We start from the raw sequence: 72,089 nt of genomic DNA on the forward strand, positions 1-72,089 counted from the left end.
GTCAGAAACTTGGACATAAAAAAAGGACAAGCATTAGAGAAGGAGTAAGTGAAGATAAAATATAATATTTTCTTTATTCTTAATTGATCTAATAGGCAACTGTTCAAAATAATAATAGCAACAATGTATTGATTGGCTCTGTCTTATAAATAAATAAAATGAATTATAGCAATGTTATAAGGGACAGATGGGAGGAATTGAGAATACTCAGTTATAAGGTACCTGAACTATCCATGAAGTGGTATAGTGTTATTTGAATCTAGACTTAGATTAGTTGTTAATGTTAACTGAAAAGTCTAGAGAAATCATAACAATTTTTAAAAAAGTATATTGATATGCTAATACCATGTATTTTATATACATACATATGTGTATATAAGTATTTTATATACATACATATGTGTATATAAGTATTTTATATACATACATATGTGTATATAAGTATTTTATATACATACATATGTGTATATATTTTATATACATACATATGTGTATATACGTATTTCATATACATACATATGTGTATGTAAGTATTTCATATACTAAGTATCTTAGTATTTTATACACACATACATATGTGTATAAAATACTTGTTCAGAGAGGTCAATCTACATCTTCATTGTGTCATAGCTGGTAGGTGGCTGGGTGTATTAGTCCATTCTCATGCTGCTAATAAAGACATACCCAAGACTGGGTAATTTATAAGGGAAAGAGGTTTTATTGATTCACAGCTCCGCATGGCTGGGTGGCCTCAGGAAACTTACCACCATGGGAGAAGGGGAAGCAAACACATCCTTCTTCACATAGCAGCAGGAAAGAGAAGTGCAGAGCAAAAGGGGAAAATTCCCTTATGAAACCAGCAGATCTCATGAGAACTCACTCCCTATCACAAGAACAGCAGTGTGTGGGGGTAACTGCCCCCATGATTCAATTACCTCCCACTGGGTCCCTCCCACGGTACGTGGGGATTATGAGAACTACAACTCAAGATGCAATTTGGGTGGGCACACAGCCAAACTGTATCATGGGGCCAGCACTCTGATCCAGGCCAATCTCAGTTGACCCCATAATCTTTCCTCCTCAGTAATAATTTTTAGTTTTTAGTTAGGTACAAAACAGCTTCGAATGCTGAAGATACGATCTAATTTAATATACATACATTTCAGATTGAGACGAACATATATTAAAAATGTGTAACAGTACAGGACAGTATATAAGGACAGATAGAGGAGAAGAATTCAGAGGAGGTAGACAATGCTGTGATTCAGGCAGCATTGATGTTTCTCATTCACGTAAGAGGCAAGGATGCCTATAAAGAGTGAGAATGTTGGGCCAGGAAGCGAGGGCTTAAATAAAGGGGCAAAGAGTTTGTCATTGCTAGACCAGGGACTCCACAAGTGGAGAAGAGGAAACTAGTAAAGAGGTATGCAGGTGGACAGTGATACCAAAACATGGGGCTGAGACCCAAGAAGGTGAAGTGCTGAGAGCTCATTGTGGCCAATAGGTTTGGATAACCATCAAGAAAGAAAGCAGAAGGTTGGAAAATGGAATGCAGGACCATGTTATGAGCACGAAATGGCAAATCAGGCAAAAGGAATTGGAGGAAATTGGAAAACTGACTGAACTCCACACAATTTCTGTTGGATATTGATATCGTATAGTCCCATCACATACTGGGTTCTATTAAGTGGCATTCTCTCCAGTGAATTTGTAGTGAAAGATGGCAAAACAAACACATACAAACACACTCCTTTTGAGAGGAGTAAGGACAGGGAATTTCTTTGTAATGACAACTGGTAGAAAATGTATCTGCTTATTATTTGATGATTTCATTGCTCAATACAAAACCTATTATTGAGTGAGACGTTACTACTGCATTCATGGATCCCTCAGCATTGATTTTCCACCAGTACCTGAAAACACTCCTTGAAACCAACAGATAGCAACAGGTGAAGAACAAAGTTTAGATTTTAATGGTTATTCAATATTATAGAGCTTGAAAAAGAATTCAGGAGTCCGGCCTTTTTATCTGAATATGTGAAGCTCAGCATTGAACTCAATGAAAAAGATCTTTAAGGAAAGTCTTTTTGGCTGTATTCACCCTGAGCGGTAAAGGCTTGCCTTTCAAGGACAGCTCGTGGTCATTCCTGGTTGTCAAAGCTACAGCTGTTGAATTGATATGATGGGCGATTTATAATAAGAAAAAAGTAACAGCCACAGTGTATTAGTCAGGATTCTCTAGAGGGACAGAGCTAATAGGATAGATGTGTACATAAAAGGGAGTTTATTAAGGAGTATTGACTCACACGATCACAAGGTGAAGTCCCACAATAGGCTGTCTGCAAGCTGAGGAGCAAAGAAGGCAGTATGAGTCCCGAAACTTCCAAAGTAGGGAAGCCAGCAGTGCAGCCTTCAATCTGTGGTCAAAGGTCAAGAGCCCAAAAGCTGAAGAACTTGGAGTCTGATGTTCAAGGGCAGGAAGCATCCAGTACCGGAGAAAGATGTAGGCCAGAAGGCTACACCAGTCTAATCTTTCCACGTTCCTTTGGCTGCTTTATCCTAGCCACACTGGCAGCTGATTAGATGGTGCCCACTCAGAGTTAGGGTAGGTCAGCGCCTCCCAGTTCACTGACTCAAATGTTAATCTCCTTTGGCAACACCCTCACAGACACACCCAGGAACAGTACTTTGCATCCTTCAATCCAATCAAGTTTACACTTAACATTAACCATCACACATAGAGTTAATAAAAATTTTGTACTACATACTTTGAAAAAATGCAACATTGTAGAAATAAACACAGTGAATACCGACATACTCTCTGTTGTAGTACTGTCTTTTAAAGTGGCATGCCAATACAAACACCATGTATACTGTATTTGACTATCATAATAAAATACCACAGATCGGTTGGCTTAAACAACACAAACTTATTTTTTCACAATTCTGGAGGCTAGAAGTCCAGGATGAAGGTATTGGCAGGGCTGGTTTCTTCTGAGACCTTTCTCCTTGGCCTGCAGATGACCCCCTCCCTGCGGCGTCCTCACATGGTCTTTCCTCTGAGTGTTCGTGCATCCCTGGTGTCTCTCTGTGTGTCCTTTTCTTTTCTTATAAGGACAACAGTCAGGTTGGATTAGGGCCCACTCATATGATCTTACTTAACCTTAATCACTTTTTTAAAAGACCTTATCTCTAAATATAGCTTCATTCTAAGGTAGTGAAAGACTTCAACATGAATTTTGGGGTGACACAATTAAGCCCATAACAAATAGATGATAATGATTTCTGTGGGGAGGTGGGGAAGGGAGGGTGCCCTTGTGTCCAGTATAGGGAAGTTTCAAAACTGTGTCGGAGGAAGGCATACTTTTTACTTCTCCAAATCTACATGAGTTTTCCCTTGAGTTGCTGGAGGAGATGTCTGAACTGGCTCCTGAAAGATGAGTAATAGTTCCTTCACTCCCTGTCAACAAACACTTAGTGAGCATTTACTGAATGTTAGGCACTATTCTAGGCTCTGGGGATGAAAAAGTAAACAAGACAGAGATGCTTTATTGTTGCTCTCTTATTCTAGCAGTGATGGTGCTCAATAGACAAATAAGCAAGTCATGTAAATTCACACAACAATAAATGCTTTGATGAAAATAACACACTTTAATGGGATAATGCCAGGCAGTGTGAAGTTTCTTTAGATTGACACCAAATTATGTCAAATCTAAAGAACAGACTGAGAGGGAAACTCTTAAAAAAATGACGTTTATTTGGAAATGGGCATTGCAATGGGAATACATGTGGGTGTGTAAAAGGAGGTACAGGAAGAGAAGGGGTTTTAAAGGGAAAATAAAGAGGGTTACATAAGTTGTTTTGAGACAATTAACCATTGGATATAAGGATCAGTAACAAGGCTGGACAGGAAGTTGCTGGGCAAATGTCCTCAAAGAAGTATTTTTCTGTGTAATGTGGTGGTGATCTTTGTGCAAGGTTATGGTTTTGGCAGAGACTTTTGTGATAGTTTCTTCATCAGGCATTTGTACGTGGCAACCCTCCCTTCATGACCTTCCCAGTCTTTACTTTTCAGGATTTAACACAAGTGACTCCATTTTGATTCTGACAACTTTCAAAAGATGAAGAGTTTCAGAAGGCGACATTTGAACTAACACCTGACTGAGGAGAAAGGAGCAGAGATCCCGTGATCTCAGAAAAGAGGTCTTGGTAAAGCACCAGCAGGCAGAGGGCTTGAGGCGAGGATGTGCATAGCATGTTCAAGGACTAATAAGAAGGCCAGCGTGGCCAGAGTAAAGAGCATTAGGGGCAGTTGTGGGATATTAGGGCAGAGAAATAAGCAGAGTTTTAGGTCATGAATGGTCTTGTAGGCCATGGTAACAACGTTTGATTTTATTCTGGGTAAAATGAAAACACAAGAAGGTGTATGAGCAGATAGTGTGACATGCTCTAAATCACTTCTCTCTAATAGGATTTTCTGCACTAATGGAAAAGTTCTATATCTATGCTGTCCAATATGGTAGCCACTAGCCATATGTGGCTATTGAGTGTACAAAATGTGGCTAGTGCGACTAAGAACCTGCTTTTCAATTTTAATTTAAACAGCCGTATGGGGCTAGTGGCAACTACACTGGACAACACAGCTCTACATGGGTCAGTCTGGCTGCTGCATGGGACTTAGGTTGTGGCGGGGAGCAGGGAAGCTCTGCATCTTCATGGAAGAGATATACTGGCTTGGATGAAAGCATCTGCAGTCCAGGGAGCTGAGAAATGGCTGGATGCAGGGTATATATTTTTTTTTTTTTTTTTTTTTTTTTGAGACGGAGTCTCGCTCTGTCGCCCAGGCTGGAGTGCAGTGGCGCAATCTCGGCTCACTGCAAGCTCCGCCTCCCGGGTTCACGCCATTCTCCTGCCTCAGCCTCTCCGAGTAGCTGGGACTACAGGCGCCCGCCACCACGCCCGGCTAATTTTTTGTATTTTTAGTAGAGACGGGGTTTCACCGTGGTCTCGATCTCCCGACCTCGGGATCCGCCCGCCTCGGCCTCCCAAAGTGCTGGGATTACAAGCGTGAGCCACCGCGCCCGGCCGATGCAGGGTATATTTTGTAGGTAGAATCCACAGGCTTGCTGTCAGATTCCAGGAGATTGAGGAAAAGAGAGGAGAAATGAGTTGTCAAGTGAAGACGAAGAGAAGGGTGTGCATTTCAGGCAGAGGGAGCAGAGTGGTGAGAATGCCAGGAGGGCGTGACAGCACACTTGTTTGGGAACTCAATCAGTTTCTTACCAGCTGCCTGTGAAAGGTTAGGTGGGGAATTTCAGGGAACAAGGCATAAGGGGTAGATTGGGCTAAAGGTATCAATGCTGAAAAACTTGTGGTTTTGTTCTTAGTACAACACATGTGGAGGTGCTAAAGGGTTTGTGTTAGAAAAATGATGTGGACATGTTTGTGTTTTAAATTAATTTCAATAGGTCCAGTGTGCAGAATGGGTCTAAGGAGAAAATGACAGGAAGAACGGAGGCTTTTGGGAGGCTACTCCTACCACCGAGACCCCTACAATAAACATCCTCATGCATACTCACTTGTGGATAGCTCTGTAAGCATTTCTATGGGATCCATATTTAGCAGTGAAACTGCTGGGTTATAGGGTGGTGTGATGATTTATTTTATGTGTCCACTTGGCTGGGCCATGGTGCCCAGATGCTTGGTCAAACATTATTCTGGATGTTTCTGTGAAGATGTTTTTGGATGAGAGGAACATTTAAATCTGTGGTCTTTGAGTAAAGCAGATTGCCATTCATCATGGGGTTGGGTCTCATCTAACCTATTCAAGGCCTTCACAGAATAAAGACTGACTTTCCCAGAGCAAGAAGGAGATTTTGCTATCAGATGGCCATTGGACCATTGGACTTGAACAGCAACTCTTTCCCTCTTTCCTGGGTCTCCAGCCTGCTGACCTCCCCAATCAGATTTTGGACTCCCAGCCTTCACATTTATTTAAGGCAATTCCTTAAAATAAATCTCTCTCTCTTTCTTTAAACACACACACACACACACACACACACACACACACACACACACACACAACACACACACACACACACACACACACACACACACACACACACACACACACACGGCCCTGTTGATTCTGATTCTCTGGAGCCATATACTTATTTCTGCTCTCCAGAATGGCTGTATTCACATGGCCCAGAGATCTGGCATCTACATTCCCCACCCACACTGGGCATTAGCTAGCTTTCTAAGTTTTGCCAGACTAATGAATGTAAAGAGTATCTCATACTCTTCCAACTTGCATTTATTTTGTAACTAATAGGACTGAATAACTTTTAAGTTTCCTTATCCATCATTTGCCTCTTCACACTTAGGCCTTTTTGCCCTCCAAATGGGGCTCCTGACGTTTTGTTATTAATTTGCTAGAACTCATCTTTCCATTAGTCCCTTGTTGATTTCAGGTATTACACATACATTCCAATGCCACTTCTCTTTGTTATCTTTGCTCAGGGTAACTTTCAGTTAATATAATTTCTTAATATTGGTGTGATGAATGACATTTTTAGCTAGTGAGTTGTGATTTTGTGACACAGGTAAAAAACATTCTACGTTTTCTTCTGTTGATTTTGTATTTTTTTTTGTTTAGATCTTTAATCTTTCTGGAATCTACATTTGTATGTTTTAGATAAATATTGCTTTGCTTTTTTTTAATGAGAGAAACAGTTTCTCCAAAACTATTTACTCTTTTTATTTCCCCCCATTGTTCAATGATATCATTTTCATCATCAGGTATGTTTTTGAGTCTTCTATTCTATTATTCTATTGTATATTTGTCTGTGTGTGTGCCAAAACTCAGTTTAAAAAAAGCACTACAGTTGTATAGTCTGTGTTTATGTATTCTAGAGGAAGTCCTACTTCTTTACAGTTTTTTCCCCATTTGACCTACGTTTTCATAGGCCTTCAATCTTCCATATTTAATGTGGAATAAATTTCTTGCATTAAAAAACATATCCTGCAACTGTGATTGAAATTTAACTGATTTTATGGGCTAATTTGGGAAGAAGTGGCTTTACAAAAAAAATCTTGTCTTATTGTAGAGCACAAAATATCTGTCCATTTACTCAGATCATTATTACTATGTGTTTAATGAATATTTATAAGTTTTTTCTATCAAAATCTTGAGTATTCTGTGGAACTAAACTTTTTGTTGCTCTTCTGATAGATATTTCAAAAGTAAGATTTAAGAAATTTCAGGAGAGAAAAGATAGTGACTTTTATAAGTCGATCTTTTATCTGTTAACCTATTATTGTCAAAGAGTGATAGTTTTATCTTTCATTCCAATGTTTAGATCTTTTCTTTCTTTCTTATTGTCATGACCAAAACCTCATATGGAATAGTGGTGGAGACATTGGGCATTTAAAAAATAATTCTGCTCTTAAAGGCATTGATGAAATCAAGTTTTCCCATTAAGAATAACTTTGTTCTAGGTGTTTTGAATACAACTTTTACCAAGTATGTTTATCAAGATAGGCTAGGCTATGCTGCAGTTAAAAAAACAAAACAAAACAAAACAAAAACGAAAACAATGCAATGCCCTAATAGCAGTGGCTTATCCCAGCAACATAGTCCTCTGTGGAACTGGGAAACCTTCAAGGGCACTTGTCCTCCACGTGCTGATGGCTTGAAAATTTGGGTCATGCTATCTCAATAGAGGACTCCTCCATGGAGAAGGAGGAATGAGAGACCAAAAAATTATGCATACTGTTTCACTGCTTCTGCACATATGTGACAAGTAATTGTCCCCTGGCAGTCCATTGGTCAGAACTGGTCATGTGATGCTACCCAGCTACATAGGGACTGAGATGTGCAGTTGGTTGTGTGTCCGTAAGAAAAACAAAGCCAGTTAGGGTTGAACACTAGCAATGTTACCACATCAAGTTAAGGAAACTTCCACCAGTTCCTCATTTTAAATTAGAAGTGTGTGCTGACATTCACCAAAATACTTTTCTGCATTGATAATATATTATGGTTTTCTGCTGTAATCTATTGAGGTGGTAATTACTTCATTAGATCTTCTGATGCTTAATGTTCCTGGGACAAAGCCCACCTCCTCATTTTGTGCTTTTATACACCATTGGATTTGCTAATATTACCTAATGCTTCAGTTGGGATTGTCTGCATACACGTTCACACTAAAAATAGATCCATGATTTTTTTCTTGTATTATCCTTATCTGACTTTAGACTCAAGATTATGCTCACTGTTACTTTTTTTCCATTTTCTTGAGCAATTTGCATAAAATAGAAATTAACTATTCCCTGAAAAATCCTGTAAAACCATTTGGGCAGGATTTTTTTTTTCTAGGAACTCACTCATTTCAACTAGATTTAAAAATTTATTTATGTGCAGTTTTTCATAATACTTGGAAATATTACTACATTTTTATTCTGTATTTTGTTTATTTTCATCTTCTCTTTCTCCTCCTTAAGGAGTTTGTCAGAGGTCTGTCTAGCTTATTAATCAGTTGAGAAACCAAGCTGTAGACATGCCTACCTTCAACTCTCCAACCCCTCAATTTACACACATTTGACACAGCCTTCAGTTTTCCCAAAAGTTCATGGAATCCATAACTTCCTCTCACTTCTCTGGTTTCATCAGTGTTGATTTTGGGGGAATGTCAGCAGTCGAAGCTTGTTTGCCATCTTTTAAGAAACTAGAGACCAAGACTTTTTTGTGTGCAGGAGGCTGCTTTTGTGAGTAAAAAAAGTAGATTTCTAATCTAGACACAGCTACACACTCACTTACAGTATAACGTTGGGAAAGACATTTCTTTGTGCCTCAATCTTCTCATCTGCAAAATGAGCAAATATAACTTCATTAGATGAGTGTCACAAACTCTCTAAGTTCTAAAGCTGTATTGAAGCTTCATGCATGTGATAGCTGGAGTTCAGCAAATATTCGCTGCCCTGCCCATCTCACTGTAGGAAGAGTACACTTCCTTGCTACTCTGATGTGGGACTTGGCTGTGTGGCCTGTGGCCAGTGGAATGTTAGCTGACATGACGCTTGCAAAGGCCTAAAATATTTGTGTGTTTGTGGCTTGGCTCTGGCAACCTAGTGATTTTCCATGAGGAGTACATGCCCAGGTACTTCTGCCCCTAACCCATGGGCTCCAGAATGAACACTTGTACAGCAGACTAGAACCTAAACTATAGCCTGAAGTAATCCTACTCATCATCAGCCTGAAGTAGAGCCATTCTGTTTGGCTCCATTGAACTGCGGTTGACCTCAGGCCTATGAATGTGAGGATAAATGCTCAGTTTAATATATCAACGAGTTGAGGGGTAATTTGTGACTCAGAATTACTATGGTTGTAACTGATTAATATAATTTAGTTGAATCAATGGTTTTCAAATGATGTTTGAATAGAATACTAATGCTTCCCAAACCGGGTTGAGGTTTTTGTTTCTAAAATCTTTTTTAGAAATTTCTCGCTAATTTTTAAAGAAATTTAGAAATGGATAGAATAGATTAAGCTTAACATTTTTACTCCTCTAAAAAAAGAGAATAAAATAGCTTTCATTTAATAACTTTTTTGTACACATGAACAAGGGTATTCATAATGGTCATTTTATTTTGCATATATGCAATGCAGTCATATTTTGTGCTAGCATAATTATTCATAGTTTGCATGCTAACAGTGAATCCATAAATATTTCAAGATATGAGTGGATACCTCCTTAGCTTCTATTTTCCCAATTTTCATTAGGAATACAGGGGTTTCTGGACAAGCCATCTCCATTCTCAATTCCAGGGAAGAAACATATAACCTGGACAAGGTCCATTGGTATATTTCATTCAGGAATTAGTTTGGAGTCAGGCATTAATCCGGAGCAATGCCAATAAGTATGAATTTGAGGACTTTTGCTAGAATTTCTAGGACATTCTTTCTTGCTCTGGAACTTTGAAAACAGTATGGATAGTGAAAAACTCATTTATAAAGGACAACATATTGTATGATTTTATTTACGTGAAATGTCCAGATAGGCAAACTGATGGATAAAGAAAGCAGGTTGGTGACTGGGGATGTGAAATGTGGGTAACTGCTAATGGGTATGGAGTTTCTTTTTGGGATGATAAACATGTTCCAAAATTAATTGCAGTAATGGTTGCACAACTCTGTGACTATACTAAAAACCATACTAACTGACTTTCACACTTTAAATGCGTCAATTGCATGGTATATTGCATCTCAATAAAAGTGTTACAAAATTATGGTAGGCACCAGGGTCTCCCAGAGTTGCATTTGCTGCATGACATATGGGTGTCGAGTGAGGTAGTTTCTTGAATGGTAAGAGTCACCTTAAGAACCCTGGAGAAGAATTGCCACGCCCATGCATGGCATGGGGATATCCCTGTTAACGTTGTTTAGGAGTGGCATATTCCAATTTTCCCCCGAGTTTTTATGTTTTGAGCACAATGAGTAGATGATGCTTGAAGAAAAGAACAACTCTCACATCTTCATTTTTGAATGATGCCTCCATACATAAGGGTTCTGCAAGTGGATTGCTGCTGTGGTTTGAATGTGTCCTCCAGTGTTCATTGTTGGAGACTTAATCCCTGATGCAACAGTGTTGAGAGGTGGGCATTTAAGAAGTGATTAGTTGATGAAGCCTCTGCCCTCACGAATGGATTAATGTTGTTATTATGGGAGTGGGTTTGTTATCTTGGGAGTGAGTTCCTGATGAAAGAATGAGTTCATTCCCCTTCTCTCCTCTTTCTCTTGTGCATGCTCTCTTGCTGTTTCACCTATTGCCATGGGATGATGCAGTACGAAAGCCCTCAACAGACATGGGCCTCTTGACCTTGGACTTCCTAGTTTCAGAACTGTAAGAAATAAATCTATTTTCTTTATAGATTATCCAGTCTCAGGTATTCTGTTGTAACACACAAACAAACTAAGACAGAAAATTGGTACGAGGAATGGAGTCATTGTTAAAAGAAATATCTGAAAATGTCCAAGTGGCTTTTGAACTGGGTAATGAATAAAGGCTGGAAGAATTTAGAAGGGCAGGCTAGAAAAAGCCTAGATTGCCATAAACAGAACATTAAGGGTGACTCTAGAGAGGGCTCAGAAGAAGAGGAGAGCTATAGGGAAAATCTGAAACTTCTGAACAATTACTTAACTGATTGTGATCAGAAAGTTGGTAGAAGTATAAATGGTAAAGACCATTTTGATGAGATTTCAGATGGAAAAGAGGAATATCTTATTAGAAACTGGATTAAAGGCCATCCTTGTTATGAGGTGGCAAAGAACTTGGCTGAATTGTGTCCATGCCCTGTGGCTTTATGGAAGGCAGAATTTAAGAGTGATGACCTGGGATATCTGGCAGAAGTAGTATCTAAGCAGAAAGGCATCCAAAGTGCTACGAGGCTTCTTTTGGTCACTTAAAGTAAAATAAGAGAAGAGAGAAATGATTTAAAGACATAATTTATGTAATTAAAAGGGAACCCGAACGGAAAGATTTGGAAAACTCAGCCTGGCCAGGTAAAGAATTTAAAAAAGCCTGTTTGGGAGAGAATATTAAGGGTGTGGCCAAGTGATTTTTTTTGCCAAAGAGATGAATATGGATAGAAGGAAGCCAAGTTCTATTCATCAAGACAATGGGAAATGACTCCAAAGGCATTTCAGAGATCTTCTAGGCAATCTAGGACTTTGAGGGCAAGGATTTTCAGAGAGGTACTCACAGGACCTCAGTGTTCACCGCCTAGGAGAGTCTTGGGACTCTGCTCTCCTCATGGTGGTGCAGTGCCGCTCAGCCATCTCAGGCATGCTCTGGTGGGCCCAGGTGCAGTTCATGCCACAGTTCCGCAGGGCGCAAGCAGTAAGCCTTGGAGGCATCCACGTGGTGCTGACTCTGTAGGCATGCAGAGTGCACAAGCTGTGTGGCCATGGTGGCTACCACCTAGATTTCAGAGGATGCCATGGACAGCCTGAATGCCTAGGTAGAGATTTATAGCAGGGGTGGAGCCACTACAGACAGCCCACACTAGGGAATTGCCCAGTGGACTGAAGAGGCAGAGCCACTGCAGAGAGTTTACACTAGGGCAATGGCTAGTGGAGCGGTGGGAATCAGGCTGCTATCAAGATCCCAGAAATGTAGAGCTACTACTTGCCATGGCAGCCTGGGAGAGCCGCAGGAATAAGACTCTAACACGTGAGAGCTGCTGGATAGACTAAGCCCAGCGAAGCTATAGGAGTGAGGCTTGCCTGAGGTCTTGGGGCCCCACTCCCTACTCCAGTGTGTCCAGGATGTGGAACATGAAGTCAAAGGAGAATATTCTCCAGCTTTAAGACTTCCTATTGTTTTCCATGTGGGGTTTTGAACTTACTTGGGACCAGTTATCCCTTTCTTCTTACCTGTTTCTCCCTTCTGGAGTGGCGATGTCTATCCTATTCATGGTCTATCATTGTACTTTTGGAAGCAGAAAACTTGTTTGATTTCACAGGCTCACAGCTAGAGGCAAATTTGCCTCAGGATAAATTTTGCCTTGAGTCTCACCTGTATCTGATTTGGTGAGACTCGACTTGGGATTTTTGAGTTGACGCTAGAACAAGTTAAGACTTTTGGGGTTATTGGGTGGAATGAATGTATTTTGCATGGGAGAAGAACACAAGCTTTTCAGGCCAGGGGTGGAATGCTATGGTATGAATGTGTCTGCCAAACTTCATGTGTTGGAAAACTAATCCCCAGTGCAACAGCGTTGAGAGGTCGGACCTTTAAGAGGTGATTAAGTCATAAAAATTTTCTGCCCTCATGAATGGATTAATACCATTATGAGGGAGTGGGTTAGTTATTGTAGAAGTGGGCTCCTCATACAAGGATGAATTTGGCTCCCTTCTCCTCTCTCTCTTGTGCACGTTCTCTTGCTCTTCTGCCTTCTATTATGGGATGATGCAGCAAAAAGATCCTCACCAGATAAAAGCCCCTTGACCTCAGACTTCCCAGCCTCTAGAACTCTAAGAAATAAGCTCTTTTCTTTATAAATTACCCAGTTTCAGATATTCTGTTATGGCAGCACAGAACAGACTAAGACTATGGCATTTCTTTTATTTTACCAATAACCTTATTTATTACATTCTCCAAGTCAATATTTGTTTTCTGTAAACGTCCTCTCACCCCTTCCTTGAAGAACTTATGTAGTGTATGCTTCCTATTAACTCCACAGTGACATTCTAAAATAGGACTTGGTCAATTTAACATTTTTTTTTTTTTTTTTTTTTGAGACGGAGTCTCGCTCTGTCGCCCAGGCTGGAGTGCAGTGGCGCGATCTCGGCTCACTGCAAGCTCCGCCTCCCGGGTTCACGCCATTCTCCTGCCTCAGCCTCTCCGAGTAGCTGGGATTACAGGCGCCTGCCACCACGCCCGGCTAATTTTTTGTATTTTTAGTAGAGACGGGGTTTCACCATGGTCTCGATCTCCTGACCTCGGGATCCGCCCGCCTCGGCCTCCCAAAGTGCTGGGATTACAAGCGTGAGCCACCGCGCCTCGCCTCAATTTAACATTCAAATAGCTATAGAGCAGAGACATAGCCTTGTGCCTGCATAAACACCATTTGGTGATGGTTTCATAAAAGTGCAACATTCTGTAATTACAATAATTATCTCCAAGGTATAGGCCGGGCGCGGTGGCTCATGCCTGTATTCCCAGCACTTTGGGAGGCTGAGGCAGGCGGATCACGAGGTCAGGACATTGAGACCATCCTGACTAACACAGTGAAACCCCGTCTCTACTAAAAATACAAAAAATTAGCCGGTGTGGTGGCACACGCCTGTAATCCCAGCCACTAGGGAGGCTGAGGCAGGAGAATCGCTTGAACCCGAGAGGCGGAGGTTGCAGTGAGCAGAGATCGCACCACTGCACTGTAGCCTGGGTGACAGAGCGAGACTCCATCTAAAAAAAAAAAAAAAAAGAACTATGTCCAAGGTATAGACACGAGTCTCTATTCTAGAAAGTCCAAGATGCCCTGAAATATGAAAAAATATACTTGATGCTCTGTTGACTGGATGATTAACTGAGAAATGGGAAGCAACAAATGAGAAACACTTGGGCAACAGTTTCCAGAGAGAAACTCAATAAGCTGATGTAAAACAAGAAAATTGCCCTTCTTTGTAAAAGAAAACCCTGTTTTTAAGATGCAGTGATGAAATGCTGAGAAGGACGCACAGAGGTGAAAGCTGATTTTCCCTGAAGTACGCATTATATATGCAACGCCAAAATTCTTTCAACAAGATTAATAAGTGCTATTTACGGTGTTCCCTGGGCAGATCAACAGAGTGAAGAGCACAGGAATAAGGCTACAAAATCCCCTGTTGTCTTCGGATGTGTTTGAGCTGCAGCCGAACATAGGAGGAACCCTGATCCTCTTTTGTGGGGAGGAAACCCACCGAGGAGAGTGGGTGAAGTTTTAAAACACAAATCATTTTTAGGCAGATCTGGTGGTTAATTAAATGGCTGACTTATAAGCTAAGGACATTTACTTGAGAATATAGGACTTTTCTAACTTTGAACTTGCAACTCAGGAAGGTAAAAAGTGACAGATCCTTTCTGAGGGACACAAACGTAGGATAAGTCAAGGTGGCCCTAGGTCATATGGGGAGATCAAATATATGAAATACAGGGAAATAACATGGCACTTTATGCTTCTTTTCTATTCTGATTAGTGATTAATGATTAAAATTTAATTCATAATTAGATTGAAATAAAAATTGGAATTAATTTCTAATTCTGGCAATAATACAGTTGAAAAATCAGGGCCCTGGGAGTCAGAAGACCTGGGTTTGGACCTGCCTGCTTTCAACTTTTAAGACTGTAGGCAGTTCTTTTCACTGCTCCAGGGCTCAGTTTTCTTATCCATATAAGGACAGGGATTAAAGATTCTATGATGCCTTCAACTTCATGATTTTATGATTTATGAATCTTGAGTTTCAGAGCTGGCTGACTCATTGAAGATTTATCCGAGAAAAATAATATTATTGACTCTCAAATGAGAGATTAATATTTCCTGTGGGTGAAAAATTAATTTTTAGCTATCACTAATGTCAAACCAAAGAAAATATCCTGACTCCAATAAGAAATTTAAAGAGTCTGCCTGAAGACAAATGGCTAAGAATTAGCAGTGTGTGAGTTCCCACAATTAACTAAAACTCTGCATAGGAATCCTCCTTAATTTATTAAAAAATTCTGTTTCCTTTCCTTTTCCAAACTAAATATTCTCAAATAAATGAAAATATGCTTAAGGAGCATACTTAGCTAGGAGCTACTACATTGTATTTTCCTACTAATACTAACTCTTTAAATGATGAAACTAATATTACAAAGTGAAAATAACATACTGCCACATGCTAATCCTCAATTTGTACTTTATAGTTAATCTACAAGAAGAAAGTGAACCACTGGACACTTGGAATGTATACCTTAAAACTTGGACAAATGAAATAGATGTTTACTGATTCCTTTCCATAACAAAAGTTACCACCCAGTCATGGTTATTTAGATCACAGAATAAACAAGCATGTAAAGTACAGCAGAGAACGTTTAGATGTTTAGGAATTTATCAGTGAGGATGCTTTGGGGATATAAATAACAACCACCACCACCATAACAAACTTGAACAAATTTAAATGAAGAAAGAAGTCCAGAAGGAGAGCAGCATTCAGGGCTGATGTAAGCTAGATCTCTAGCTTTACTTCGCCTTATTCATTCTTCCCTTCCATGTTTTGTCCCATACTCAGTTTGGTCCCTGGCTCCTAAGTCAAACCACTGTTGCAGGACTTTTCCTTAGTTCAGCTAAAGACAGGATGCTTGTCCCACGGCCATGAAAATTTAGGCTCACGGATGATTGAAGGATGAGAATTATGGGATTTATTGGGCAAAAGGGAAAGAAAACAGGGAACAGGGATGTTCCACAAGGCCAGAGTTTCTGCTGGTATGCTTCCTACCTCACAGCCTGAATCCCAGGTTCCACACATGAAGAGGAGGGTCCAGGCTCCTTCCGGGTGCAAATGGGGTGAAGTTCCCAAGGCTCCACCCCAGTGCCCAGGTTGGCTGGAGTTTTGCCAGGGAGCCCCTCCCACCTGTCTGTCTCACCACCACTCATTGTCTTCTGGCTCCATGTCTTCTTGACAGATTGCAGTGCCTGGAACACAGTGAACATACAATGAGTAATCACAATCGTGAGAAGTACCAGCATTTATCAAGCTCTCATTGCAAGTTCTAGGAGCTTTACATGTATTGATTTGTTGGCCCCACCATAATCCTGTGAGGCAGTGTGTTAATTTTGAAAATAAGTCCACAAATTCTTGAGATGCTTCCCTTCCAGAGGTGGGGTGTCATTCCCCTCATCTAGAATGTGAGCTGGACTTGACTTGTTTCTAGTGAGTAGAACAAAGCTAAAATGATGTGTGACTTTGGATCCTGGGTCATAAAAAGACTATGGCTTCCATCTTGATTGTTCATTCCCTCTCTCTCTCTCTGTCTCTCTCTCTGTCTCTCTCTCTCTCTCCCTCCCCGTCTCTCTCTCTCTCTCTCCCTCCCCACTCACTTGGGACAAGCTATCTGCCATGTCCTGGGGACACTCAGGCAGCAGTCCTGTGGAAAGGCCCACTTTGTGAAGAACTGAAATCTCCAGCCCATAGCCACGAAGTCTGCTAACAACTGCTGGAGCCATCTTGGAGGCTGATTCCCCAGCACCAGGAGAAACAGGGATGACAGCAGCCCCTGTTGGCAGAGCCACCCAGCTGAGCCACTTGGGGATTCCTGATCCTTAGGAACTATGTGAGATAATGAATATTTGTTTTCGTTAGCTGGGAAGTTTTGGGTAGCTTGTTACACAGCAATAGAGAATTAATACAGGCAAGTACTATTATTATCCTCATTACAGATGAGCAGATAAAGCAGAGGAAGGTAGAGTCACTTGTCCTGGACACGTGGCTGGGAAGTGGTGGAGGGCAGACCCACACTGTCTGACTTCTGAGCTCACATTCTGAACCCCAGTGGTTTATAAACATGATGTGATGGTCTTCTGTGTTTCTGCTTCATTTATTTGAAGTCCTCAAGTCTTATTTGAAGTCTCTAGCATATTTGTAGCCTTTCCTTTTAAATTGCCCCAATTTTCAAGATTGGTGGATAATTTCAGAGGGATTAAGATTAATAGGGAGTCTAAAATTCTCTTTTAAAATTATTTTATTTGCAGTTTAAAATAATGTTTATATGTAATCTGACATTGGTGTGTTTTGGAATCTTATGTCACAGAATAGAGATGTCAGAGGTGGGTCATAGTTTTAGGAAAGGAGTAAGGAAGTTACTGACCTTCAATTTACAGGGTGAGATTTGAATTGGACTTCTATGTGGATACGTGGTTTCCACTCATTGAAAGCATGCGGAGAAACAGAGTCACACATTAGCAGAATACAGCATTATCAATTCTAGTAAGCATAGCTCTAGCTAGGTCAAGGGTTGGGGGATTTCTTTAGATGTCAAGATCAGACTTGATTACACGACTTTTGCTCTTAATCCATGTGACCATTGATTTGAAAGTCAAGAAATCCCCAGGTTTTAATTCCTGTGTCATTGCAGAGGTTTCTTGGTGAAATTTCTGCATTACGTTTTTCCTTTCTCATTTGCAAACCTCTCAGTTTTCTACCTTGCAGTTGGAGAGAGAAAGAGGCTGTGTTGCTTCCTCCCAAGTCTCTCAGTTCTCCTTACTTTCTTGTTTCTGACTCCGTAGTTTGGTGAGAGGCACGTGGACTGGCTGTAAGGTCTTGGGCATCATGTGACCACTCTGGTTTTATGTGGAAAATTCCAAGCTACCTGCTTGAAGTCACTTGAAGAATGAATGATAAGGCCTCCCAGTCTGGTTAGCCTTCCACCTCTGCTGCTCAGTCTAGAGTTTGCTTCTAAGTCTTACTTGACGCAGGATAATTCTTTATTCAGCAATGGGAGGTGACCAATACAACGTCTATCTTATATTCCTTGTGCCACTGTTATTTGGGTCTTTCTTATCTCCCTAAAGGATTGGAAGCTCTTGGAGGTAAAAAAAATGGGAACAGAGCCTTGCCTAGAGCATAGCTCAATATATACCCAGGCTATTGATAAATAAGAGTAAAAGGACAGATGGAAGCAAGGGTAGATGATGGAACTATGAAGCATACTTAGTTTTCCTACTAATGTTGCCTTGCTAATGTGCGTTGAATAAGAAAATAAAACCTTATATGTATTTTGAATGTACGAAACAGGTCAGCTCAAAATAGGTATTTTACTTTAAATAAAAGTGGCCCTGGTGTGGTGGCTGACACGTGTGTAATATTAGCACTTTGGGAGGCGGTGGTGGGAGGATCCCTTGAGTCCAGGAGTTCAAAACCAGCCTGGGCAACATAGTGACACCCTGTAAAATTGAAAGATTAGCGAAGCATGGTGGTGTGCACCTGTAGTCTCAGCTACTTGGGGGGTTGAGGTGGAAGTATCTCTTGAGCCCAGGAGGTTGAGGTTGCAGTGAGCTGTGATTGTGCTGTTGTGCTACAGCCTGGATGACAGAGGGAGACCTGTCTTTAAAAAAAAAAAAAGTTGCCAACAGCATAAAGTTCAGTTTCAAAAATTCATTTTATAGCCGGCTTTTCAGTGACTGATCTATTGGTAAAGTTTTATCATAAATAATTTAAAGCAGAGACCATTGTCTGGCTTGGCAGAGGTTTTGTTTTAACAAATCTATTACATTTTAATTGTCTATTTCCACTTGTACCTTTTTTTTTTTTTCTTTGGCTGGGAAGGGAAAGTTCACTGATGCTTGATTCATGTTCTGCCTTTTCCCAAAGGATGAGGAGTTGTTTACTGCTAAATCATAATGCAAAATGTAACTTTCCATGGGTGGTAACCACGGGAAGCTTTTCTGGTGATAATAATGTTGTTCTGTAACACTGTTTACCACGTTATAATGCATCATATTAGAGATGCAAAAATGAATAAATTCAGAGGCAGAATAAGCAATAAGATTTTCTACAACCAAAATGAATAAATAAATAAGGTTGGGTAGAGAACATGGGTGTCCAGTGGTTGCATAGAGAATGAAGAGTTAAGACTTTGGATGGTTCTATCTATAAGGTGGACAGTGAACAGAGAATCATAACTATAAGACATATTCTGATAGTACATTTGTAAGTAATTTTACATCATGAAAGTGTTTTCTCATTGATATTTCACAACAAAACCCACCGCTTACTGAATGCCTACGATAGTGTGTGACATATATTAGGCACCTAATAAGTCAGCACAGGGCAGAGTTATTCTTCTAATCTCTCTGGCTTCCCCTTCTGCAGCATCTCTACTCTCTTTAGCCAGAGAAAGTTCTCTTCTTTTAAGGGACCTTATCTGATTAGAGAAAGCCTACCTAGATAACCTCTGCGTAACCTTAAGGTCAACTAGCTTGGGACTTTAATAACATCTTTAAAATTTTTTTTGCCACATGGCACAACATAAGTATGGGTATAACAATAGAGGCTGAAGTCATGTGGGCCAAAATTCTACCCACTACAACCATAAAGCTAGAAAGCAGCAGCTTCAAGAGCCTAATCAAGGTCTAACTAGCTTCCAAATCTGTATTAATTCATCACACCATGAATATTCATGGGTTAAAATAAGAATAACATTAGAAAATAGTTTAGGATCCCCAATAGAATATGAATAATTGCTCATGCTGTGAAACTACCCATGTTCCCTTCCTAAAATAAATGATTTGAGAATATAATCCAGAATAGACCGATCAAAATATTCAATTCAAAAGGGTAAATGCTTTATGATATTGGAAAAATTTCCAATACAAAAACCATCCATTATGTTCAGAATATTCATCTGAAAGATGGGAATGATAATAACAGTACTTACTTCTCTTGTCATCACAATGCAGTAAAGTACATAATACAATTTCTAGTGCATAGTAAATGGTCAGTATGTACCAGTTGTTATACACATACAATGGTGCCTTTATCATATTTACCATGCTTATCTAACTGCTTTTGTTTCACACTGTCTTCCCTTCTTGCGTATAAGTCTCGTAAGAGCAGGGATCACATGTCTCTTTCATGGTATTCTTTCTAGCATTTGGTACTGGGCTTGGCATGTGTGAATTGTCTCAGTACATATTTGCTGAATACATGAATGAATAATTTTGGAAGAAATCTCTCAATTATTTTTTAACATAGTGTGGGTCAAACAAAACACATCTGAGGGCTGGATTTAGCTTGTGGATATCTAATTTGTGATTTCTGCCAAAGAGTATGGCCATGACAATTTAGCATGGGAGCTTTTCAGACATGTGTTACCAGTCTTCTACAGAACACTAGAAGACTCAATAAACATCCATAGTATGTCTAATTTTGAGCAATACAGATGCTCACGAAACTTTGACATTTCCATAGTTCTGGTCATCTTAAAATCTTTTCTCTCCCGAACTGAAAGATTGTCAAAGTTGTTTGTCAAAGTTGTTTTATTGTTTCTCTTTGAATTAAAAAAATTTCTTTTTGTTTTAAAAAAATGGTGACATGCCTCGAAAGCTCCCTAGATGTGTCTTGTAGCATTCGGCTCTTTCTCAGGGTGTTTCATCTACTATTTGATCCTAACTCCAAGTTGCCACCCCTGGAGGAGAACCACAGAAGCTATCCAGAGGGAGTCACCTCAGATTGGTCCTCAGTGTCCATACTGTGTGTTCTCTCCTGGTCTCTGAAACACAATCTCTCCACCAATATTTAACTTCATTGCATTTCACACTTTGATACTATAGGAAAAGAAAAAAATGACTTAACTTCAGGCAATTTACCATTAAACAATTCCTTGGAATAAAACTCGGTGTAGAAATTGGTGTGACACATTTCCCAAGGCATTATTAGGACAAGGGCCAGAAGTTCACTATAAAAAATGTTAATTATAAAAAGTTTACATAATTAAATACTACAGTCTCAATAACCTTAACACGCTCCTGATGTAATTATGTGCACAACTATTTCAATCAAAATTCAGTGCTGTCCAGACAGACTCATAGGATATCTTGAGCTGGAATTTAATTAAAGATTTTTTAAAAACTTCCAAAAGGGCTAAAATACTGGATGGCTTTGGTTCTTGTTTGTGAAGATGTGGTTTGGAGAAGAACAAGCCTATGAAGAGAGAAAGAAAGAATGTCAGTTCCAGAAACCAGGTATTGGGTAAAAGAGAGGGATAAAGAATGTGGCTAGAGGCTGTTATATCTGTGAAACCACTTTTAGTGATTATTCTGTAATGCACACTGGGAACTGAGTCTGTGTTAGATTTCTGTTTGGTGGTAACATATATGTTTTGAAAAATGGCTTTTCCCTTTTTTATTCATTGACTCATGATTTCAGTGTTCCCTTTTCTGCAGCCCTTCCAAAAAGGAGGTCTCTGCAGTTATGTCCTTTCTTTTGGTTTTTAGTTTATTAAGATGTTTTCAAATATAATTTCATATTTTGGAATGTGGTTTAAATATAGATCCAGTAAGAAAACAATCCCAGCTTCAATCTAGAGTCTCAAAGATTTCAGACTGTTATGTGGTCTGCAGAGTGAAAAACTCAATCAAAGTGTAGAATTTTACCGTAGAGAAACTCAGATTTGCAAAGCAAATGTAGTGGAATAAGGCAAGGCCCTGCATGGTAACTCGTCCCTAACATGGTGCCATTAATTCCTTCTCTTCCTGCAGGGGCAGGTCATTCCTCCATTGAGAGGGGTAATCAAGCCTCCGGTCCCTTGAATCCTACATCTCAGTGACTGCTTTGACCAATTGAATGTGAAATCAAAGGAGGTTTATAGTAAAATCTAGCTTTAAAGAATATTTAAAGAATATTTTTAAGTTTAAAAATTTAAAATATTTAAAATATTTTAAAAATATTTAAAAAATATTTTGTCTTAATCAGCAAAATTCTTACTAATTAATTCAATCCTATTGGATCAGGGTAAATAGTGAGAGCTAACGCTGTGAGCTGTGGCAAGAGATGGTACAGATCCCTTTTCTGCTTTTGATGTATGTTTATTGTAGACACACTCCCAATCACTACCACCACATTATCCAGCCTGCCTCCATTTAGGAAAGTGAATTTGCACCATATGGTATACAGGATTGGACTGTACAAGATGGGAAATCGGAGGAATATGTGGAAGGAAAAGCTTGTCACTTCTGACACTAAGTTGTAAGAAACCTTGTAGTGTCTGCCTGAATCTTCTGTAGCCCATTATCTGGGGGAATCTAGCTACCAGGTAAGAAGGGTAACTACTCTGAGACCGCCATGCTGTGAGGCAACTCAAGCAGTCACATTCTGTCTCATTGTTGTGACACCTTCCGATATGTAAACATTGGCCAGGACCTTTCCCCCGAGCCTCAGAGACATAAACCTGCAAGTCTATCTCACGTCTCTACTTAAAAGTTCCACAGGCATCACATTCTTAATGTTTGAGACTTAACATTTGATTTTGAGTGCCCCTATTTTCCCATCTTGGGAAATGATTCTACCATCCACCCATTGCTTTAGCCCAAATCCAAGAGTCAGCCTTGATTTCTCCTTCCTGCAATCTCCACGAACTAATCTATCCACAATTACTATTGATTCTGCATCCACAATGTACTTTGATTCTCCTTAGTCTTCTCTATCTCTATTGTCTGTATCGCCACCTCTTTCAACGCCTTCTCCGCAGACTCCCTACCTTCTTTCCTGACACCCTATCTATTCTGCACTCATCAGCTGGAGTCATGTTTTAAACATGTAAGTTGTAGCTTTCCATGACCCTGCATAAATCCTCAAATGGCTCGCTATGGTGGTTAAGTACAATCCAAGTCACAGAATGTGACTTGCATGGCTCTGTGCGATCTACTCCAGCCTCGGCATCTTCCTTGCTCAGTACTTTTGGCACATAAGCCCTTTCTCTGCCTGCACCTCTCTCATCAGCTCTTCACATTCTCAGCTTACATTTCTGGGAGCCCCTCATGATCGCTATATATATATATATATACACACACACATATATATATATAGATAGATATAGATACAGATATAGATATCTGTATCTATATCTGTATCTATATCTATATCTATATAATAGATTTCCCCCACTATTTTCAATCCTGGCATCTTAGTGCCTTACCATAGTGTTTGTGACCATTGTAATAATTTTGTGTGGGTGTTTTACTTTGAATTTTCATTGTTTGGCTCTTCATAGCATTCTCTAAGCACCATGAAGGCATGGCTCATGTGTATTATATTCACCCTTATATCCTTGACACCCAGCATAGTGCCTGGCTCATAAGAAATGCATGATCAACTATTCTGTTGAATAAATGAATAAATATCAAAAGCTTAGAAAATCTCAATCCCTAGATTAATGTGTGGGAAGTAGAAATTTCATCAGAAACAAATGTGTTTTGTACACAGACTGTCCCTATTTGGTCTGTGTTGAGCGAAAAGAAAGAAGACTTCTATTGGGCTTAATTTAGGGGGCAAATTATCAGAAAAATAAGGGGGAATTTGTGAACCTATTCTCTTCCGCAGTGAGCCAGTGAGTGACAAACTAGAAACAGAGGACCTGGCTTAAAGGGTGTCCCCTCAGCCTGTCCTGCAGACACACGAGGTGCTCCTCATGCCACACCTTCTGGACTTGCTGCTCAGCCTGTCATCACTCTGAGTCCTCATCCTTCTTCCCATCCTGGAAATCCCATTCTCAAGTCTTACCCTTCAGCAGCCCTGCCCTGTCTTCGCTCACCTCTACCCGTGACCTCACCCTACTAAAGTTCCCGCCCCACACCTAGGATGCCGCTTAGCGGCAGCTCGAAATGGCAAGTTTCCACCTCTACCATGCAGCGAATGGGTAAGACCAGGATGAGGCAGGCAGGGGTTGTAACCCTCTCTCTGTTCCTGGGTCCTACAACCATGCTCCCAGCACCCAAGCAGATTGAGACAGAAATGCCTGTGGGACTTCTTTTTTTTTTTTTCTTCTTTTTGAGATGGAGTCTTGCTGTGTTGCCAGGCTGGAGTGCAATGGTGCCATCTCGGCTGACTGCAACCTCCACCTCTGGGGTTCAAGCGATTCTCCTGCCTCAGCCTCCTGAGTAGCTGGGACTACAGGCACGCACCACCATGCCCAGCTAATTTTTGTATTTTTAGTAGAGACGGGGTTTCACTATGTTGGCCAGGATGGTCTCGATCTCCTGACCTGGTGATCCACCCGCCTCGGCCTGAGAGTCTCTTGGGCAGTTTAAAAATGTCTACCTCATTTAAAAATGTCTCTCTCTTCCCTCTCTGAAATTCGTGAGTTTCAGATACAAGATCTCCAAAATACAAGTGTAAGCTGAATCATGGAAATACAGAATGGTTAGAAGCGAGGACTCAACAGGTTCATTTTAGACCATAAGCGAAGAGAAGATAAGGTTGCAAAAATAAAAATATCAAAAGTCTTTCATGCTATTTTCCTCATGGGTATGGACTATAATGGTTATAGGAAGGAATAGAATTAGAAACAATCTGGAGGAGAAAATATTGCATATTGGGCTGGGGTGAATTCTCTCTCTCTCTCTCCATATATATATATATTCAGAGAGAGATGAGGTCTCACTCTGTCACCCTGGCTGGAGTACAGTTGCATGATCACAGCTCACTGCAACCTCGACGTCCTGGGCTCAAGCAATCCTCCCACCCCAGCACCCTGAGTAGCTGAGACTACAAGCATGCCACCACATACAGCTAATTTTTGTATTTTTTGTAGAGATGGGGTTTTGCCATGTGGCCTGGGCTGGTCTCAAATTCTGACTCAAGCAATTCATCTGCCTCAGTTTCCCAAAGTGCTGGGGTTACAGGCGCGAACCACCATGCCTAGAAATAATCTTCTCTATATAATTGTTGTGACATTCTTTTTTCATTAATCCTGGCATAAGGTGAGCCCCAGTCTTTCCCCAAGGTGTTCCAGACACTGGGAGGGCAATAACATCTCCTGAGATTCTGTGAGCCTAGTGGATCCCTATTACTTTTATGTCAGATGTCCCCCCAAAGGACATGGCAACTACATGAAAGAAGTTTAATGATGTAATTTAACTTATATTTTATGTTTTAGACCCACTTGTAAGATATCTCCACTGCCAATACTGACCTAGACATTTACCAGCATCAGTCATGGGCTCTCAGGAAAATTATTTTTAAGCTATTGGGGGAAAACATGATATTTTAACTCTTCTTGGTGAGTTTTAGCATGCCAGTCATTAGCCTAGCTGGTGAGAAAGGGTAAGCTGCATGGACTCACCAAAACAATATGTTACAGTTCAAAAAAAAAAAAAAAAAAAAAAAGCGAAGGGGAGGAGACAAACAGTGTAAGTATGACATGGAACTTTTGAGTAGAACTATAAATCTAATTTATCCATAAAGACACAAGGATTGTCAGTAATGAAAAGGGCAATAAATTAGCCTAGCTGCTCAAAAATGAGGCTAGAAAACAAAGGAGCTGGGGCCAATGAACAGCTTACATTGCAGTTAGGAATCAAATAACAACCTCTGAGTAATTTATTTTCAAGTTACACTGGTTGCAAAATTGATGCAACACTGGACCACTGTGAAAAACTGCAATTACTTTGGAATTAAGAAATTTGGGCGTCGTGAGTAGGAGTGGTATTTACTTGGTCTTCAGCTCTTGAAAGAGACAGTCTGATTTGGAGGTGGGAGGCTTTGTGTATAGCATATGTGACATATTTAAACTCTACGCGACATGGATATAATACAATTAGTATTCCGATACTTCCTCACTAATCGTATTTCCATTTTGACTGTTGTTGCTGGCTTTCCCATCTAACCTAAAAATTTTATACCCCTGGGAAGAATGAAGAACCCTGAGTGTGAGATTTGATGAGAGGATATGCCAAGTGCTCTATCAAAGCAGGTCATGATTTTATTAAGTTGCACTAAACATTGATGACTGTTGGCCTTGGGCACTTTCAACCTCCCTGTTTCCTTGAAGTCAGGAATAACGTTGGAATTTTAAAATTATTCTCTATAGGGGATGACTTGAATTTCTAGGGCAGTAATTATGGAAGAAGCATGTTCCCGGTCGAAGACTGCTTCTCCTGGGTGCCGTCTCAAATGCAATGGCTTCGTGGTATATTTAAAGTGCCAACCATTGTAGCCTTTGAGATCCAACAAAGAGTCCATTCTGTTAACTTTGGCATCCTTCTTTGCTAAGCTGAGAAATGTGCAACACGTTGGTGTGCGCTCAGAATTTGAAGGAAATCTACCAGCCTGGCCTCACCCTCATGTAACACATACTTGTGTAGCTTGTTCTTCCAAAGCCCCACTGGCAATCTTTGAAAAAAACAAACAAACAAACAAAAAAAAAACTATCTGATTAGCAGTCATGCAACTCTACAATTTTCTGTGCTATGTAGAACAGCAATTCAGAGGGAATGAGCTGAAATAGCCACCTTTTTTTTTTTTGAGAGAGAGGTGATAGGTGCTTATCACATGCTTATATAAATGATAATTTAACATGAGGTGAAGAGCCTATGGGAGAAATACATGGGCTGGTGATACTTGAAAGTTAAAACACTTAGATTAGAATCTACGTCATAAGTATGCTATTATTTTGATGTCTGTTTCAAAAATTTTGTATAGTTTCCTTTAAAAATTTAGTCTAAGTTCCAGTGACCTAATATATAAAAAACTGTGGGTGTGTATGTATACACACATATATACATATATGGTATATATACACACGTATATACATATATGGTATATATACACACATACACATAAAAGGTTATATGTAAAAGGATATATGTAAAGATCTTTTATATATTTGCATATCGATATCCTTTTAGATCTATATTCTTCTCTGTGTCTGACTATATATATGCTTATATGTATATTCTTTCTTAGACAGAAAACAATCTTGATATGGTTGGAGGGTGGTAAATGTAGATATTTGTCAGTCAGTTCTCAAGATCCAGGAATGACTTTGGGAGGCCAAGGCGGGCTGATCACGAGGTCAGGAGTTCGAGACCAGACTGGCCAACATAGTGAAACCCCGTCTCTACTAAAAATACAAAAATTAGCCAGGCTTGGTGGTGCACGCCTGTAGTCCCAGCTACTTGGGAGGCTGAGGCAGGAGAATTGCTTGAACCTGGGAGGTGGAGGTTGTGGTGAGCTGTGATCGAGCCACTGCACTCCAGCCTGGGCAACAGAGCGAGACTCCGTCTCAAAAAAAAAAAAAAAAAATCCAGGAATGAACTATTTTCATGGGCAGGAAAGACATAGAAAGAGAGATAGATTACTCTTACAAACATTGTCCACTCAGCAGTTACACTGGAAATAAATATTATTCATCGTAAAGACAACTGAAAAAGAAAAAAATATTGGACAGTGGTGGTTGCTGAATCAGTTTACTGAAATTTCTTAGCTGCCTCTGCAAATTGAACTCTTGCTGGCATTGAGGAATATCCAGGATAATGCTAGACACAGAAGAATGTCAAGTTGGCTGCTTCAGCAAAGGTAATGCTTTTTAGCTACCTTCAATCCAGAGAAAGTACTTTAAAAGGGTAACAGAATTACACCTTGGTATTTGTTTTTCTTTCTTTTAAAAATATTTTTATTCTCTTTGGAGAAAGTTTAAAGTTCTTGAGACCTGTATTTACTGCTAACTTTTTTCGTTTTTTTGAGATGGAGTCTCACTCTGTCAACCAGGCTGGAGTGCAGTGGCATGATCTTGGCTCACTGCAGTGGCGTGATCTCCACCTCCCAGGTTCAAGTGATTCTCGTGCCTCAGCCTCCTGAGTGGCTGGGAATACAGGCATGTGCCACCACACCCAGCTAATTTTTGTATTTTTAGTAGAGATGGAGTTTCACCATGTTGGCCGGGCTGGTCTTGAACTCCTGACCTCAAGTGATCTGCCTGCCTTGGCCTCCCAAAGTGCTGGGATTACAGGCACGAGCTACTGTGCCTGGCTACTACTAACTTTTAACCATGGCATTTACCTCTGCTGTTACCACCTCTCACCTTGGCTATCATTATAGATTCATGGTGTCCAGCTTCAAAAGGGCCCTTGGCACTGCTCTGTGGTCACTCGGATCTCCATCCCAGGACAAGGCGTGTCCTTGGGACTCAGGCCCTCATTCTCCCCAACTCCTCAGGTGTATAGGATTCTACCCTGCTCCTCTCACTCCGGGCTTTTCTACCTTCCTCTCTAACGTGGCTTTTCCCTTCAGCATTTAAACTTACCCTTTACCAAGAAAACGCTTTCAAATCCCCACTTCCATCCAGCTTTCTTTCCTCCACCTCCTTACAGAGACACACATCATGAACCTTTGTGCATCTCTCCTGTTTACTGCTTATTTCTCAATTTTTCCTCACTCCACTGCCATCTGGGCTCTGCCTCTCTGCCCCCTGGAGACTCTTCTCCCCAGTGACTGAGCTGACTCTACAGTGTCTACATCCAGTGGCTTCCTTGCCTGACCTCTCAGCAGAACCAACATTGTTGTCCAATCCCTGCCAGATGCACTCCCTCCCTGGATTCATGATCTGCGTGCCCTTCTGATATGCAGAACCACTGCTTTGGCTTCTCCTGCTCAATTTAAAAATTGTGGTAAAACATACATGTCATAAAATATACATGACATACCATTTTAGCCCTTTTAAAGTATACAATTCAGTGGATTACATACATTCACAGTGTTGTACAACTATGATCTCTATTTTCATTTCCAGACCTTTTTTATTACCCCAAACAGAAACTCTGTACCCATTAAACAATAACTCTTTACCCTTCCATCCCCCAGCCCCTGACAACCACTATTCTACTTTCCATTTCTATTAATTTACTTATTCTAGGTTCCACATATAAGTGGAATCATACAGTATTTGTCCTTTTGTGACTGGCTTATTTCATTTAGCATAATGTCCTCAAGGTTCATTCATGTTGTAGCATGTGGTATCAGAATTTCATTCCTTTTTGAGGACAAATAAAGCCCATTGTATGCACATACCATACTTTATTTATCCATTTATCTGTTGATGGACATTAAAAATATACTTCACAAATGTGTATGTCATCCCTGCATGCTGATCTTCTCTGTATTGTTCCAATTTTGATTCATGTACTGCTGAATGAGCATTCCTGCTTTGTTTTGTAAGTTATTCTTGCTCTCTCTGTATGTTCCTAAGTATCTTCATTTCTCAGATCAGGAAACTCAGTCTTCTTCACTTCTTACTCTGAATACCATGCCAGTACAATCTCTAAAGATATCACACACTATCAGTCCTGGTTGTTTGTATAACGTTTCTCCCTTTGCATTGAAAATCTTCACGTAGCTGCTAGATAAGAATTTTTCCAACCAACTTTGGTCATCCTCTCCTCCTGGAAGTCAGATCTTGTTCTCCAAGGCTGGGATAGACCCCTCTGACTCTGTTCCTCTTATTCATTATATTTATCACATCACAGGATCTATTGTGATGAATTACAACTGTTTATTGACTTACCTGTCTTGTCTATTATGTTGTAAATATCTCAAAAGCAGCGGTTACGGCAAAGGAATATATATTATCTTTGGATGATGTTGATGGTGATGATGATTCAGTAATAATGATAAAGATGACAGTAACGTTAACGATGACTATGATGCTGCTGCTGCTGCTGATGATTCTGATGATGGTAATGATGATGCTGTTGATGATGATGATGATGCTGATGGTGATGTGATGGTGCTGGTGATGATAATGATGATGGTGATGATGATTATGGTGTTGATGCTGGTGATGTCCAGCAATATTGAATGCTGTTCATGTGCCAGGCACTGTACTAAGTGCTTTACATGAATGATCTTATTTTATCCTCACCTTGATACTATGAAGCAGGTTCTGTTTTTTTATTATTATAATACTTTTTAAGTTCTAGGGTACATGTGCACAACATGCAGGCTTGTTATATGTATATACATGTGCCGTGTTGGTTTGCTGCACCCATTAACTCGTCATTTACATTAGGTATTTATCCTAATGCTGTCCCTCCCCCCTCCCCCCACCCCACAACAGGCCCCGGTGTGTGATGTTCCCTGTCCTATGTCCAAGTGTTCTCGTTGTTCAGTTCCCACCTATGAGTGAGAACATGCAGTGTTTGGTTTTCTGTCCTTGTAATAGTTTGCTGAGAATGATGGTTTCCAGCTTCATCCATGTTGCTACAAAGGACATGAACTCATCCTTTTTTATGGCTGCATAGTATTCCATGGTACCTATGTGCTACATTTTCTTAATCCAGTCTATCATTGATGGACATTTGGGTTGGTTCCAAGACTTTGCTATTGTGAATAGTGCTGCAATAAACATACATGTGCATGTGTCTTGATAGTAGCATGATTGATAATCCTTTGGGTATATACCTAGTAATGGGATGGCTGGGTCAAATGGTATATCTAGTTCTAGATCCTTGAGGAATTGCCACACTGTCTTCCACAATGGTTGAACTAGTTTACAGTCCCACCAACAGTGTAAAAACATTCCTATTTCTCCACATCCTCTCCAGCAATTTAATGATTGCCATTCTAACTGGTGTGAGATGATATCTCATTGTGGTTTTGATTTGCATTTCTCTGATGACCAGTGATGATGAGCATTTTTTCATGTGTCTGTTGGCTGCATAAATGGCTTCTTTTGAGAATTGTCTGTTCATATCCTTTGCCCACTTTTTGATGGGGTTGTTTGATTTTTACTTGTAAATTTGTTTAAGTTCTTTGTAGATTCTGGATATTAGCCCTTTGTCAGATGGGTAGCTTGCAAAAATTTTCTCCCATTCTGTAGGAGATGTGCACAACATGCACATCTCTGTATGTTATTCTCGCTCTCTCTGTATGTTCTGATGGTAGTTTCTTTTGCTGTGCAGAAGCTCTTTAGTTTAATTAGATCCCATTTGTCAATTTTGGCTTTTGTTGCCATTGCTTTTGGTGTTTTAGTCATGAAGTCCTTGCCCATGCCTATGTCCTGAACGGTATTGCCTAGGTTTTTCTTCTAGGGTTTTTATGGTATGAGGTCTAACATTTACGTCTTTAATCCATCTTGAATTAATTTTGTATAAGGTGTAAGGAAGGGATCCAGTTTCAGCTTTCTACATATGGCTAGCCAGTTTTCCCAGCACCATTTATTAAATAGGGAATCGTTTCCCCATTGCTTGTTTTTGTCAGGTTTGTCAAAGATCAGATGGTTGTAGATGTGTGGTATTATTTCTGAGGACTCTGTTCTGTTCCAAGCAGATCTAATAGACATCTGCAGAACTCTCCACCCCAAATCAACAGAATATACATTATTCTCAGCAGCACATTGCACTTATTCCAAAATAAACCACATAGTTGAATGTAAAGAACTCCTTAGCAAATGTAAAAGAACAGAAATCACAACAAACTGTCTCTCAGACCACAGTGAAATCAAATTAGAACTCAGGATTAAGAAACTCACTAAAAACTGCACAACTGCATGGAAACTGAACAACCTGCTCCTGAATGACTACTGGGTACGTAACAAAATGAAGGCAGAAATAAAGATGTTCTTTGAAACCAATAAGAACAAAGACACAACATACCAGAATCTCTGGGACACATTTTAAACAGTGTGTAGAGGGAAATTTATAGCACTAAATACCCACAAGAGAAAGCAAGAAAGATCTAAAATTGACACCTTAACATCACAATTAAAAGAACTAGAGGAGCAAGAGCAAACACATTCAAAATCTAGCAGAAGGCAAGAAATAACTAAGATCAGAGCAGAACTGAAGGAGATAGAGACACAAAAGCCCTTCAAAAAAATCAATGAATCCAGGAGCTGGTTTTCTGAAAAGATCAACAAAATTGATAGACCACTAGCAAGACCAATAAAGAAGAAAAGAGAGAAAAATCAAATAGACGCAATAAAAAATGATAAAGAGGATATCACCACCTATCCCACAGAAATACAGACTACTATCAGATAATACTATAAACTCGAAAATTTAGAAGAAATGGATAAATTCTAGATAAAAATCTAGAAGAAATGGACATACACCCTCCCGAGACTAAACCAGGAAGAAGTTGAATCGCTGAATAGACCAATTACAGGCTCTGAAATTGAGGCAATAATTAATAGCCTACCAACCAAAAAAAGTCTAGGACCAGATGGATTCACAGCCGAATTCTACCAGAGTTACAAAGAAGAGCTGGTACCATTCCTTCTGAAACTATTCCAACCAATAGAAAAAGACAGAATCCTCCTTAACTCATTTTATGAGGCCAGCATCATCCTGATACCAAAGCCTGGCAGAGACACAACAAAAAAAGAGAATTTTAGACCAATATCTCTGATGAACATTGATGCAAAAATCCTCAATAAAATACTGGCAAACCGAATCCAGCAACACATCAAAAAGCTTATCCACCATGATCAAGTGGGCTTCATCCCTGGGATGCAAAGCTGGTTCAACATACACAAATCAATAAACGTAATCCATCACATAAACAGAACCAAAGACAAGAACCACATGATTATCTCGATTGATGCAGAAAAGGCCTTTGACAAAATTCAACAGCCCTTCATGCTAAAAACATTCAGTAAACTAGTTATTGATGGAAAGTATCTCAAAATAATAAGAGCTATTTGTGACAAACCCACAGCCAATATCATACTGAATGGGCAAAAACTGGAAGTATTCCCTTTGAAAACTGGCGAAAGACAGGGATGCCCTGTTTCACCACTCCTATTCAACATAGTGTTGGAAATTCTGCCCAGGGCAATCAGTCAAGAGAAAGAAAAAAAGGGTATTCAATTAGGAAAAGAGGAAATCAAACTGTCCCTGTTTGCAGATGACATGATTGTATATTTAGAAAACCCCATCGTCTCAGCCCAAAATCTTAAGCTGATAAGCAACTTCAGCAAAGTCTCAGGATACAAAATCAATGTGCAAAAATCACAAGCATTCTTATACACCAGTAATAGACAGAGAGCCAAATCATGAGTGAACTCCCATTCACAATTGCTTCAAAGAGAATAAAATACCTAGGAATCCAACTTACAAGGGATGTGAAGGACCTCTTCAAGGAGAACTACAAACCACTGCTCAACGAAATAAAAGCGGATACAAACAAATGGAAGACTATTCCATGCTCATGGATAGGAAGAATCAGTATCATGAAAATGGCCATACTGCCCAAGGTAATTTATAGATTCAATGCCATCCCCATCAAACTACCAATGACTTTCTTCACAGAATTGGAAAAAACTACTTGAAAGTTCATATGGAACCAAAAAAGAGCCCACATTGCCAAAACAATCCTAAGCCAAAAGAACAAAGCTGGAGGCATCACACTACCTGACTTCAAACTATACTACAAGGCTACAGTAACCAAAACAGCATGGTACTGGTACCAAAACAGAGATATAAACCAGGTTCTGTTTTTATCCCTACTACATAGAGCAGTTCCCTGAGACTCTCAGGAAGGTTAAGTAACTTTCTCAAGGTCACATGACTTGTGGGTGTGGGTTTTGAACTCCCCTGCAGAGCTGAACTCTCATTAAACAGCTAGTAGATTCAGTTTCTGGAAAATATTTTGGTGACTGTGTTGCTTTTAGAGACTTATTGCATAGCTTGTTAACTTATAATAGCATAAATCATCACAGTGGTAGGCATGTAAGGCATACACATGAAACTGACTATTAAAAAAATGGCCAATTAGTTTAAATGTTTAGAATATCCAACAAATCAACATTTAGCTGAAATGAGTACTTTGACAAGTGCGCTTTTGGGTTTACATTTGTGTATATATAACGTAAAGGGATTGATAAAGCTGTATTTTAAGAAACCAATTAGCAAATAAAATCTGCGAGCTGTGCTTCTCTCATGGTAGTTATAGAAGCTGCTACTCTGAATCTACTGCTAATTTGGATTAATTTCTATCCCACCAGCTGCATGTGAAAGAATGTTCTCCACATTTTCTTTTTTAAAAAGTGAGGTACAACCCTTGCACACAGCATGTTCTATACGTCATTTTTAAATGACCTTAAATGCGGAATAGTTTTAAATAAATATTCCATTTTCATTATTTTATTCTGTCATCAGTGGCATAAACAAACTTTGTTTATTTTAATGTCTGGAGCTTCTGCTCTAAGACATATGTGAGCAATTATATCATCCTAACATCTTAACTCACCTTTTTCTGTTTTAAAAAGACAAGCAAAGTTTGCTTTTTTCTTCTCCTCTTCATTTATTGCCAATGTGTTGATGTTCATCATTTCTAGATAATATGACAAACACCTCAATGGCTCCTCTCTTCAATAAGGCCAAATGTTATAACATTTGGATATTTTTAAGGATATTTGAAATAAATGTTTTTATATTTGGGAAACAGCTTTTTCAGTTTTCATTGAAAAAAACCCCACAAAACATTCTCCATATGTAGTAATTTAGGTAAATTTACTGCAACAAAATAAAAGAGGCATCAGTCTAGTAGTTTTGGAAATAGGTGAAGAATGAAAATTCTATTACAGCTGAATGCAGGTCATTAACACCAAAAGGACGAGGGGCAGTAGAGAAATTCTCATAATATTAAAATATGGGGTTGTGTGAAATAGGCTTATGTACCATCTTGTAATAAAGTGCTGTGGCAAGCATTATAAATCAAACCCATATAGTTGTGGAAGTAGAATTTATGTACCTGTAACAGCCCTATGTATACTGTCTTAAATGATATGTGCTTACAGAGCGAGTGAATGAATCTTAGAGACAGCATAGGGTAGTGTTTAATTACACAGGCTCCACTACCTGGATTCTGCCACTGGCTTTGCCATATCCTAGCGATGTGATGTGGGACAAACAACTTGGTTTCTCTGGGCTTTTCCTTATATGTATAATATGGATAATAATGGTACCTTCGTGACAGCATTGTTATGAGGATTAAATGCCTTGATATAGAAGGCATTTTGACAGTCTCTGGCACGTAGTAACCTTATATGTGTAAGCTTTGGTTATATGATTGTTTTTCATTCTCATTCTTCTCAAAGGAATAAAATGAAGGTGAAGCTAATAGTAACAGAACTAATCTGCTTTGATATGATGAAAAACATGCAAGCATCACAACACAAGGTTAAACTGCTGAAAGGGGTCCAATTCCAACGAACTAACCTCCAGATGCAAAGTGACCTGAGAGCGGAAAACTGAACATCAACTTGTGTATCTGCTCCAGTCAGTTGCTAGTGACAGTGTGAAATGACGAGCTGAGGAGGCAGGAAGGCTGGTGTGGACCGCGGGGAGGAGCGTGCTGTGGCCACGTGATGTTTGCCAAGTGTCAGGAGCTGTGGGTGTTGCAGTTCACCCCATATTTTCCTTCCCTTGCCTAGAGCAAGTTCACACACCCAGGCCTGCTGATTGAGCCAAATTCACTTTTTGTGAAAGAGTTGAGAGAGAGAGAGAGAGAGAGAGAGAGAACACTCATCTCTATCAATTTGACCAGGATATAGCTCTACCTGCTTCTATCAGCTGAGGCCAAATGTTCAGCTAAGCACAGTCAGGAAATCCTTCAGCTGCTGACCAAATAGTCCTTTATCCTGTGAGGTGGGACCAGTTTACTAAAATTTCCCTTTCTTTGGCAAAGGTCCCTGCTAAATGCTCCTGAACAATGTCTGCAATGCACTTTCTAATGGGCTTAAAAAATTACAAAGTAACAATTTTTATCATCCATGGAGAATTTCTTCACCACTGTCTTCAAATTCTCAAAGAGTCTTGTATATCCTACTATTTGTTTTCACTCACAGTAACTCACTAATCAATGACATTCGTGGAGTCTGATGAATCACCTTGTAAATGGCTGTCATGCATTAAAGTGAGCATATCAAGCATGTTGGGATATTTGAAGAAACCTGCAAAGTAACACATTTCATATGCATCATCTCACTAAGCTTTATAAGCATCCTGAATGGTACATAATATCTTAATTTTACAGGTGAGAATATCGACACAGAGAGATGTATAACTCTTCCAAGATTACTCATCTAGAAACGGACAGAACTGGAATTTCAGGTATATCTGACTCCAGAGTCATAGCTCATCATTTTTGCTTGTTTGCTTTTCTGATGAGTTTGTAGGTACTCTTACTCTTTTTTTTTTTTTTTTTTTTGAGACGGAGTCTCACTCTGTCACCCAGGTTGGAGTGCAGTGGCGCGTCTTGGCTCATTGCAAGCTCCGCCTCCTGGGTTCACGCCGTTCTCCTGCCTCAGCCTCTCCGAGTAGCTGGGACTGCAGGCACCCGCCACCACGCCCGGCTAATTTTTTTTTGTATTTTTAGTAAAGACGGGGTTTCACCGTGGTCTCGATCTCCTGACCTCGTGATCCGCCCTCCTCGGCCTCCCAAAGTGCTGGGATTACAAGCGTGAGCCACTGCGCCTGGCCGGTACTCTTACTCTTGGTGTCAGGAAACGGTTTAGTGCCAGTGTAAAATTTAGCTCCATGGAAAAGAGGCAACTGGGAATGGCCAGGTTGTAATTATCTAGTCATCAAACACTACAAAGGACCTGACTGAGCACTAAGTCTAGAAGAGACCAACTCTTGGCCTTGGTCACACCACTGGACAAGCAGGTGCTACTATCCCTGGTTAATCAGGATGCTTCTGGGGCCAGCACAGCCTTTTACTTGTGGGCATCAGATATTGGCTGGACAGTCCGAGGAGGACTGGGCAGATAGGGTGTTGGGAATGCAACAGCATCTGGGATCTCTTTACATTGGTGAGTTCTATATTCCAGATTAATGTGCTGATAAAATAACTGAAAAAAATCTATCAGATTCTCATTTCATGTAATACCTTAAACGCTTGTGCATACCAGCACAAAGCAGAACCTGAAAGAGCTCAATGTGGATGGATTGTATGTATACCTGGCTGATGGAAGATACACAGTTTAAAAAGAATGGAAAATACGACCATGCTTTGCAGCAAAGAGCTCTCACAGTCACGTGCAAATAATCATTTCTGAGAAGGTAGGAAAGGATATAAAACAGGCTGGGCTCGTTTTTGGAGTATGATAGATTTCAGAAGATTTGAAATCTTGGGTCATCTTATTGTTCTCTTACTTAAAGAGAAATTTTGACCAAAATATCTGTGAACATAAGATTGAAAATGAGATAATAAGCTTCTAATTTTTGCTCGTGTAGATGTAGGTCAGAAGAGTGGAGCCTGTATAGTAACTTCCAGCTGTGAGCAGCTGGGACCTTCCCCCAGAAGATCCCAGGAGCTCTGTGTCACTCCCTGAAGATTTTACCTAGACAGGAAGTTGTTTAAAGAAATATCTCTTGGATCCTCGCAGAGGGACTCCAGTGCATTTCCTGAAAACCTACAGAAAAAATAGTTTCATATTTAGTGAAAATGAATGGAACTATGGGCGTCAGCTGACATTGTGTTTTGAAGTCAAAATTTAGGAACAAATCCAGAACGTGGGAGATGAGAGACACATCTGTCTGGGTTTTTCCAGACACATGAATGTGATGAAAAACAAAAATGATGGTGGAGAAGGGCTGTCCTAGATTTAAAGAGACTGAAGAGACATAATAACCATAATACCAAGTGCAATGTGTGAACTTTGAGTGGATCTTAGGTTAGGAAAAAAAAAAAGTTGTGAAAGGCATTTTTGGAGACAGTAAGTATTTCAAGGTGAGGTCTTATAATGACTATAAGTTGCTATCAAACCATTCAGAAGAAAAAAAAGGAGATCAAACTAGAGAGCTATAGAAAACATGGCAAAATATTAACAGTTGGCGAATCTAAGGAAAGAGAATACAGGTGCTTCATGAGACTATTCATTCTGCTTTTTTGAAGGTTTGAAAGTTTTGTAAATAAAAAGTTGGAGAACACGATCCCTAAGACTGTCTCTTTTCTGGAATTCCACGTGCAGAACTCATCTCACAGATCAGCAATTGTCTTCTGAGTGTCCACCAGGTGCAGACGTCTTCTTGAGACATATTTTATGTTTCCCTTAATTCTATTTTGTCTTTCCCAGAATGGCGACTTGGCTTTGCACACACTCAGCACTTTGGAAGTACTGCTATAATTTTTAAAGTAAATTCTGTTTTAAATAAATGCTGCTTGCTAGATGAGTCACCTTGGACAATTTATTTCACATTTGAGAGTGTATCATCTCCCCAATTCCTGACATTCTCATTTGTGAAAACTTCATCTCCAAGTTTCTCCTCTTGGGTAGTTGGTTTCTGAAGATGCCCAGAGCTCATGCTCTGTCTGGGAGTGACCACAAGATGGCACTGTTTCAGAACATTGTTCTACTGGGAAGGAAGACATGAGAGTGTAGTTGAACCATTGACAAAGCAAGCTTCAATGGCAGAAGGCTGGCAGATCGGGTACTGTGTTGGACATCCAAAAGGTTTGAAACAAAGACCTAGAAGGTGGATTGGGAGAAAGACAATATGAGTCGTCCTTGTTATATCCCTTGCCTAGAGCTCAACCAGTTTATATAACAATATTTCCATGGAACTTGAAGTATTTTCTTGTCTGTGCCACCACTGAGTTTGTAATTTTCCTCCAGCTGTCTCTGTTGTCATGCATTAATGCAAGGACTTCACTTGGCATTTTTCTTTGTTATCCATGTCCCACTACATTTACTATGTAAGAAATACAAACTGCATTCTGAAACATTATGCTCTCTATTTGTGGTACACATTCTAAATACGACTAACAATGAATATTCTTGCCTCCTATATGTATCCATAGAATTGTGGATTTTTGGGTGTTACCATGATCCATCCGTCAACCTTAAAAATCAAAGAAGAAAATGTTTCTCATTTAGAACCATTGTATAGGTTCTAACCATTATGTAGGTTGGACTTTTATACTCTGTAAGGATCTGATGACTGAAATAGATGACAGAAATGTATGATTTTGATGACCCTGTGACAAAGCAAACCAAAGTCATCTTTGTCTCAAGTCCAGTGGAGACTCAGTAAATTTCACAGGAGTCTAATAGAAACAAAACTTGATGACTATGCAATTTTCTTTGGATGAGCTTCAAACTGAGGCTATAGATCATTGTGAATGTCTAGGGGAGTTCAGTGTTGCTGAGGCCAGACCCAAAGCTTGAGAAGAGGTTAGGAGGCTGCTCTGGGATCCTCTTGCAAATGTGTCCCTTATTCCATAAATCTGCTTGTCCTTGTCTCCAGTGTGGGCTCTTTGGCAATACTCTTTTCATTTCTGCAAGGTGAGCTTGATGTCTGGTGATGCATCATTTGGGGTCTTTTTCTCTGACAGCCTCCTGATAAATTCTTCCCCAAATGGACAGCCACTTGAGCAACTGTGTTTAATGGATTATCTCTTCAGAACAGTATAACCTTTGGATTATTCAGGGCTGAATGAAGTGCAAATGTTTGTCTTCCACTGGGTGAACCCGCAGAATTAATCCCTGACTCATTTATCAGGTCAACCGGCAAAATGGCTTCCTACTGTGTAAAGATGCAGTGGTGTGCATAGAAAAGCTTATACTTGGACTAGAACCTATGAACCTAAATTGTCATAGGCTGCCTTAGTATGCCTTAGTGGTTAGTGTATGTTCTGCTATTTCACAATTATGGATTATTATTATTATTTTTTTTAACTTGGAGTCTTGCTCTGTCACTCAGGCTGGAGTGCAGTGGCCAATATCGGCTCACTGCAACCTCCACATCCTGGGTTCCAGCGATTCTCCTGCCTCAGTCTCCTGAGTAGCTGGTAATACAGGTGCATGCCACCACGCCCCGCTAATTTTTGTAGTTTTAGTAGAGACAGGGTTTCTGCCATATTGGTCAGGTGGGTCTTGAACTCATGACCTCAAGTGATCCGCCCGCCTAGGCCTCCCAAAGTGCTGGGATTACAGGAGTGAGCCACTGCACCCGACCTACAATTATGGATTATCTTTTGTTTCTGATTTTCTGAAAGCTCCACGGATTAACTGTGAACCGGGATGAATTATTGTGAATCCTATTGTTCTGCCTATAAACACCAGAGTCAGTATTTTGCCTCTGACATCATGATACACTATTGTTATATATTTACAGACTCCATTCTTAAGATTTGCATTTGATCACTGATTAAGTTTTTTCCCCCAAAGTGGAACACACTTTATTACCCTGGAAAGTAATGACTAGAGCTAAAGTTTTTATAACAGCCCCTATCTTTTCTAATTGTTTATAGAACTTTAAAATTAGGAAAAGACTGGAATAATTTAGAAATGCATTAAGGCAGTTATTTCCTGATTGGTTGCATGAAGTTACCACAGCTTCTACCATCTGTTCCTTTCAATATGTTAGCAAACTGCAACATCTCAGGTCGTTAGGATAGGAACTGGCCAGGGCATCCCATTTTGCCTTTAAAGTAGTTCCAGTGTCCTCCAGGATGTAAGGATTCCAACATTAAACAATAGCTAATGGTAGCTATGCTGCCAGGAAGAAAGATTTCAAAACAACAGATTAAGCAAGAAGACATACTCTTTTATGGTTCAAAGAATGTAAAATATAAGATGGTATAAATATTGAATGAAAGATAATTCATCTGAGTGGAAACTTAGTACTAAATCTCTCAACTGAGATGAATTCAGTAATGTTGGAGATTTGAATGATTCTGACCTGATGGCTGCTTCCTTCAAATGGCTGAGCCATGAGTCCTCACTACTGCCTGATAGGTTCTCATCTCTTTCTTTTTTCAGGATGTTCGATATTTTAGATTTTTAGCACACAGAGCACCTCCACAGGTCATCTTCTGTTTTCTTCTTCTTTTTTTGTTTTTTTTTTTGAGACAGGATCTTGCTCTGTTGCCCAGGCTGGAGTGCAGTGACACAATCATAGTTGACTGCAGCCTCATCCTCCTTGGCTCAAGTGACCCTCCCACCTCAGCCTCCTGAATAGCTGGGACTACAGATATGTGCCACCATGCCCAGCTAATTCTTTATTTTTTGTAGAGACAGGGTCTCCTTATATCACCCAGGCTGATCTCTAACTCCTAGCCTCAAACTATCCTCCCACCTTGGCCTCCCAAAGTGCTGGGATTACAGGTGTGAATCACTGCACCCAGTCAATATGTGGTTTCTTAATCACCCAGAGCACCCAGCTTTATTGTTTGCCAAAGATCGCATTCATGAGATACTCTGGCTGGAAAAGGTATCTTACAAGCTAAAAAATTTTTATGACAAAAGCTCTTGCTAAGAGCATTGAATTATGATGTTAATGTGGTGTCTCAGTTTATGAAATTTACTTTGTTAAGGGAACTAATATCATTATAACAGTATTGATGATGGCATATCCTGAATTTACAAAGGACTTTTCTACCTGTTGACTCATTGGGAACCATCAGGGCAAAAGAGAACCTGTGAAAGGAAATTAAATCTTTGGACCCCAAATTCATTAAGTCCAAGTGAGAAGTTAAAACTGGGTCATGCAAACCTGCCTCCCCCTTTTGGTTCCTAAATGAGATAGCTACAAGATGAAGAGCTACAGGCCTCCCCCATATTTTGCCCACGAGCAAATTCCTAGTGAGCTGCAAGATCTTTACCCTGAGGTGTTTCTGTTAAGATTTCACCATGTCAATGTAAATTGATAGATTATCCTTACAGATGCAGTCACCCCCTTGCTCACCAGACACAAATACATAGCTGATTGTTCCCCTGCCTCATTTTGTCTATATTATGTAAAAATGCAGATTCCAGCTGGGCGTGGTGGCTCACGCCTGTAATCCCATCACCTTGGGAGGCTGAGGTGGGCGGATCACAAGGTCAGGAGTTCGAGACCAGCCTGGACAACATAGTGAAACCCTGTCTCCACTAAAGATACAAAAAAATTAGCTGGGTGTGGTGGTGGGCATCTCCCAGCTACTTGGGAGGCTGAGGCAGGAGAATCACTTGAACCCGGGAGGCGGAGGCTGCAGTGAGCTAAGATTGCGCCGTTGTACTCTAGCCCTGGCAACAGTGCGAGAGTCTGTCTCAAAAAAAAAAAAAAAAATGTAGATTCCCTGCGTTTTTCCTTGGCCTCATTTGTCTATGTTATCTCATGTAAAAAATGCAGATCCACTGAGCCAGACAAAAGCATGAATGACTGTTTATTCCTACCCCCCACTTACATGAAAATTGTGCACTTCTCAATATTTCACCCTTTCACCTTTAAATTTGGAGCCCTCAAAATCATCTTCGGAGAAAGGCATAGACCTGTCTCCCAGGCACGTGTCCTTAACTTGGGCAAAGAAACCTCCTAAAATGGTTGAGACTTGTCTCATCATTTTTCTCGATTGACAAACCTAATAATTTAAGTAAATTTGACACCAATAGTTTTTATACCTTTCTTGAAGCAGCCATGTGAAAAAATAGAAAGTGCCATGATATTAATGTAATTATTGTGTAATGAGCTGAAAAAGAACTGTAGTTTACCAAGCATGTAGAACTAATAGTCTAAGAAGAACAGTTCAGAGAAACCCTGGATGAGTTCCCTGTCACTGAAACTAAAAGAAACCACAGAATTAGGGTATGTTGATACATGCCACTAGAGGGGCCTCCATGGGACTGATTCTAGTAGGAAGAAAAGTTAGGTTTATTGAATGTCCATTGACAGCCATGCCTGTTCCAGTGGTGTGAAGCTTAACTATGTCCTAGGAGCTAGAGATTTTTCAGCTCAGTGAGACAGAGCAATCATCCATGGTCTCACACAACCAGTACTTGGTAGGGTGAAGCTTATCACCCAGATCTGCCTGACTCTGTAACCAAGCCCTTTGCCTAAAGGTAGCAGTCACCTTTAGTAGCACGACAAGGTCTTTATCTGCGGAATAGACTGTATCAATCATTTCAACATCACTGCTGGTCAGTGATACAGAAACAAACTCAATTCATCTTGGCTTCTCCCTGAATCCTGAAAATGTCCCTGAGTTCTGAAATGGTTCTGATGGAAGCTAGAGATCAATGGTAATTATCAGGACAATGAATTGATACTTCTCAGACTTCTCGTCTATCTTTCTACCTACAACTCAAAGGGAAATATTCTTCTTTTTTTCTTTTTTAAAAATAGAGATTATCAGGAAGAATCAGAAAGGCTCAATCAGGGTGCTGCAAGGCCTGATTACACAGAGTTATTAATCACGTTTCATTCTTCTCCAATCATCATATTCTGATCTGCCCTCCAAAAGGAGAAACAGGTAAGGATGATCCCACCTGACGATGAAATAACATTCTCTACAGAAATGTGATGTCAACACATTCAATACTTGATTGTGAGGTTAGTAATGTAAGAATAACTATGTAGGGGCAGGGAAAGTCAGAGATGCTAGAACCAGGATCTCGAATTATAGATTTCAGATTCTTGCAAATTGGAACGGCTAATGTGTTAGCTAATGGGTATCAAATAATGTATTCCCATACTATACCTCTCCAAGTAACACCCAAATCCCACTGTAGTACTTTTTCATTCTTGTGAGTTAAAAAAGTTAATTTAGCTTTTTCTCAAACTGGGAGACGTTGGCCAGAGAAGAGAAAAATTTCTATGTGCAAAAGGAAGCAATTTTATTAAATGCTTTTTGGTTTGTTCACCTTCATGATGCCTTGTATCCTCCTCAACCAAGGTCTCATATTACTTCAGGAACAGGGTGAAGTTTAAGTTAATGTTGATGATATTTATGGCTTTCCTGAGGGGGAAAGAGAGACAGAAGTTGCTCATCCAAGAGCATCACATGAAAGGAATATTGAGCCAAGAATAAAATGCTCAGATCCAGAGACTTCACTTCGCTCGTGCTTACCCAATACCTTAATTATGCAGAACAAATTCATTGCATGTCATCTCCCCTTTAGCTTTGATGCCCATTTTCCTTACAGATATTTACATGAAAATAGTGTTATTGTTTATTAAGAATTTGTTTTTATTCTTCTTTCTGAGGGCAACACTCCCTTTAAAAATAGTGACTTTTGTCACTAAGCCCTGAGGGATAGACCCACATTGTCCTGATTGTAACAATGGTGGTTAGTTGAGAGGGAAACATGAAACTTCACAGTTAACATCAAAGTGAAAGCTCTGAGTTAAAATAGACAAGCTTTTAGCGTAATTGGAAGCTATAATATGCATGAACAATAACTTCTGCTGATAAATTCTGTATTAATTCTCCATAAAGGGCGACTGTTGGCCTTCTCAAAATAGGCTGATGGTTTCAAAAAAGATCCGGTAAAAAGACTTCTTTAAAGGATCTTGCACTCTGACAAATAATTAAATATACTTTAGAAGATTTCTTTAAGGGATCTTGGATTCTGACACATTATTTAAGAAATCTTAACAATATTATTTATAACTAAAACTTGATTTTGAGCCCTTTCTTTAAGCTAGGGACTGTGCTAAGCACTTGGCATCCATTAACACACTTAATCATTACCACAGTAGTTGAGGCAGGACTTTTTATTGTCTACATTTTACAGGTGAAGAATTTGTGTAGCAGAGAGGCTAAACAGCTCATCCCGGAAAATATAGGCAGTCAACTGGCAGAGCAGAGGTCTGAGCTTTGGGAGTCTGCCATTATTGGTAGTGGACTTCATTAGCTGTTAAAAAACTCTACTACCTCCCAACTGTAATCCCACTGGTTGTTCATTCATAAAAGTCAAAAATTAAAAAAAAATTAATTGTTAAAGAGCTGGAGAGTAAAAATTTCATTGCATAAGCAAAAATTTCCCACAGTGGACTCTTTTGTCTCATTATGCCAATTCTAAAATAAATTAGAGCCCAATTTTTTTGGCTTCTTTGTGCAAGGGCGGAATGAACTTTAGAGCAACATTTGTTTTTGTAGTGACTTCAGGCATATCAATCCTCAGCGAAATGACAGTCATAGGACTGGCAGAGACGTTGGCTGACCCACAGAAAGCAGACCGGCCCTCATTTGTTTCCTGCTCTCTCCGGAGCACACACCCATCCTTAAAGCTGTTTGGTGGACAAGCCTCATTCAATAGTGAGACAGAATCAAGGGCCAGTGGGTGAGGAACAAGTCCTTCTAGAAGATATTTGTGCAAAGGGTTCAGTAGGGAGACAAGTTGTTCTCCTCTAATGTCCTCTTAAGGAACAACACGCGTTTCTCTGCCAAAGAAATAATTCTGTCTTCAGAGAGCTGCCGCAGTGAATGTCCTTGAGTCCAAGTGGGCTGTCTCCTTAGGGGTGGGCTTGTTTGTCTATATCTGCTGCATATGTATAGAGAATGATGCAGGAGGCTTTTCAAAATGGAAAAGTAACTGGAACTGGTGATGAGCTGAAATAATAAAGGCAAACTGAAGTAAGCAATATTTTATTTTAAAGAAAGGACAGAATGAAACTCTCTTGGAGTTCATGTTTTTCACCAAAAATGCCTCAGGATTAATCACAGGCCTATCTTTACAAACATAGCTTCCAGCATGGCCAGATTAGATTGGATCTGTTTTCTCATCTCCACCATTCAAAGAATATCATATATTTTAACTTTTGTGAAAACTCCCCTTAATAAAAACAAAAGTAGTAATTAACAGTCTCAGCAGCTTAGCTGCCAAGAGTCCCTGTGGCTCTTCCCTGCTTATAGATCTACAAGGACAGGCACTGCATACCAACGACCCTGGAACAACATTTTTCCCTCTTTTACTTGTTCTCCTTGTACCTTATAACCAGTTCAGGTTTACTACTCTCCAATAAAAAGGTTTAATTTTTTTTCATTATTATGCTAGAAAATTGGTGATCAAATACATCTTTTAAATACAAAACATTCTTTTGAGTAAGATGCATTTCAATGAGATGCTTTATATCAGGATTTTCATCATCACACCAATCTTGAGATGGCTGGACCTGTGTGTGTGTGTGTGTGTGTATGTATGTGTGTGTGTGTGTGTGCATGCACGTGTGAATGTGTATGCATAGGTGAGCATGAGTGTGCTGGCTCAGTAGCTGAACATCCAGGGTGCAATATTTATTAAGGAGGCCCTCACTCTTGTGCAAGTGCAAGATTTGTATTTTCCAGTGAGCACCTCCTTAAATATTGGCCTTAGGTGTCTCATACCATACCCATTCTCTAATAGAAGGGGTGAGAGGTGGAGGAATTGCTGGCTTAGGTTCCTATCCCCTCATGGACAGTGGAGGCCTGTGACACTGCAGATGGGTAAAGTCTGTGAGCCAGGCTGGATATGGTAGGGCTGTCACCTCTCCAAGATACTAAAAAGGAAAGAAGCTAAAGCAGATTTGCAGAATTTGCGATGAGTTTAAAATGTCTGCAATTTAACTCATTGATGCTTCCAACAATGTTTTATAATTGTGTCATTCACAAATTAATTCTATGATCAAATGTGAATTCATAGTACACTCTAGGTGGTATAATTTATGAATGGGAGTCATGTTTAAAGTTGTCAGATAAAAATATTCTCTCATAACTGCTAGCATATCTTCCTGGCTGCATGCACCCACTCATTTATTGATAAGGCCAGGAGTCTGCATTTGAGACCCTCCAGCTCTCCGGAGCCTGAGGCAAGTGGCCTGCTAGCCCCTTACCTCCTCTGCATAGGTTCCATATTTGGGGGTCTAAGTGGCAAACAGCTATGAGCCCAGTCAGTTTCGAGAAATGTATTAGTCAGGGTTCTCTAAAGAGACAGAACTAATAGGATAGATGTATGTATAAAGGGGAATTTTTTAAGGAGTACTGACTCGCACGATCACAAGGTGAGGTCCCACAATAGGCCGTCTGCAAGCTGAGGAGCAAGGAAGCCAGTCTGAGCCCCAAAGCTGAAGAACTTGGAGTCCAATGTTTGAGGGCAGGAAGCATCCAGCGTGGGAGAAAGATGTAGGCCAGAAGACGACCTAGTCTAGTCTTTCCATGTTTTTCTGCCTGCTTTTATTCTGGCTGCATTGGAATGGTTGATTGGATGGTGCCCACCTAGATTGAGGGAGGGTCTGCCTTTCCCAGTCCACTGACTCAAATGTTAATCTCCTTTGGCAACTAACACCCTCACAGACACACCCAGAAACAATACTTTGCATCCTTCCATCCAATCCGGTTGACACTCAATATTAACCATCACAAGAAATAAATACCCAATCCCTGCAACCTCCTAGTCAAAGGGGCTCTGCAGAGAAGCAAAGCCCAGGGTGACTTCTGAGCAGCAGCAGGGAACCACAAATGGAGTTTAAGCTTCAGGTAAAGAAGAGAAACTAAGGCACTCATCCTGCGAAACAGCGACCTTCAAATCAGGCAGTGGCTTTCCACTGGCTGTGTGTTAGGACCACTTGGGGGAACTTTACAATCTATAAGTCCCTAGGAATCTCGCCAGACCCATGAAATCAGAATCTGTAGAGATGGGTTGGACATTTCTAGTTTTACAAAGCTCTCCAGGTGATGCTAAGGTGCAACTAGGGTTGGAAGGTATTTTCTGACGAGCTACTACAGGCTGGCCAGGTACCTTTCCCTTTTATTTCTACAGAAATCTGTGACCTTTGTTTGGTGGAGACGCAGGGGGAAGGCCCTAAAGGGCAAGGAGAATGGAGGATTCCTAGAAAAGGCACCATTTCCTAGTGAGTACAGCCTGGTAGGCAGGAGCCATTGTTCGGGAGTGAATGGGAAATCCATCATCCTTTCAATGAGAAATGGATAGGGAAATGAAATCATATTTCCTAGCTTCCTTTCATACTCCCTAACTACTGTCCTGCAGCTGCAATAAATTCTGAACCCTGTGCCCCAAAGATGTATGAGGACAGAAAGTAGCTAATGAAGTTCCTTTTCCTGATCATCAAAGCAGCGGTAATGATTTCACTTCCGTCCCAGACCTAGTGGCCGAGGGGATGCTGGTTCCCAGATGAGAAAGATCGAGTTGACTGGAGATGAGCTTGCTTGCTTCCATGGTTTAAAACTTCAACTCATCTTTCAAGCTCGGGTGATGCCAAAAACAAACAACGCACCAGAAAATTACATAAACTGTTCTGGAAACCTATGAGATATTTAGGTTGTATCTGAAAACAATGGAAAAAAATTCCAAGCATAATTGGAAACTTTCCCCATCGATTTTCTCAAAATCTCAAAGGACTAAATCCAAATTTCTGGGACAGGTCTGTGGGTAATATAAATGTTAAGAGTGGCCTGTCCTGAGATGCTAAGATTCTGGAACTGACCAAACAATGGCAACCTAGGTGCTTTGCCCTTGAAAATACTGTGTAGGTGTATTAAAAATAGCCAAAGAAAGCCTCTTAGCAGATACACATGACAACAGGGGGCCAGTCAGAGCCTTCTGCCTTAGATGCATAGGCAGATTTTCTCCGAAAAAAAAAAAAAAAGATTCCATATTAGGCATTTGTGTGTGTGTGTGTGTGTGTGTGTGTGTGTGTCCAGGAAATCATTGGTCTGCTTCCGGTTTCATACTATAGAAAAACAATTCTTCATACGTATGTAATGAGTATATGGAGCAACATAGTGGAAAAAACATAAATATGGTGGTACTCTATACCTGATTTCATTTCTGATTGGCCCATTTACCAGCTGGTTGACTTGTTCTCTCACCTCTAAGATGAGATAAGAAGACCTCTCTGGCACATTGATGGTAGTCAGTCAATATAAGCCATTTCTTTTTTCCCTGCGACATGAAATAAGACAAATGTAAAACGTTTAGCCCACTACCTGACACATAGTAGGTGCTTAACAAATGTCAGAAATTATTGCGTTTTTGTATCAAAAGCATTCTCTAGCATATAAAATATGCTGAAAATTTCTTTCTGATGCATGAATTAGTGTCTGCACCATAATATATAACTCTGATGTCGTGTTCACTTTGTGTTAGGCACTGTTGTAACTGCTTAACTTCTGTGAATGAAATCCAATCTTCTTAATAACACAACGATATAGGTAAGGTAATATTATGAAAACATCTGATAGAGGGGAACACTGGGGCAACAAAGGCTCAAGTAGTTTTGCCCCAGGAAGGGCCTCTGCCGTACCGTAATGCTTGCCTATACCAGGTATATTTTCACCCTGATCTTCCAGTGACAACATATCCATGCTGACTAACAGTGGACCATTTCCTGGGGGAGATTCAAACCAGGGTGTAGAGAAAACAGCCAACGGGATGGATGGAAGGTTTTGTTCGACGTACCTAGTCTGGGAGACTTTGTTGTAAGTGTCTTCTAGAGGTTTTATATTTTGGGGAGAGAGGACTTTCCTCATACACATGTTTAAGGCTTTCCCCAAAGCGAAGTCAAGTCAACAAATAACACAGCTACCTGCAGTTCTCAGCATGAACATGCCCTGGCATGTAGGTGGCAGAGCTTTCTCTAGGTCCACGTGCTTCTTGAAGGGTGGTTGTGTCCACTCAAGCATCCAGTGTGTCCATCCTGGCCACCCGTTGTGATTCATTCATGGGCCATTTGCTGACCGTGTGGTGCCAGCTGGGTGGACCTGGCCCTTAGCTCCATTCTCTGAGGTCAGAATCTTGGTATGTGAAGACAAATCTTGGTATGTCCTGTGTAAGGACATTGACATAATAAATGAATCCTTGTGTCTCATCCTGACAGTGTAAAGTACCTTGAGGTGATAGAAATAGGCTCCACCTGGTACATGTTTTGGTAAAGCTCGTTTTACTGCTCCTGTGACCTATCTATTTTGGCTCTGTGCTTCCCGTTCTCAGGAAATGGAAATGTTGTGGGTAGGTCTGGGTCACGGTGGAAAAATCATAGGTTGCACCCCTTTTGTTATCTAGCCTTTCATTATACAAATTGAAACTGTTATCTTTTTCCTCCCAAGTCAAATGCTGTGTGTGTGTGTGTGTGTGTGTGTGTGTGTGTGTGTGTGTGTGTGTTGTGTGTGTGTGTGTGTGTGTGTGTGTGTGTGTGTGTGTGTGTGTGTATTTTAAATCTTAGCCAATAAAGACAAAGTTTGAGGAGGAAAACCCTATAATTTTAAAGTTCAAACTGTCAGGAAAGGAAAAGGGTCACTTGGATTATGCCACCATGTGTGGTAAATGAAAAGGTCTGAATTTCTCATAAATCATCACTCTTCATAACAAACATATCAGTGTTCTTTTGTTCCTTTCTGCCCTAACCTAGAGAGTTACATTTTCTCCGGTTGTCCATTTCTTTATCAATGGCAGATGCATTCCTCCTCCTTTGGAAATAGCGTTTTGATTCAAACATCACTTGTTTCTATTGCATTTTGCTGATGAGATGAATCATAAGATGAGGGGAACTGATGCATTGTTGTTTTTCTTTCCCTGAAAGCAAACACTTTGAGGCAGCCTCCAGGGCATTTACAGCCCACATGTAACTTGTTAAAGGTTCATTAAGAAACTCTTAAATTGAATTTGTTTGTGTAACCAGTGTTTATATTTCTCTAGTTGATGATTTATCACTTAAGCTACAGTAGCACTCCCCATAAGACCTGTCCAGGCTGTGGATGGGGACTCAGACTCATCCATGTTTCCTTATGTCTTGGTTTGCAGGTCGCCTGGGTGTGGACCATCCAATTTGCTCGGAAGTTTCCTGGCTGCTATTGCAGAAGGAAATGTCTTTGTAAAGGCAGATTCTGTAATGTGAGCAGTTTCATGCACAGAGATTTTCGAGCAAATTAGTGGCTTACTCACTTTGTCTGAATAAGGGAGCTGAAATGTCATGATATTCTTTCAAATGATGTGCTCAGCAGGTTTGGAAAAATGCAATTTGCGTAGCACAATTGCTTTTGTAAAGCATTTTTGTGCATGCAATTTTTGGAGCCTAAAAATGACTCTGTGAGGCAAGTAGAGTGGGGACTCTTGAGACAAATAGTGTTTTTTTCTTCTTTACATAGTTGTGCAAAGTTCTCAGTGGTTAGGAGGCTGGACTTTCACTTAATAGCTGTAGAGTTTCTAAATAGCTGAAGCAGAGTTTGAAAAAACTCTTACTTAAGTCTAGTATCTTATATCACATTTTCTGCTCCCCTGACCACAGCTGCCATTTTTAGAATTTAAAATTTCATCAGGAATTGGTAATCATATGTTGAGGTGGAGGTGGAGACTGCTTTTGTCTTTACTTTGTTTTCATGTGAAGGCACCTAAGTTAGAGTAATGTTCCTGGCCTGATACTTTTACCCTTACTATTGGTATCTCATGAATTTGGGGGAAGTAACTGGACATGCTCATGTTGTCTTTTCTCAGTATTGAAGCTGACAATTTGATATCTATGTTAGACCCAGTGTTTAGATTCCGTAATTCATAATTTGGTCCAAGAAGTTATGGTGCTTGATTTTTACTAGAACTCCCAACTCTCCTCCTTATCCCTCTACCCCACCCCACGCGACCCCCATGCCCACAAAACCGTAGCAAAACAATTTTCCCCCTAGCCAAAATTGTTGGCTTGCTATCCATTTTGCTTTTCAGATTTTTATGGTTGGAGGAGAATGGTAAAATATAAAGATGAATTTAAAATTTGTTATTGATATGTTGAGTTGTGACCAACTCAGGAATTTTTTGGTGGGGGACATGGCTAGGGACAATGTCTTATTCTTCTTTGTATGTTCCTGAATATAGGTAAGTTCTCATTGTTTAGGAGCTTGAATTGAATTGAACAAGACAAGTAATTGTTGTTATGGCTGCCTTTCCTTGGGTGTAACTATTCTACCTGCAAATTCTACTACCTGTCCTTTTACGTTGCTTAAATATATATATATATATATATAAACAAATATATAAACATATATATACATATATAAACATATATACACATATATAAACATATATAAACATATATATAAACATATATAAACATATATAAACTATATATAAACTATATATAAACATATATATTCTAATTATATAAGTTACAGCTGCTTGGCGCAAGATGTGAAATATTTAAAAATATGACAAAAAGTTATCAACAGAGATAACTGCTATTAGTAATTTGATGTATTTCCTTTCAGTTTTCTTCGTGTCTGCCTTTCCTCTGACTCTGTCTTTCTCTATATTTGGCACCATTTGGCTGTTATCTCTCCGTGTTTTCTTAGTCTAAACATCAATATCATCTTTTCTCTGTGGATACTGTTTTCTCACTCCTCACTATGAGAATTTTTCTTGGTTCTTCAATATCTTCTTGAAAAATATTAACAAGGTATCTTATCCTCTCATACATTATTAGGTTGATGTTTAAGTTGTTTCAAGTTGTAAATAATGCTGCAATGACCATCCTTGAATATAAACCTCTCATCAAATCTTTATTTCCTTAGCTGTAGCGTTACAGGACAAATAGGTATGCCTAATTTTTGGTCCCTTGGTAATTACTACCCATTAATTTTTCTAAGCTTTTGGATTCTGGGATGAATGATTCAAGTCTTTTGACCCAGATGCCTTTTAAAAGCTCATCCCAAAAGCCGCTGGTTTTTATGTTGCTTGTGTGATTCTCAATGACGTGGGATTCCCTTGGCCTAAGAGATGTGCGTGCGTACACATAAATGCACAAGTGATTATCATTTACACTGATCATAAATGCTCATAGAAAACTAATTTGCACAGTCATATCTTGCAAAAATTTTGATACAATTACTTTAATTTCAAGTTTTCACAACAGCAGAACATAAAAGTCTCCAACAGTCTTTTTGTTTCTGTGCTAACATTGGCATTTCGGCTAGCAGAGGTGACAGGTCTGAGAGTTGGCCTCTCCAGGTATCAGGGTTGTTTCAGATCTGACTATTCCAGGTAACTTCAGAGATGAAGGCGAGACTCAGTGAAAGGCTTCTCACTTGTTTACATTCCGAAGGTTGACCATATTTGTCACAACCAAAACAATGATTTGAGGGTTTTGTATTTGTATTTTCTTGGAAGGTTTGGCCATCCTGGTCACAACAAAGCAAAATTGTGGGTCTAAATGTTATTCCATTGCTCAACTAGGGCCCTCCCTGACTGCCTCTTTAGAGTAGAGAAGTGAGGATTGATGGTATTGGCATAATTCTCTTGTTCCTATAGTGGGAATTTTTCAGTAAACTCAGCCCTAGTATTTACAGTGGTTATAAGGACACCACTGTGGTGAAAGTGGTTACTGTAAACCATAAACCATGCATGGCAAATATTGGCATGCAGGCCACCACCCCCTCCTCCCAATGTCAGAGCAGATGTCACAGTGATTCACTGCATTCCATGCCCCTGAGAATCCTCAGTAGGATGTGCCAGTGACCAGAGATCAGGGACTGTCCATGAATTGGAATCTGTTTGCTGTTCCTGCCTTAAACTGTGGATATACTGGCTTTGGAAAGAAGAGACGGCTGAAGAAGCCCTTGATGATGTTTTTTGAATCACTTTAATACTCTTCTGTCTCTTTAACTTAAAAAAATTTAGTTGCGGTAAATACACATAATGTAAAATTCACCATCTTAAACATTTTAAAATGTACGGTTCAGTGGTGTGAAATGCATCATTGCTGTTGGGCAACCGATCTCAGGACTCCATTTTCATCTTGCAAAATGGAAACTCTATATCCATTAAACAACTCCCCATTCTCTCCTGTCAACTCTCACTCTACTTTCTGTCTCTAAAATTTGACTACTCTAGGTATGTCATAGAAGTTGGAATCAAAGAGGGTTTGTGTTTTTGGGACTAGCTTATTTCACTTTAATGTCCTCAAAGTTTATCCACGTTGTAGCATGTGTCAGAATTTTCTTCCTTTTAAAGAATTGATAATAATCCGGTGTGTGTGTGTGTGTGTGTGTGTGTGTGTGTGTATATATATTCCACATTTTGTTTATTTATCTGTGAATGGACACTTGGGTTGCTTTCATCTTTTGGCTATTATAGATAATGCTGCCATGAATATGGGTGTGCAGGTATCTCTTTGAGAGCCCGTTTTCAATTCTTTCAGATATGTATCCAAAAGTAGAATTGTGGATCACAAGGCAATTCTATTTTTTTAATATTTTGAGGAACTGTTATGCTGTTTTTCATAGCAGTGGCACCATTTTACATTCCCACCAACAATGCACAAAGGTCCCAATTTCTCCACATCCTGGCTGACACTTGTTATTATTTTTTTGATAGTGGCATCCCAATGATCATGAGGCAGTATATTAGTCTGCTTTCACCCTGCTGATAAAGGCACAACCAAGACTGAAAGAAAAAGAGGTATAATGGACTTGCAGTTCCACATGGCTAGGGAGGCCTCACAATCACGGCAGAAGGCAAGGAGGAGCAAGTCACATCTTACGTGGATGGCAGCAGGTAAAGAGAGAACTTGTGCAGGGAAACTCCCATTTTCAGATCTCTTGAGACTGATTCACTATCACGAGAACAGGACAGGAAAGACCTGCCCCCATAATTCAATCACCTCCCACTGGGTTCCTCTCATGACACATGGGAATTGTGGGAGTTACAGTTCAAGATGAGACTTGGATGTGGGCACAGCTGAATCATATCAGGTGGCATGTCACTGTGGCTTTGATTTCCATTTCCCTAATGATCAGTGATGTGTTTTCATGTGTTTATTGGCTATTTGTATATCTTATCTGAAGAAATTTCTATTCAAATTCTTTGCCCATTTTTGTATTTGTGTGTGTGTATGTGTGTGTGTGTGTCTGTGTGTGTTGTAGGTGTTACCTCTATGTTCTAGATATTAACTCCTTATCAGATATATAATTTGAAAATATTTTCTTTCATTCCCTGGGTTGCATTTGCACTCTGTTGATTGTTTTCTTTGATGCACAAAAGTTTTTCAGTTTTATGTACTGAATTTTTTCTACTTTTGCCTTTGTTGCCTGTGCTTTTGGTGTCATGTCCAAGAAATCATTGCCAAATCCAGTGTCACGAAGATTTACCTCTCTATTTTTTTTTAAAGAGCTTTATAGTTTAAGCTCTTACTGTGTCTTTAATACATTTTGAGTTAATTTTTGTATATGGTGTAAAGTGAGGGTTCAACTTTATTCTTTTGTATGTTGCTATTAAGTTTTCCCAGCACCATGTATTGAAAAGACTGTCCTTTCATTATTGCATAGTCTTGGCACCCTTGTCAAAATCAATTAACCATATATGTGAGGGTTTATTTCTGGCTTCTATATTCTCCATTGGCCTATATGTCTGTCTTTATGCCAGAACTACACTGTTTGGATTACTGTAGCTTTGTAATAGGCTTTAAAATCAGGAAGTTCGAGACCTCCAGCCTGTTCTTTTTCAAGATTGTTTTGGCTTAACACTATTTTAAGCAAATTTCTGTTAAATTTATAAAGTTTATATCATGGAATTTTTTTCCACTCTATTTACCAGACAAAATTTTCCACTGAAATGGCTTTTTTTTTTTTAAATAAATAACTGCAAATCTGTTAACTATTTTAGGTACATTGGTTCTTTGAAATTATTTGCCTATCCTCATGGCTTATTGGAAAACTTCATTAGGAGTCATGGAACCTGACATCCAGGCCTAGGTCTGCCACCAGTGAGCAACTGTGTCATGAGATAAGTCACATAACCCGATAAAGTTCTTAGTTTTCCCCTTCATGAAGCATAAAAGTTTGATAAGATTATTCTTAGGATCTCTTTTGGCTCTCAACGTCTAAGTCTTTATAAGGCAGATTAGCATTCAGATATTTGCCAAATAATTATTTCTTTTGATGTAATATAAATGTTTTTGTTCTTGTTAAACCTTTCTACTTTTTCATCATGACACGTGCAATGATCTCCATATACATACATATATATAATATATGTATGTGTGTACATATATATGTGCATATATATATATATATATATGATCTGTTGATGTCCTTCTTGTAAAGAGTATAACTGGGCATCTCAGATATGGAACCAACCAGACTTCCAAGATGCAAGGAACAAACAACATTTGTTTCCTCATCGCTCCTCATTAAACTTAATCTATAGAATAGTGTTTTTCCAACCCTAGGTGAAGTCTTTAGCATCTCAGCAGATTTGAACTCTGCTAGAAAATTAAAAGTCCACCCAGTTGAAAAATCATGGGACACCTTATGCCACACTTGCACAGCTGTTTCACAGTTAATTTGGGGCTTGTCTTCTACTCTGGCTCCAACCAGCCTCCAAATCAGATTCATGTAGTGGGTGTAGTGGGCAGAAATATTGTCCTTGTCATTGACTGTTTCTCCCTCTATGAGATAAACTGTTCCACCCTATTCCTTGCTCACTAGCTGCTGTTTGGAGCCTTGAGAGAAGAGAGACTAGAAGGAAAGGTAAGGAAGCAGTTGTTTTCCTGGTAAAGTTGTAATCTGGTCATGTTTCCAAGCAGTGTGGTATCTTCAAAATGTTGACTTTTTTCTCTTGTTGCATGCATGCTTGTCCCTGCAAACTCTGGAAGTTCAGGTCATTTCCTGCACAGTGCCACCTTTCTCTTTTCACGTTTAGATAGGTGGGAATCAGGAAGTCATCCTCTTGTCTTCTAAATTCTAAGGTATATAGCCAGCCTTTCCATGGAGTTCTCTTGAAACCTTCTTCAACTGGCTTCCAGGAAAGGGAAAACAGCAAATCAGAGCACCATCTGCAGAGAAGGTCCTTATGACTGGACTTTTCAAAAACCCAAGGAATTCTGTCTTCTGTTATGCAAGCTAGAGGGAAATAAAAGGGCCACACCTGCAAAGCTGTTTCACAGTCTTGGCTAGGACTCATGGCCGCTTTAGAATGTTGCTGTTCTAAGTATAATCTTTGGACCAAGGGCAATGGCTTTACCTGGGATATTGTTAGATATACAAAAATTGCATTGTACAAAATCCCCAGGTGATTCTTATACACTTTAAAATTTGAGAGGCACTGATCAAGAACTTGGAATGGATAGTGCCTAAAAATGTGCCTAGGAGTCTCTGCTGAGGCCAGGAAAAGTCACGTTCAGTACCCTGTTACATACACATACACCATAAGGTTATAAACAATAAAATATTGATACAGGACATGGATAGAAAGGAATGAAAAGAGAAGATGAGGTGGCAAATTTTTAACACTAATTAGGTCAGATGGAATAAATTTTAGGGTTAGCAAGCGTTTCATCTGATGTCATCACATTGGTACTTGTAGTTTTATTTTCCATTTATTTTCAGTTTATTTTTCACTTTGAGTCTAGGTTGCATGTTTCTCCCCCATCTTTTGTTAATTGCTTTTCCTGCCATTTCTTTGCCCTCCTAACCCCACTGTGCTAAGTCAGCAGTTTGGGTTCTTTATTTGTTTAGTTCATGTGATTCAGAGATTTCTTTTTGTAAACTTGGTAAACTTTTCCATATTTCCAGTTATATTGTTAGTGGGTTTGGAACATTTTTTCCATTTATAGAACCCTTATTGAAGTTGTTGAGTCTTGGAACTGTTAACTATTCAGTTATTTGTCATAAAAATATGGTGTGTGTGTGTGTGTGTGTGTGTGTGTGTGTATGTATGTGTTTAATGGGAGTCAGTTTAAATAATTACAAAGAAATTGAGGCTAAATAAAAGTGCAATTTGTTGTTTTGTCAGTAGGCCAGTGTGCACTACTTACACGTTAAAAACATATACATTTCAACATTTTTGTTTCCTTTAATTGTAACTGACTTATCTGAAAAGCTTTGGGCTGGACTTAATTTCTGCACGCCATCTGTTACCACTGGATTTTAGACCATTCTGTTTGGCTCAGGCACATAGAGCACAGTTAATTTCCCCATCACTCTTCTGAATGCAACTATTTATATTACAATTTGTCAAGTTAAACGTATTTTGATATATTAACTTCTTCGTCTTCTTCTGGCAAATGAAACTTTTATCTTCAACTGGAGTTTTTAATAGTTGAAGACGTTTAAGATAAACAAACCTCAAGGACGTTTTCTTCCATTCTTACATTTCTTTGTTAGACACCCACTTACCCAACTCCGTGTCTCTACCATTTAAGTATCATAATGTTCACTTTGTTTCTCTCACTCTCCTCTTATTGCAGGGCTAGCCAGAAGCAACAGTATGCAGCTGGTCTTTCGTAATGCAGCTTTTTTTTTTTTAAGCTTTAAATTTTGGAATAATTTTATATCTATAAAACAGTGGCAGAACTTTCTCATGTACCATTTACCCAGTTTCTCCTATTAACATGTGACATAATTGTGGCCTAGTGATCACATCTAGGAAATTGACATTGGTCTATTTACTTGATATGATTTGAATATTTATCTCCTCTAAAACTCATGTTGAAACTTAATCCTCAATGTGGTAGTATTGAGAGGTGGGGCCTTTAAGAAGTGATTGAGTCATGAGGACTCTGCCCTCATGAATGGATTAATCCATGTATGAATGAATGAATTAGTGGGCTTATGGGTTATTACCAGCATGGGACTGGTAGTTTTGCAAGAAGAGGAAGAGAGACCTGAGCTAACATGCACGTCCCCCTCACCATGTCATGTCCTGTGACACCTTGGGACTCTGCAGAGAGTCCCCACCAGTAAGAAGGCCCACACCAGATATGGCCTCTCTACCTTAGACTTCTCAGCCTCTGTAGTAAGAAATAAATTATTTTTCCTCACAAGTAATGCAGTTTAAGGTATTCTGTAATAAGCAACAGAAAATGGACTAAGATATTACTGTAGCCAAATTATTTTATTTGGATTTCACCAGTTTTTCGACTCATGTCTCTTTTCTCTTCCAGGATACCATCCAGGATACCCCATTGCATTTAGTTGTCATCCCTCCTTAGCCTCCTCTGACCTGTGGTAGTTTCTGGGTTTTTCCTTGTTTTTCATGACCCTGTGAGTTCAGGGATTTTGTAGAATGTCCCTCAACTTGGGTGTGTCTGATGCCTTTCTCATGTTTAGATGTGGGTTATACATTTTTCAGAATAATATTACAGAGGTGAAGTGCCCTTGTCATTGTGTGCAAATGGCAGTAACTGACATTGACTTGAATTATAATTGGTGAAGCTAACCTTGACCACATGCCTAAGGTTGTATCTGGCAGGCAGTCTTTCATTTATACTCTTTGGCCCTACAACCCACTTTCTATACATGGGTTCCTTCTCCTTACCCAGAATGGATAATAATTCCCTTACTTTTGTTAAGATAAATCTCTCAGAATATTTTTTGTATTCTGTACTTGTTTATTTATTTTCTAACTTTTACTTTAGGTTCAAGTGTGCATGTGCAGGTTTGTTACATATGTAAATTGCATGTCTTGGGAGTTTGGTGTACAGATTATTTCATCTCCCAGGTAATAAGCATAGTACCTGATAGGTAGCTTTTTGATCCTTCCTCTCCTCCCACCCTCCACCATCAAGTAGGCTCTGGTGTCTATTGTTCCCTTCTTTACATCCATGGTATTCAATGTTTAGCTCCCACTTATAAGCAAGAACGTGCAGAATTTGGTTTTCTGTTCCTGCATTAGGTTAATGGCCTCCAGCTCCATCTATGTTGCTGCAAAGGATATAATCTTGTTTCTTCTATGGCTGTGTAGTATTCCATGGTATATATGTACCATATTTTCTTTTTTCTTTTTTTTTTTTTTGAGACAGAGTCTCACTCTGTCGCCCAGGCTGGGGTGCAGTGGTGCGATCTCGGCTCACTGCAACCTCCGCCTCCTGGGTTCACACCATTCTCCTACCTCAGCCTCCTGAGTAGCTGAGACTACAGGTGCCCGCCACCATGCCCAGCTAAATTTTTATATTTTTAGTAGAGACGGGGTTTTACCGTATTAGCCAGGATGGTCCCGATCTCCTGACCTTGTGATCCGCCCACCTTGGCCTCCTAGAGTGCTGGGATTACAGGCGTGAGCCACCGCACCTGGCCTATATGTACCATATTTTCTTTATTCAATCTTCTGTTGATGGGCATCTAGGTTGGTTCCATGTCTTTGCTATTGTGAATAGTGCTGTGATGAGCATACACATGCATGTGTCTTTATGGCAGAATAATTTATGTTTCTTTGGGCATATACCCCAAAATGGACCTGCTGGGTTGAATGGTAATTCTATTTTGAGTTGTTTGAGAAATTGCCACATTGCTTTCCACAATGGCTGAACTAATTTACCTTTTGCTCAGCAGTGTATAAACCTTCTCTTTTCTTGACAACCTTGCCAGCATCTGTTATTTTTTGACTTCTTAATAATAGTCATTCTGACTGGTGTGAGATGCTATCTCATTGTGGTTTTAATTTGAATTTCTCTAATGATTAGTGATGTTGAGCATTTTTTCATATGCTTGTTGACTGAATGTATGTCTTCTTTTGAAAAGTGTCTGTTCATGTCCCTTGCCCATTTTTTAATCAGACTGTTTGTTTCTTGTAAATTTGTTTTAAGTTCCTTATAGATCCTGGATATTAGACCTTGGTCAGAAGCATAGTTTGCAAAGATTTTCTCCCATTCTTTAGGTTGTCTGCTTACTTTGTTGATAGTTCCTTTTGCTCTGCAGAAGCTCTTTGATTAATTAGGTACCACTTATCAATATTTGTTTTTGTTGCAATTGCTTTTGGCATCTTCATCATGAAATCTTTGCCAGGGCCTATGTCCAGAATGGCATTTCCTAAGTTATATTCTAGGTTTTTTTTTATAGTTTTGGGTTTTACATTTAACTCCTTAGTCCATCTTTAGTTGATTTTTGTATATGGTGTAATAAAGGAGTCTAGTTTCGATCTTCTTCATATGGTTATCTGGTTATCTAATCATCATTTATTGATAGGTAGTCCTTTCCCTATTGCTTGTTTTTGTCAACATTGTTGAAGATCAGATAGTTCTAGGTGTGTGGCATTATTTCTGGGCTTTATTTTCTGTTCCATTGGTCTATGTGTCTGTTTTTGTACCAGTACCATGCTGTTTTGGTTATTGTTGCCTTGCAATATAGCTCAAAGTTGGGTAATGTGATGCCTTCAGCTTTGTTCTTTTTACTTAGGACTGCCTTTGCTATTCAGGCTCTTTTTTGGTTCCATATGAATTTTAAAATAGTTGTTTTCTCATTTCGTGAAGAACGTTATTGGTAATTTGATAGGTAATTTGAATCTGTACATTGCTTTGGGCAGTATGGCCATTTTAACAATATTGATTCTTCCTATCCATGAGCATGGAATGTTTTTACATTTGTTTGTGTCATCTCTGATTTTTTTTGAATAGTGTTGTAGAGATCTTTCACCTGCCTGGTAAGCTGTATTCCTAGGTATCTTATTCTTTTTGTGGCTATTATGAATGGGATTGCATTCTTGATTTGGTGCTCAGCTTGGACATTATTGGTGTGTAGAAATGCAACTGATTTTTGTACATTGATTTTGTATCCCGAAACTTTGGTGAACCTGTTTATCAGATCTAGGAGATTTGGGGCCTAGAGAAACTATGGGGTATTCTAGGTATAGAATAGTATCATCTGCAAATAGAGATAGTTTTGACTTCCTGTCTTCCTATTTGGGTGTCTTTTATTTCTTCCTCTTGCCTGATTTCTCTGGCCAGCATTTTCAATACTATGTTGAATAAGAGTAGTGACAGTGGGCATCCTTGTCTTGTTTCAGATCTCAAGGGAAATTCTCCCAGCTTTTGCCCATTTAGTATGATGTTGGCTGTGAATTTGTCATAGATGGTTTATTATTTTGAGGTATGTTCCATCAGTGCCTAGTTTGTTGAGAGTTTTTAACATGAAGTGATGTTGAATTTTATCAAAAGTGTTTTCCGCATCTATTGAGATAATCATGTGGTTTTTGTTTTTAGTTATGTTTGTGTGACAAATCAGATTTATTGATTTGTGTATACTGAAACAGTCTTGTATTCCAAGGATAAAGTCTACTTAATTGTGGTGGATTAGCTTTTTGATGTGCTGCTGAATTCAGTTTGCTAGCATTTTGTTGCGGATTTATGCATCTATGTTCATCAAAGATATTGGCTTTAAGTTTTCTTTTTGGTATTAGGATGATGCTGGCCTCATAGAATAATTTACATAGGAGCCCTTCCCCTTCAATTTTTTGGAATAGTTTCAATAGAAATGGGACAAGCTCTTCTTTATACGTTTAATAGAATTCAGCTATGAATTCTTCTGGTCATGTTTTTTTTTCTGGTTGGTAGGCTTTTTATTATTGACTCAATTTCAGAACTTGTTATTGGTCTGTTCAGGGATTCAATTTCTTTCTGGTTCAATCTTGAGAGGTTGTATGTGCCTAGAAATTTATCCCTTTCTTCTAAGTTGTGTATGTAGAGGAGTTCATAGTAGTCTCTAAGGGTTTTTTTGTATTTCTGTAGGGTCAGTGGTAATGTCCCCTTTGTCATTTCTGATTGTGTTTATTTGGATCTTCTCTCCTTTTTTTTTTTCTATATTTTTAGTCTAGCTAGCAGTCTATCTGTCTTATTTATCCTTTCAAGGAACCCACTCCTGGAATTGTTGACTTGTATTTTTTTTTTTTGTATCTCAATTTCCTTTAGTCAGGTTCTGATTTTGGTTATTTTTATTGTTCTGCTACATTTGGGTTAGTTTGCTCTTGTTTCTCTAGCTCCTCTAGGTGTGTTGTTAGGTTGTTAATCTGAAATCTTTCTAACTTTTTGATGTGAATGTTAATGCTATAAACTTCCCTCTTAACACTGCCTTAGCTATGTCCCAGATATTCTGGTATGTTGTATCTTTGTTTTTATTAGTTTCAAGGAATTTCTTAATTTCTGCCTTAATTTCATTGCTTATCAAAGGCATTTAGGAGCAAGTTTTAAAATTTCCATGTAATTGTATGGTTTTGAGTGATTTTCTTAGTATTGATTTCTATTTTTATTGCCGCGATCTGAGAATGTTTGGTATGATTTCAGGTTTTTAAAATTTGCTGAGGATTTTTTTATGGTTGATTGTATGGCTGATTTTAGAGTATGTGCCATGTGCATATGAGCAGAATATATATTCTATTTCTTTTGTGGGGAGAGTTCTGTAGATGTCCCTTAGGCCCACTGGGTCAAGGGTCAAGCTCAGGTCCAAAAATACTTGTTTTCTTCCTTGATGATCTATCTTATAATGTCATTGGGGTATTGAAGTCTTCCACTATTATTGTGTGGCTATCTCAGTCTCTTCATAGGTCTCTAAGAACTTCCTTTACGCATCTGGGTGCTCCTGTTTTGGGTGCATATATATTTAGGATAGTTAGATCTTCTTGTTGAATCAAATCCTTTACCATTATGTAATGCCCTTGTCTTTTTTGATCATTATTGGCTTAAAGTTTGTTTTGTGTGAAATTAGAATAGCCACCTCTTTTTTCTGTTTTCCATTTTCTTGATAGATTTTTCTCCATCGCTTTACTTTGACCTTATGGCTGTCATTGCAAGTGAGATGGGTCTCTTGAAGGCAGCATACAGTTGTGTCCTCCTCTTGCTTCTACATCCAACTTGCCACCCTGGGCCTTTTAGTTGGGGCATTTAGCCTATTTACATTCAAGGCTAATATTGGTATGTGTGAATTTGATTCTGTCCTCATATTGTTAAGTTGATTACTATGCAGACTTGATTGTATTTTTGCTTTATAGTGTCAGTGATCTACATACTTAAGTGTGTTTTTGTGGTCCCTGATAATGGTCTTTCTTTTCAATATTTAGCACTCTTTTAAAGGCCTCTCATAAGGCAATTCTGATGGTAATGAATTCCCTTAGCATTTACTTGTCTGAAAAGGATCTTGCTTCTCCTTTGCTTATGAAGCTTAGTTTTTCTGGATATGAAATTCTTTGCTGGAATTTCTTTTCTTTCATAATGCTGAATATAGGCCCCAATCTCTTCTGGCTTATAGGATTTCTACTGAAGGGTTCAATGTTAGCCTAATGTGGTTCCCTTTGTAGGTGACCTGCCCCTTTTCTCTGGCTGCTTTTAACATTTTTTCTTTCATTTTTACCTTGGAGAATCTAATGACTATGTTTCTTGGGAATGGTCATCTTGAGTAGTATCTTGCAGGGGTTCTCTGCATTTCACGGATTTGAATGTTAGCTTCTATAGTGAGCTTGAAGAATATTTCATGGATGATATTCTCAAATATGTTTTCCAAGTTGCTTGCTTTTTCTCTCTCTTTCAGAGATGCCAATGAGTCATAGATTTAGTCTCTTTACATAATCCCATATTTCTTGGAGATTTTGTTCATTCTTCTTTATTATTTTTTCTTAGTTTTGTTCCACTGTGGTATTTTAGAGAACTAGTCTTTGAGCTCTGTGAGTCTTCCTTTAGCTTGGTTAATTTTGCTGTTAATACTTGCAGTTGACATCTGAAATTCTTGAAGTGAGTTTCTTAGCTCTATCAGATGAGTTTGGCTCTTTCTTTAAATGGCCATTTTTTCTTTTATCTCTTATGTAACTTTATTTTATTCCTTAGATTCCTTGGATTGGGTTTCAACTTTCTACCAGATGTCAATGATCTTCATTCCTATCCATATTCTGAATTCAATTTCTGTCATTTCAGCCATTTCAGCCTGGTTAAGAACAATTGCTGGGATACTATTGTGGTCATTTGGACATAAAAAGACACTCTGGCTCTTTGAGTTGCCAGAGTCCTTGTGCTGGTTCTTTCTCACCTGTGTGGGATGATGTTCCTTCAGTCTTTGAAGTTGCTGTCCTGTGGATGGGTTTTCTTTTTCTTTTATCTTCTTTGAATTCTTTGGCAGCTTGATTGTGGTATAAGGTGGATTCAGTTGACTGGGTTTGTTTCTGGAAGATTTTAGGTGGCTGAGGCTCAGCTCAGTGCTCCTTGTCTGCATGTTCTTACTCTGGGAGGCTGGTACTGGGTCTCCAGCTTTGTTCTCTGGCCCCTCAAAGTTAGGAACCTGCTGTTCCAGAGGGACCAAGGTGTGCCCAGTCCACTGGCCACCACACTTTGAAGGGTGATGTTGGCCAAATCACTTCATTGGGGTGGTGGCAGCATAATCCATGCTCACTTACATATGCCAGTAGCCATGGCAGTGGTGGGGTGCATGCATGCTAGCTGGTAGAAGCACAGCTGCAGCATTCCTGCATGTGCTTCCACTGGCAGTGGGGCACAAGTGGGGTTGCCTGCATGTGTTCATACTGTTGGCAGTGGTGGTGCAGGGGTGGGTGGGGTTGCCAGTGTCTGTGTGTGTTTGCACCAGCAGTGGTCTTGGCATGGGGGTGTGGACCCACTGGTATTTATTGGTGCATTCACAACAGTTGTGGTGTCAGCATGGGTGGGGCGAGATTGCTGGTGTTTGTACATTTGCACCAGCAATGGTGGTGTGGTTGAGTGCCCACATGTTAGCTGGGGGTGGGGGTGGTTGGTTGCACTTATATCGGCAGCAGTGGCAGGGTCTGCACACACATGCACTGGGAGGAGAGGAAGTGTGAGGCCCACCCATGTGCACACACCAGCAAAGCAGTTGGGGATAGGGGAAAGGCTGTGGGCAAGTGAACGCCAGAAAAGTGGCACAGGGGAAGCTGTGATGAAAAGAGACTGTGTGGGCTGGTGTGCATTAGCAGGGGTCGCTCTACTGGAGCTCTCTGATAGTCAAGCAAGGTCTGCCGACAAAGGAGCTATGATGAGGGCTCCTGGAAGCACCCTGGTTGAGCATCCGAGGCTGCACTGCCATCGGGTGTGGCCAGGCTGGGGCCCCAGCAGACAGGAGAGCACTCAGGGTGGACTTGCCCCCACCTCACAGGCAAGACTGCCCTGCTCTGTCCAGGTCTGACAGTTGCCCTATGGCCAAAGTCGCCTAGAAGACCATGACAAGCGCTGGGGGATTGGTGTCCCTGGCCAGCTCCACTGCAGCTGCTCCCACACCAAACTCTGCAGGCTCCGCACAGGCTGGAGTCCTGCTCCTACCCCCTCCCTAAGCAGCTCTCCCTGCCAGCTCAAGTGTCCATGGGGGTCACAGGGTTTTCTGCTGCCTGGAGTCTGGGGGTCCATGGTGGGAGTGGGCTGCTCCTTATCTATTCAACCCACCCCTTCCCCAGGAGTCGCTGGGGGCTAAGAATGTGTCCCAGTGCTCAGTAGACTCATGCAGGGCATCCAGCGTTTTTCCCCTTCAGCCCAGCATGTATCCTCACTCTGGCCACTCTGAATGCCTTTCCTGTGAAGGTCTGCTGAAGGTGTGCCAGTCTTCCTGACATCCCAGCCTCCCAGTCGCAGATGTTCCTCCTGGCTGCATCTAGTTGGCCATTGTGGCTGAGACTCAACTGTATTTTTTAAAGGAATATGTGATAAGAACATTGAAACTCGATATTTCAAATCATATGCACCAATTCCAAAAAACACTCATGCATGGCTATGAAAAGCCCCTTCACAATCAGAAAAATTTTTGAGACAATTATACACAACCAGGAAAACATTTAAATATTGTTTTCTCTCCAAGGTTATTTAGATTCCCAGCTTCATCTCTAATGATAGAATCATGGAAGAGAAGGCGTTGTCTCCTATTAAAATTACTTCAGCCATCAAAAAGTCTGACAGGCAGCTTAGTGACAGTTTAATCTTTTCCTAGGCTATGAGGCAGGCCGCAGGGAGGAAGAAGCGTTGGGGGGACTGTGTAGTTTTTCTAGAACTTTTGGCATCATTCTACTTCATCTGCTGCCTTCTCTTCCATGCAGTAAGGTCTGCCCTGGGCTCCCTATCCAATTTGTAATACTGTTAAAAAAAAAAAGTAGTAAACCATGGCGAGGGGCTAGGTCTAAGTGAGGTCAACTTTCCACTTGAAAGAGGAACAGGCTGGGGTGTGTGGGTGCGAGACTGGGTTTCCCAGCAGCAAAAATGTGTAATGCAGATATTTGCCAATCTTTTTTCTTTTTTTGGTCTTGAGATAGTCCTTGTTGTTTTGACTAGGCAGTGTGTTATACTTTGCATATGATTATTTTCTGAGAGGTTGCTTACTTTCTTTCTTTCTCTTCTCACTTCTTCTTTGTCCAATAGGCTTTATTTTCTAATCTTCTTTGTGTCATGATTTCTCCCTCCCTTCTATTTTGTATGCAACACCACCTGCCCTGTCCAAAATGGTACTCACTAGCCACATGAAGCTATTGAACATTTGAAATGTGGCTAGTGTGAATGAGGAACTGAAATTTAAATTTTAGTTAATTTAAATGGAAATTTAAATAGCCATATATAGTGAGTGGCTACTGGGTTAGACAGTGCACACACAGTCTCTCAGAAGGTCTCTGGCAGGATTGAGCGTCATTGTTGTCCCCCACTTATTACTCTACCTCTCATTGGCTTTCCTTTTTCCTGCCTCACTCCCCCAACCCTCTGTACTTTATGGAATTACTCCCCAAGTAAATGACAGGCTTAGAAATTCTTTTCTCAGAGACTGTTTGATGGGATCCCAACCTAAGAAGCATTTGTTTTGCCTTTTATGGTCCTGCTCTGTCTCTCTCCTAGTGTCTCTTACCTTTTTTCTGTGCTTCTGCCTCTGTATTCCTGCCTCCCAGTGGGTCTAAATGTACTAGGGTGTCAACGTGGGACTTTTCCTTTGCACGATGTAGACATCATTACAGTGTTGTGATGAGTGGAAACAGGCCTCAACTGTTTGCTTCCATTCTCAAAGGCCACCTTCTGACACTGGTGTGCATTACAAAGAAAATACAAAAGAAATAATTTTCTTTATTCCTTCTGACTCTTGTTTTATTACCACAGGAATACATAGAAATAAAATTACCTGTGCCCTTGGGCTTTTGCTGTAGGTCACATTCATCTCTTAAAAGGAAATAAGACAAAACAAAATAGAAATGGCTATTGCATATTCAAAGAAAGATCTTTTTCAAAAGACTAGAACAGTCTACTTGTTAAGAAAGATATATTACCTTGCTCATACTATTCATTTCTGAGTTTCCTACTTCCTTAGGATTGATGTTTGCCATAGGGAAGGATATTCCCCTCAAGGAAGAAGGGCACAGGGCACAGGCAAAAGCATAGATGCAGAAAGTGTGGGCTTCAAAGAAATTTATTCTCCTCCCCCATGCACCTCTTGGAGCTCCTCTTGGAGCGCCTCAAATCTCACTGTGCAGGTCCTCACTGCTCTGCCTGTGTTGACATCTCGGTCTGTTGGTTGCTTTCATTAATTCAAGCTGATTTACTAACACCAAGAGTTTCTAAGACAAAATCTGCTGTGTCAGTCCTATGAGCAGGCAGAAAGATAGGACAATATGGGGTGGCATCCAAATTACAATACAGGTGGACTAGCCAAGGAAAACACTTCCCTTTCAGGAAGCAGTGTGCTGTTTGTTACTCTAGGGTGCTAATGTTATAAAGAACATAAAGACAAGTTACTTTTGAATGTGTTTGGGGTTTTCTGTAGTAATTTTTACATTTTTTTCTGTTATCTTTAATTCTTATTTATTCTAATTCCAGAATTGAAAACAAGAAAGCAAAACTCCCATTATTTCTATATACATGATATGTTATATATAAAATCCTAAAGAATGTATAGACAAACTATAAAGACTCATAGGTAAATACAGTGTGGGTACAAAAATCAATTACATTTCTATACATAAGCCACCAAAAATACAAAATCAAATTTAAAATATATTGTGCAATTTAAAACAGTGTCAAAAACAAGCGACTGGAGTAAATCTGACAAAATATGTGCAAGGTCTCTTCACTGAAAACTCCAAAACATTACTAAGAAAAAGTAAAGAAGATGTTATAAATGGAAGGGTGTCTCAATGTCATGACCCCAAAGACTCAATATTATTAAGACATCATATCTTCAAATTGATTCTTAAATCCATGCAATCTTATTTTAAAGCCAAGCAGGATTGTTTTGTGGAAATTGACAGTCTGATTACAAAATTTATGCAAAGAACCAAGAACCCACAACTCAGTCTTGAAGAACAAAAGCAAAACAGGAGCACTGAAGCTAAACTATGATAATTAAGGCCGTGGTATTCATGCAAGAAAAGAAATATTGACCAATGGAAGAAAATGGAATTCACAAGCAGACCCTGATGTATACATTCATCTGACTTATGGCAAAGACAACACTGCAGTGTAGCAAGGAAAGAGTGAGTCACTTGGATGTCCATGTGAAAAAGAAACATATCTGGACCCTGTCTCACACTACACAAAAAGTAAATTCTGAAAGAATTGTAGATCTAAGCGTGAAAGTTAAAATGATAGAATCCTTAAAGGAAAAACATATCAGAATATTTTCATGACCTTGGGAGAGGTAGAAATTTCTTTGAAAAAAATCGAAAATGTACCCACCATCAAAGAAAAATCTATAAATTGGACCATATTGAAATCAGAAACTTATGTTTACAAAGATCATCATTGGAAAGTGTATTAGGTCATTCTTGTATTGCTATAAAGAAATACCTGAGAATGGGTAATTAATAGGAAAAGAGGTTTAATTGGCTCATGCTTCTGCAGGCTGTACAGGAAGCATAGCAGCATGTGCATCTGGGGAGGCCTCAGGAAGCTTTTACTCATGCAGGAAGGCAAAGGGGGAGCAGGCATCCTACACGGTGGGAGCAGGAGCAGAGAGGGTGGGGGAGGCGCTACAGACTTTTAAACAACCAGAACTCACTCACTATCAAGACGACAGTACCAAAGGGGATAGTGTTAAACCATTTGTGAGAAACCACCCCAAGATCCAATCACCTACCACCAGGCTTCACCTCCAACATTAAAAGTTACAAGTGAACATGCGATTTGGGTGGGGACACAGATCCAAACCATATCAGAAAGGTAATTTTTCAACCCATGTGTGGGATGAGATATTTGCAGGACATATATCCAAAATGTTCTATATCCAGAATATATTTTAAAAGCAACAAATAATAAAGAAACCAGAAACAACCAGTAGAAAAATGGGTAAGAGACTCAAACAGACATACCACGAAAGAGGATATCTGGATGGCCAATAAGCATACGCAAAGGTGCTCAGCCTCATTAGTCATTGAGGAAATGCAAAATAAAATCACAATGAGATGCTACAACACACTTACTGAAATAGTTACAATGAGAAAAGAATAAAAATGCCAAGTGTTGGCTCATCTGTGTTGCAGTCAGAATGCCATACGCAGCTGATAGGATGTGCACTGATAAAACACCTTGGTAAGCTGTTTGTCAGCATCTATTAAATCTACACATATGCACACACTATGAGTAGTAATTCCACTCCTAGATATATGCCCAACAAACGTGTATATATATATGTGCAATATACATAGTCCTGGATGGGAGGCACTTTTCCACATTTTCTTGAATAGCTTCGAAGATAATTCATTATGAGATTAATTTTGACTCCTTTGTGTGTGTATGTATACACAAACATGTGTGTACATACTAATAGTGCTGCTATAAATATTTTTGAACATTCCCTGATAAATATATATATGTATTCTTGAACATTCCCTGATATACATATATACATATATATTATTTGTTATATAAAAAGTTTTAATATATTATTTATTATATATAAATATTATATTACATATAAATATTTAATATGTGTGTGTATATATGTATATCAGGGAATGTTTAAGAATATTTATAGCAACCCTATTCAAAATTGCCAGAAACTACCCAAATGCCCATCCACAGTAGAATGAATAAATTGTAGTATAGTCACACAGTGGAATACTTTGGAACAATGAGAATGAATGATCTACAACTATATTATGCAATATGGATGAGTTCACAAATATGACCGTGACTAAAAGAAGCCAGACACAAAAAGTATGTATGATGTAATTCCATTTATATAAAGTACCAAATAGGTCAATTGTTGTCAGCATACGGTTAACTCAAGAGTGTAGTAACTAGGAAGCAAAACAAGAACATTCTCTTTCTTGGGTGCTGGTTATATGGGTATGTTTCTTCCATGAAAATTCATTGAGCTTAATACTTGTGCTCTGTGTGGTCTACATAATACTATGGTGAAAAGTGACAAGAAAATCAAGCATTTGTGCTAGATATGCCTTTTGATGGAAGGACACTTTTTCACATTTTCTTGAAGAGCTTAAAGATAATTCACTATGGGATTAATTTTGACTCGTTTGGTCTCCCCACCCTTCCTACCTTTTGACTATTTTTTATAACAGAGGGTGAGTGGGAAGAAGCAGGAACAAGAGACAAAGTCCATTCACCCAGGTGTTACTTTTCAAAAAATTTAAGAAAGGAATTAGTAAAATATTCCAAATAAATGTGTTAATATTATAGAAATCTATAGTACTTTCTTCGTGTATGACCACTGATTTGTTGCCCGGGAATATGGAAACTTTTTGTGTGGAACATTTAATGTTTATAGAATATTTCAGTTATCTGTGGGACCTCAGTGTTATTGCAGAGATAAAAGATCAGATGACGCTAAAGCCTTTGTTGTTTTAACAGATTAAAATGGGACCACACCCATTGTTGGAGTCCACCCCTCCATGTATATTTCAGTTAGGTTGTCTCTGAAATGTTAAGTGGAGAAATGTGTTTTCTTTAAATCCGTGGAGGGACCAAACCTTAATATTATTCAAAAGTTTATTTCTGCCAGAGATTTAAAGTTGACAAAAGAATCTATTTTCCCTTTTTTTGAGATCAATGACACATTAATTTGATATTTTATTCTCTCAATGTCCACGTCAAGGATGTATCGTATAAAATTAAACAACACGTTATATACATGGTCGAAATTCTTCATAAGAAAATATTTTTTCCCCTTGCTCCATCCTCTTCCCCCACTTTTCTGTTTCTCTCTCCTTCTTTTTTTTTCCTTTTTAAATCTCACTTGACTGAAGGAAGAAGAACAATCTCATTTTTCTACCTACCTAGTGGGTTTATCTCTCATTAGAACACTTAATCCTTTCTTTGGTCTTATCCCTTAAGAGTAGAAGATTGAGAGTGAGAATGACATCAGCAAGATGGTGGAATACATAGTCCCAGTCCTCATGTCCCCACAGAAACACTGATTTAACAAAGATAGGCAGAGCAAAATACCTTTAGGAGAAGTTCAAAATGCCAGACAAGAAGTTACAGTACCCCAGATGAGCACAAAACTGAGAAAAGCCATGTGGAAATGAGTAAGAAGGGAAATTTTTACCTTCCCCCAGGTCAGACCTTCCTCCAGGCCAGCATAGCTCAGTTCCAGGAAGTCTCAGCCTGAGACTTCTCCCTCAGGGGAAAGAGAGAGTGGAGAGGCACTGCATGTCCCTGGCCCATCAGGACACTGTCTGAAGGACTTGCTTCCC

General features: G+C 39.6%; 1 non-coding gene and 1 pseudogene across 1 annotated transcript; both read right to left on the minus strand.

Annotated features, from left to right (window-relative positions):
* Positions 1-29,112: 29,112 nt before the first annotated feature.
* On the minus strand, positions 29,113-29,209 carry LOC116457207 (U6 spliceosomal RNA; annotated as a pseudogene).
* A 13,925-nt stretch (positions 29,210-43,134) lies between these two features.
* LOC116457154 (U8 small nucleolar RNA) lies at positions 43,135-43,269 on the minus strand. Its single transcript, XR_004244926.1, has one exon. It is a non-coding gene; the product is annotated as a U8 small nucleolar RNA (small nucleolar RNA).
* Positions 43,270-72,089: the final 28,820 nt, after the last annotated feature.

The sequence above is a fragment of the Hylobates moloch genome, unplaced genomic scaffold, assembly GCF_009828535.3.
Source record: "Hylobates moloch isolate HMO894 unplaced genomic scaffold, HMol_V3 SCAFFOLD_17, whole genome shotgun sequence".
In the NCBI taxonomy this organism is placed as follows: Eukaryota; Metazoa; Chordata; class Mammalia; order Primates; family Hylobatidae; genus Hylobates; species Hylobates moloch.